Genomic DNA, 71516 nt, shown 5'->3' on the forward strand with positions numbered 1-71516 from the left:
ATACAAATAGACTGTGGGTACCAAGTGATAGACTAATTAAGAAAGTTAGAATCTCTGTCATATTTTGTTGAATGATAATAGTTGTGGTTGTGCTTTTCTTTTCTTTTCTCTTTATCTATGTCTAGGGCTGTCCACGGGTCGATTTTGGCCCCAACACAGACTCGACCTGCCGGTGTCGAGTGGAGGGGTGGAGGAACCCAAAACCGGCCGCCGGAAAAATCAGTCGGTTCGGTTTCGGGTGATGCTTAGCGTCGGTCGAGCCCGTCAGTTGCCGGAAATAAAAAAAGGCATCAAAATCTAAAGAAAAGGTTTTTTTTTTTTTTTTTTTTTTTTTGGGTCACCGGAATCTGAGATTTACGCCGAAAACTGGAAAATTTTCGCCAGGAACTAAATTTTTTTATGAAATCTGAATTTTTTTGACTAGAAATTGCTGGAATATGGCCGAATCTGGCTAAATCTCACCAGATCTAGTCGGATCTGGTCGAGATCTCGCTAGATCTAGTCGAGATCTCGCCAGATCTAGCTTGTTTTTCCAGATTTGGCCTGATTTTTTTGTAGCTGCGGTCGGGTTCAAGTTGCTCGGGTTTTGGAGATGCAAACCTGTCAGTCGACCCGCCTGTGTCGGTTTTCAAGAATAGAAACCCACCGCCGACCGACTGGACATTCGGTTCGGGCCAGAATCGAGTCGGTGTCGGGTAGTTTGGCCAGGTTGTTGGTTGCCAGTCGGATCTGGACAGCCCTATCTGTGTCTTTGTCTGATAATAAAAAATAGGCAAAAAGTCACTTTTAGTCCCTACATTTTAAGGCGATTCCCATTTTGGTCCCTACATTTTATTTTTACCGCTTTTAGTCCCTATCCTGAAAAACGCTTCTCATTTTGGTCCCTGCCATTACATAAAAAACAAAGAAAGTTGACGTGGCAAACGGCAGAAATAAATAATAATAAATAAATGTCCACGTGGCCTAAATTAATAATAAAAAAAAAATTGGCATTAAAAAATGCCACGTTAGCATTTAAATTAAAAATAGAATTAAAAACTAAAAATTACATGAATTGATATCTAAGTGCACCTTGAACAAGAACACAAACCCAGAACTAAGAATACAAACCCAAAAATTAAAATCCAAAAATTAAAAATCTCAAAATCACCATTTTCTCAAACCCAGCAATATCATCAAATCCTAAAGCCTCGTAGTATCAAATCAATCCAAAAATACAACACAACTAATCCAAACAAAAAAATCTCAACTCAGAACAACCCATCTCATTTAAAAAGAAACCCAGCAAACCCAGCCACTGGATAACTCTAGAAGAACCCAGCCAGAAGAACATACAAGATAACTCCACAGGACCAAAGATCAGCTTTACCACCATCGTAGCCCTTCTTTCCAATCACCTCAGGCGCCACATAAGAAGGTGTGCCACACGTTGTGTGTAGCAACCCATCTTGCTTCAAATGCTCAATGAAAGCGCTGAGACCGAAATCAGTGACTTTCAAATTGCCTTCTTCGTCTAAGAGCAAGTTCTTGGGCTTGAGATCTCAGTGGTAGACTCCACGACTGTGGCAGAAATCGATGGCAGAGATGAGTTGTTGGAAATACACTCTTGCCACGTCATCTTTTAGCCGACCCTTAGCGGTTTTCGAAAACAACTCACCTCCATGTACAAGCTCCATGGCGAAGTAGATCTTAGGTTTGCTCGCCATAACTTCATGGAGCTCGACTATGTTTGGATGTTGTACCATCTTCATCACTGAGATTTCCCTCTTGATCTTCCTGTGGGAGAAGAGCTCGTCTGGGAGTATGGCCACCGGATTTGGCCACCAGACTAATTAATATGAAAAATGTTAAAGTTAATACAAATTTTATTATATAAAATTTACATATTTGATGTAGCCGTGAATATTTAAAAAAAAAAAATTAGCGATACGTTCATTTGTAAGTTTTATATAGTAAAATTTGTACTATCCTACAGTGTAGTTTGTTCACATTGTTGTGATTTTTTTGTCTTTTAGTTTAGCATCTTTATAATTATAATTAATAAAATAGGCAAAAGAGCATTGGTAGACATAAAATAATTAATCTTAACAACAATTTTAACAATAAATTAGTGTTTTTTATTTGTCTGATTGTGATTTGTCCTTACATTTTTTTTTTTTTTTTTTAACTTTGGATTATGGATTTTTTTTTTTTGTGTGTTTTTTTTTTTTTTACCCCCCCCCCCCCCCCTTTAAAATTGAATAGATAAAAAAATAAACCTATAATTATGGAGTTTTGTACCTCTTCATTTTCGGGCTTACACATTTTAGTACATGGTTGCTCAATGATCAAAGGAAGTGTGAATATGGATTCCAAGTAGTTTCAACAAAAATGATAATGAGAATGCAAAATGAAAATCTTCAATTTTGGATTTCTCATTTTGGCTTTTAAGAAACGAGAAATGAAAAATATATTATTCATTCAAAGCATTTCACTAAACCCAAAAATATTATCAAAGAATTCATTTTTTTTTTTCAAATTACATTTTGCTTTCTTGAATACTAAAATGCATTTTGAGATTGTTTCAACCTATGGTGTTTGCCTAACACAAGTTTTATATCTTTCAGTCATTAATTTCTCTCAATATATAGGTTACTTAGGTCCAAATGCATGTAGGTACATTTATTGTGACAGCTTTTCTCCTTAACCTCTTTTTTTCAACAAAATAAAAAAGAACAAAATGTAGAAGGATTTTATAAATTTGAATGAATCTCATGAGTTATAAAAGGCTCTTGAGCCTTGATTATAATCTCACTTAAGATATTAAAAAAGAAAAGAAAAAAAAAAAGACAAAATTGACCATTTTGTTTCACTTAATTAAGTCGTGGGGATCATTTTGAATATAATTTCACTTTCTTTCTAAAAATAACATTTAAAATTAAAATAAATTCTAATGAGAGATGTTTCTCTTAAAATTGATTTTTTTTTTTGTTAAAAAACCCTAGAATTTATTTTCCTCAAGCGACTAGCCAACATTTATCCTCATTTATTAGATTTTAATACGGCTGATGTGATATTACTTGATACCAAATACCTTTTCCTTATTTAAACTAGGAAAAATTAAAAGAACTTCTAAAGGAATTGATTTAAGAAATATTTTTGAGTCTTTTGGTTAAAAATTGCAAAAAACGGAGTTTATTGTTGTTATAGGTACTGTTCAAAGTTATTTGGTAAAATGAGGAGAGAGACTAAAGACAATTTTTTACATTTTCTTGTATTTGGTAAAAAAAAAAAAAAAAAAAACCTATCTCTTTAACTTCCCTTATTTAGGTAGGAGATAGAGTTACTTTCCACTAAAATTTTATGAAAAATAACTTCATCTCACCTCATGCTAAATAAGGAAAAACAACTTTATTTCACGTTAAACTAAATAAGAAAAGTCTAGAGACAGTTTTTGACTCATTTTAAATTAAAACCAAATATTTTTTTGTTTTAAAATGTGATGGTTTTCTAGTAAATATTTTTTGAAAAATAATTTATTTTTTAGAAAATGTTAATACAAAATAGTATCAAAATTTTTCTAAAATTATTAATTTGTTAATTAAGAAATGCCCCAAGTCACACTTGAACGACACACAACCAACTTATTACATTATTATCGGATTATCCACAACCAAATCCCCACTCCGAATTGAATTGGAAATTTGAAACATCAACGACAATACTGACACGCACATAAAAATTCATCATAAAAAAAAAAAAAAATCCGTAACCTGTCTATTTCCCTCTCTCTCTCATATCTATCTTAATATTATTTTCAAAAAAAAAAAAACCATAGAAAGTGCGAGAAAAAGTCACGGTTTTAGCAGCCGATGGCGAATCTACCCCAATCGCTCTCCATGAACGCGCCGTTCGGAGGTCCGAGCGCGTCTGCCCCAGGCGCCGCCGGAGCTCCACCCAGCAAAGACCGGAAAATGGCATCGGCCGAGCACTTGGTGCTCGACCTCAGTAACCCTGATCTCCGAGAGAACGCTCTCCTTGAACTCTCTAAGGTACCAAAATCGCAAACCCTTCGGTTTTTTTTATCGCTTTTTTTTAAAATTTTTTTATTATTATTAAAGTTGATTGCTTTATCTGATATATTGCTTATTAAAAATTAGGTCTTTATGTTCATTTTGTGTGTTTGGTAATGAGGAAGTTAGGGTTTTTGATTTTTTCAATAGGGATTTTGGATTTGAAAGTTTAGTAGAGTGGAAACAAAAATGGGGGATTAGGATTGATGGTAGTTAGCTTTCTTTGACTAACCTGTGTTTGGTTGCTGGGAAAACTGATGATAAGAGAAGAAAGTTGAATTTTTTTTTTAAATTTTTTTTAATTTCATTCTAATTGAGAAGATCGTCTTGGCTGAGTTAGATAGTTGCATTTAGAGTGGATATTTATTCTGTTGAGGGAGAAAGAGACGGGCGGGGAGTTCAAATCGAAGTTGCTCTAGGAAAATATATATAATTTCTTGGTTACCAAATTAGATATTTGGTAGAACAAACATTTCATCCTAAAATTCCTCCAAACAACCACGCGCTGATACAATGATCATCCACCTAAACTCTTAATCACATCATGTATTTGATAGTCATTGGACCTGACTTGTTTAAATCATTTAATGTGTTGTGTTATTTAAAATACATGTAGGTGGTCATCTAATGGGTAGTAGGAGATCCCTCTAAATTGGTTTGGAGCAAAAATTTATCCAATCCATTAAGACAAAGATTGAATTTTTTATGGATGCTTTAGATGGAAATGTTAAATTTGGCATGTTAGGTGTTCTGTTTTATGGAAAAAAAAAAAAAAAAAAGCTTAAACAAACAGCTGTATCATGTATGCAATCATGGTTTTGGGTTTGAATTTTTCAGCCGTGTTGGGAAATAAAGATTGTCATAAATGGCATGAACACATACCAAACAAGTAGACATCATGGGCCATAACCTCTAAATTGGCATGATGGTCTCATTCATACTTGGTTTGAATTGGTTTTCATATTTGATCTTGAAATGAGTAGGACATAAATGACAACCAACATCGCATGCAATTTGCAGTATCAATTTGGAAAATTTTTGGGAGTGGGATGCTAGAATGGGAACTGAGCTGGTTTCTAGGCTTGATGGAGATGGTTTACAATATTTTGGATCAACTATCGTAGGAGTCATTACACTACTTTATAATTGAAGAATATAGATAATATGCTAACATTAAAAATATTTTTGATCAGTAAGTTTACATATGCACCTTTGGGTTTTACCCACAACCTTACCCTTCACCCTTTCTTATGCTAAGAGGATACTTTTTGAGCTAGATCTTGTTGGATTATGCTGACATTTAGATGCACCTTAAGAAGAAAATAGTTGTGATAGTGTTTGTTTAATATGACTGCATTCATCACCTAACTGACTAACTCATTGGGCTTGTACCTTGAATAACAGCTTGCTTCAACTGTAGAGGTGGTATTATTTTCTTCATTTTGGATACTAGGGTTGAGAAAATGGCGTTTAGGTATTTTCTTAAGTTTTCAAGTTTAAAGTTAAAATGTGTGTTATATCGACCTTTAAATGTAACATATATGCCAATGTATCCTAAACTTTCAGTTAGTAGCATTGAATTTAAACTTTGATGTCAAAATTTTATTGCTATGGCCGATGGCCAAGAGAGAATTTTTTATCATGTTGGCAATTAGTGTCTCAATTAGGAAAATGTGAGGATCAAATGTTTGGATATTTTTAATAACCTTGTTTCAGTGTTGTTTTCATCTGGATTTGCTTCATTCAAACCTTAGATATTCTTTTTTTATTTTTGATAAGTTCAAACCTTAGATACTCTTAAAGATTAGCAACACATTGATTTCATTGGCAGTTAAATCAGTGTGTTGTTAGAAGCTAATAGGTAGTTAAATCAACACAACATATCTACCTCAAATATTAGTCACAAGCTAGCTTTAACTATATCTTGTACCCAATGAAAAATTGGGTATTGAAACAAAGACCCCACCCTCCATTCTATTTTTGTTGATGAGGAGGTGCCATTTGAGCTAGAGCTCTTTGTGTTTGTTTTATTTTTCAAACACTGTCTTGCACATCTCTGTTGTCATTAAACACGGTATTCACTCCCCACCCCTTAATTCTGAAAAAGATAAAGGACGTTGTTATGTCCAGTAACTTGAAATTTTAAATTTGTCTCCTTAACTTGAATATGCCTAGAGACATGTGATTTTCCATAACCACTAGGATAAATTTACCTAGTAGTTTGATAGCACACTGTAAGAGGTTTTGATATTGAGATTACCTGTGTACTTGTGCTTGTACAAGAAGATTTCATATTTCTTAATCATAAAAGAAAAAAAAAATTGGACTTTATTGCTAAAAAAAACTATATAGATACTGAACTACTTGGATTTGTGCAATGACTGGTTTTGTTGAAGTCTTTGTATGAAATATGCCCATGTTCTTTTCTTTGAATGGTTATGCAATTAAGCTGTTGTATGCTGTAATTATAAACTTCTGTCTGCCTTTGGTTTCATTTTTTAGAACAAGGAATTATTTCAAGATTTGGCTCCTTCCCTGTGGAATTCTTTTGGTACTATTGCTGCACTTATACAGGTATGCCTAATTAATTTATGTTTGTTTTTTTTTTTTTCTTTTTTTTCTATTTTAGAAGAGAGAATTATTTCAAGATTTGGCTCCATTGTTGTGGAATTCTTTTGGTACTATTGCTGCACTGTTACAGGTATGCACTTTATAATTGTCAATTTATTCTCATTGGTTTTATTTTCTGCTCTCTCTCTCTCTCTCTCTCTCAACCTGTTTTTCACAGTTGTCATAAATACATCTATCTTAGCATCTTATGTATTTGGGATTATAAAATAGTTACCTCAAAATTTCTTCCAAGTTTGATAGCAAAATTTGATGGTTTCTGCTATCATACATAATTTTGCCAAGCCATTACTGTATTGCCTGTTTATGATCATTAGCTGACAAAAGTAAGGGTGAATATCAATAAGTGGGGTGGGAAGGTATGACGGAGGACTAAGGCTGAATTATCTATGTTTATTGTTTTAAGATTATACTGCAGTTGGGTAGTTGATTTAAATGGTCAATCTTTATTGTCACTTCAGTTGCGGTTGTATATATCGATTTATTTGGGTAAAAATGTGTTTCAAATTGTTCCCCCCCTTCCCTCTTTAATAAGGATTTAACATGTCAATTTTGTTATCAATGAAAATATTTCATTGTGTATGTTGTCGTTATATATTTTGCTTGTACATATTTCGTGTTTATTGTTTGTCATTATATATAGATGTTTTCAGTGAACAAGCAAAGTTATTTATTTGCTCTTGTGATTATGTGTATTGCTTGCTTCTTTCTAGAAGTTGAATAATCCAAAATTGGATTTACTGACAGGGGATTATGATGTCCTTTCCATGATGTTGAGCCTTTTTCTATTTGCAGGAGATAGTTTATATATACCCTGTATTGTCGCCACCAAATCTAACTCCTGCACAATCGAATAGAGTTTGCAATGCTCTTGCACTTCTTCAGGTAAAATGTTTTCCACTAATTTTGGTTTGTCAGTATTGTATGGTCTTTATTTTTCATTTTCTTTGAGCTGACAATTGTAACATGAGCTTTAAATACTGATTTTTGAGTTGGATTGTTCAATTGTGATGATGAAGCACCTTTGACTTGATTAAATGTCAGTGTACATAATGTGGTCCTCACCCCTCACCTTAAATGGATTGAGAAGACTATGCCAACAAGTTGTTAGAGGAAGTAACTGATTGTTGTAGGTGGTTGAACTGTTGTTTCTTATTGCATAAGACCATATGATTAATATTTTGACAAACAATTCTACAGAATGATAAACTCCCTCTTCAATGAACAACTTGTGCAATTGTAAAGTTCTTCTGCATGTATTGCTGTGAATTTTGACAAAATATGTTTTGGTTTTCTGTATTTTAGATATGATAGCCATGCCACTTTTTCTTTTTTCTTTCATTCCTCCCTCACTGTGGACATGCTTAATCTCGTAGACAAAAAATGTATATTGCAATTGTTGCTGTTTATTATTAAATCTTTTTATATAGGTCATGCTGATGCTTTGTGTTCTTTTCATTTTTTTCTTACAGTGTGTAGCCTCTCACCCTGACACAAGGATGTTGTTCCTCAATGGTAATTTATTGATATCTTTAACATGTGAATACTTTTTTTACCCACTTCAATCTGGTCTTATATTCTTGATGCAATTTTATAACATGTGGGAACAAAATTATTTGTTTTGCTTCTTTGTGGAAGTCTTTAATAGTGTTATATAGAAGTTCCTTCATTTGCATTTTCCACATGTTGCATACAAAATGACCAATAGTATCTGGTGTACCCTATAAATGAGATCAACTATGGTTAAATTATGGGGTGCAGCTAAGCTGATGGTTGGGTTGGAAAATGATTGGGGGATGGGCCAAGGTTTTTTTTTTGTTTTTTTGGGGGGGGGGGGGGGGTGGTGTTGGGGCCTGTAACTTCTCTCTTGTTAGTCTTATTAGATAATATTTTTATGATGAAACCCATAACAAAAGTTGATTCTTCCATTCTGCTATTAGTTTCTTTCTTCCACTTATGTAAAAAAAATTCCTTCCACCAAGGTCATGCGTCCAATTATTAGGGTGTAATGGTTTGTGACTGAATGACTGCTACAAGGTTATATATATTCTCACTATTGATAATGTGATCAAGAAGGCCTTAACTTTAATAGGCTGGTGCTACTTATGTTGGTGTTGCAGGGAAACAGTTGATCATGTATTGCTATACTGCAAGTTTACTTATGCTTTGTGGGGTGAAGTTTTTATCATGTTTGGTGTCCAGTGGGTGATGCCTTTTTTGAGTGGTGTTGGGTTTGGGGTTTTACTCGTTGTACTTCTATATTTGAGTTTCATTCTTCTCTTAGCTTTGATGGTTGATTGAAGTAGGACAAATTGGGGGCATTTGTTTAGATGTGTTTGTGGTGGGCTTAGGGTTAGGAGAACTTGTAGATCTAGGTTTAAAATTGTTAAAGAAAGGTTATAAGGATTGTGTTAGGAAATGAAAAGTTGTTTGACGAGTTATTTAATGGCTATTTGGTTAAAGAAAGCAAGTGGGGATTTAGGGTTTTGATAGGTAAAAGAAATGGGTTGAACTTGAGAATTTTATGGTGTTCAAGTGCTGTATAACAGTACCCGTGAACAGTAACATTAAAAAGAGAAGGAGAGAAGAGAAAAAGAGAAAAGAACCAACAAAGTCCAATGTACCTCTATGCTCAAAACATTGCAAAACTTGAACGTCTTGTACATGGAACCTTTTGCTTATAGCAAATTAATAATGTACACCATTATTGCTTAAAAACTAAAGAAATAGAGAAAATTTTGACCTTTTATTCATAAAAAGATTATCTGCTGGCAGGTTCATAAGAGTCACATGTCATGATTATTTATGGACAGGTTTCAAGAAATGATTCTTTCAACTGACCCTTTTTTCCTTTGCAGCTCATATACCATTGTATCTGTACCCCTTCCTTAATACAACAAGCAAGTTAAGGCCATTTGAGTACTTGAGACTGACTAGCTTAGGTGTCATTGGTGCCTTAGTAAAGGTATTTCATGCTTGCTGACATTGTTTGAACTCATGGTCATTTTTGTTTTATTTCGGTTGATAGTGATATGTGATTCTGGAGTTGTATGATTGTATCATGTTCAAACGGATATTAAATTCTGAATAGAATATTGACATCCAATTCTTAGCTAGTACTTAGGCGTAATGCAATATGATATCTGAAAATAAAAAATATTGTAACCTAATGTATGCCTTGGCCCATATCGATGAATTTCTTGCACCCAATGCTTGGATGCTTGCTTAACTGCCAATTTAGTGTAACTTTGATGTTTGAAATCCATTTATTTTCTGCTTAATCCACAAATTGAAAGATGAAAAGAAAAGGAACTATTCAACCATTGTTTTTATTAATCTTGGGCAGGACTGAAGTAGATTTTAGGAGAAAATTTAATGAGACAAAGAAAACAGCTGTACAAAATGGTAACATATTTGATTTTTCGATATTAANATCAAGAAGGCCTTAACTTTAATAGGCTGGTGCTACTTATGTTGGTGTTGCAGGGAAACAGTTGATCATGTATTGCTATACTGCAAGTTTACTTATGCTTTGTGGGGTGAAGTTTTTATCATGTTTGGTGTCCAGTGGGTGATGCCTTTTTTGAGTGGTGTTGGGTTTGGGGTTTTACTCGTTGTACTTCTATATTTGAGTTTCATTCTTCTCTTAGCTTTGATGGTTGATTGAAGTAGGACAAATTGGGGGCATTTGTTTAGATGTGTTTGTGGTGGGCTTAGGGTTAGGAGAACTTGTAGATCTAGGTTTAAAATTGTTAAAGAAAGGTTATAAGGATTGTGTTAGGAAATGAAAAGTTGTTTGACGAGTTATTTAATGGCTATTTGGTTAAAGAAAGCAAGTGGGGATTTAGGGTTTTGATAGGTAAAAGAAATGGGTTGAACTTGAGAATTTTATGGTGTTCAAGTGCTGTATAACAGTACCCGTGAACAGTAACATTAAAAAGAGAAGGAGAGAAGAGAAAAAGAGAAAAGAACCAACAAAGTCCAATGTACCTCTATGCTCAAAACATTGCAAAACTTGAACGTCTTGTACATGGAACCTTTTGCTTATAGCAAATTAATAATGTACACCATTATTGCTTAAAAACTAAAGAAATAGAGAAAATTTTGACCTTTTATTCATAAAAAGATTATCTGCTGGCAGGTTCATAAGAGTCACATGTCATGATTATTTATGGACAGGTTTCAAGAAATGATTCTTTCAACTGACCCTTTTTTCCTTTGCAGCTCATATACCATTGTATCTGTACCCCTTCCTTAATACAACAAGCAAGTTAAGGCCATTTGAGTACTTGAGACTGACTAGCTTAGGTGTCATTGGTGCCTTAGTAAAGGTATTTCATGCTTGCTGACATTGTTTGAACTCATGGTCATTTTTGTTTTATTTCGGTTGATAGTGATATGTGATTCTGGAGTTGTATGATTGTATCATGTTCAAACGGATATTAAATTCTGAATAGAATATTGACATCCAATTCTTAGCTAGTACTTAGGCGTAATGCAATATGATATCTGAAAATAAAAAATATTGTAACCTAATGTATGCCTTGGCCCATATCGATGAATTTCTTGCACCCAATGCTTGGATGCTTGCTTAACTGCCAATTTAGTGTAACTTTGATGTTTGAAATCCATTTATTTTCTGCTTAATCCACAAATTGAAAGATGAAAAGAAAAGGAACTATTCAACCATTGTTTTTATTAATCTTGGGCAGGACTGAAGTAGATTTTAGGAGAAAATTTAATGAGACAAAGAAAACAGCTGTACAAAATGGTAACATATTTGATTTTTCTATAAGCAATTTAGATCGATTCTTGTGATTATGGTGGAGCTGATAAAGAATAACCCATATTATGCTCCATTTCATTTATTTTATTTCAGATATTCTTCATCCCTAAGCCCTAAAAAAATTCAGATATGTTTTGTATATAATTGATTGTTAGCCCTATCCTATATTGTTGGTTCTCTGTTCCATTTTGGGGAGTCCCAAAAGATAGCCATCTTTGAAAAGTCAATGGGTACAAATATTGATAACTTTCTTATCATTTACTTTTAAAAAGTCAATATCCCTCTTTTTATTAGAGTTTAAATTAATGAGTGTAGATTTGGAAATAAATACTTTTTATTTGAAAGGCAATGCATTTTATGATGTTCCCCAAGAAAGCACAATTTTCTAAACAAAACTACCAATATGGGACACAGGGAGTTTCATATTAATACCTAGTTGCAGTTTTGCTCATACTCCCCCCTTTTTGTGTACGCCTCTTTCTCTCTCTCTCTCTCTCTCTCTCTCTCTCTCTCTCTCAAACACACACACACACACACATACATTGATATATTGTGTATCATAGTAACTAGCATTTCTATGCCATTACTCATATATCTGTTACTCTTTGACTCTTTTTTTAAAGTGCTCTTTCTTTTTCTCTTCCCAGGTTGATGATACAGAAGTTATCAGTTTCCTCCTCTCAACAGAAATCATTCCACTCTGCTTGCGCACCATGGAAATGGGCAGTGAATTATCAAAAACAGTTGAGTTTTCTGATTTATCTCTCTAGACTTCACTAACTAGACAGTCTTGAGCATGAAGTGGCATTTTAGAGTTTAAAAACACTCTGCATCTCATTTGTTCCTGACAGTCTTGGCATATTGCACATATGGCATATTGAAAATCAATGAAAACCAAAATTTGTTCCCTTTTTTTCTTTTCATTTTAATTTATTATTTCTACATTAATCTTTTTCTCTGATGGGTATTGCTGCCAAGCTGCACGGGAGGCACAGGTTTAGGATTACCTAGAAACTTTTAAGTGATGAAATATATGCCAGAAATGGACACACATTTCTTGCTCATCAACATTTCTAACTGTTTAAGTCGGTCATTCAACTTGTCATACTGTCATCTTTTGCCTAATTAACAAGGCCATGCCCAAAGTACTTGTTATCATATTTAAGGTTCTTAAATGTCTGACAAGTTTTTTGATGGCAGGTTGCAACATTTATAGTTCAAAAAATTCTGTTGGATGATGTGGGCTTGGATTATATCTGTACCACAGCGGAACGATTTTTTGCTGTAGGTAGAGTTTTAGGGAACATGGTTGCAGCCCTTGCTGAACAACCCTCGTCCCGTCTTTTGAAACATATTATTCGATGCTATCTTCGTTTGTCTGACAATCCAAGGTTGGTTAAATAGATTGCAATTCCAGTTCTCAAATTATGCTGCCACATCCTTCTCCTGCGTAGATTTCTTCTTTCTCAAAATTTTTTTTTAAGGTAAATGTTCTTTGATTTTTATGTTGCAGGGCTTGTGATGCATTAAGAAGTTGCCTTCCGGACATGTTAAGAGATGCTACCTTCAGTAGTTGCCTCCGTGTAAGTCCACCCACCCCCCTCTCACTGATTTCATTCCCAAAGTAGGTTTTATTATTTTGTGAAGTTGTCTTGGGAGTCTTGTGGAGAAGGTTAGTTTTTAGCCATTGTATGTATTATTTTCAATTGAGCTTTATTGGTAGCTATGATTGTGAACACAAACGCAATTATCATGTTTTGAATGGACATGGTAACACCTTTTGTCTTATACACAGGGACAATGATTAAGTATATTATCTTTCTTGTTACCTTTAAAGAAAAAAAAGGGTGGTTAGTGTACCTGCATTCAGAAAAAAGCATAGATGGCAAAACAATTGAGAGAATTTGGCTGGTTGCTAGTTTCTTGACCAAAAGCAAATCACTTAATTCTGCTTATGTTTATTTTTATTTTACTTCTCCCTGTTGTTTGCCTATGTTCCAATTTCATGATTTTTATTTATGCTTCCAGGAAGATCCCACAACAAGGAGGTGGCTGCAACAGTTGCTTCACAATGTTGGAGTAAACCGGGTTCCTTCACTACAGGCTGGAGCAGGATTTGATCATATGATGGTGAACTAATAAACATTATGCAATGTTTTGTTCGGCTTCTCATATGTTTTGTTTTTTTTTTTTTTTAAATCCCTGCTCCAGATTGGGTAGCATAGGGAGAGTCGCCTATCTATCTTTTCTTTTGTTTCTTGATAACCGTTTATCTCTTTAATTTAATTTAATGCTCTCTCTAACTATGCGATTTTTATCTTGTAATTAGTGAAACGGAATCCAGTTTGATTATCTTTGTTAGTCTGTAAGCAAATTATGTATCTTCTATGTAGTTCTTAATGAATGTTGTGGAAAAAAAATTTCGGCTGTTAATTTATAAGCAAGACATACAGTCTCTCTTAACAAAGTTCTGCTGGTTGGGTTGTGGATTATAAACTCTACAAAGGCCTTGTCTTTTGTATCTCCTTACCTGCTTGTCAGATATTAGCGTAGCCTTTCCTACCATTCTCCTTCACCCCGAACAGAATAATTTGAGGGGCCTAACCAAGAATGCTTCATTCCGTCTAGTTTATTGAGATTTTTTTGCAATTGCTCTTCCCTCATGGGAAATAAAAATAACTATTGTACATCTCTTTTTTTTTTTCTTTTTTTTTTGGAAAAGTATTGTACATCTCTATCTATCCCGATGAAGTGGCATGTTTAATGATTATATATTGTGATTGGTATATAATAAAAAATAAATAAAAAATAGTGTTGATTTTTGGTTTATGTGAAAAAGATTTTACATCAATAATTACTTATGATCTTAACTAATTGGAAGACACCAACTCGCAAGTTGAAAGACGCTAACTTAGGATGTTTTCTATCTATTTTTTTATTCATAAAAAAATAAAATAAATAACCTGTGATCTTAACAATTTTTAGAAAAAGAATTGCGAAAGCATTATTAGCAATTAATATATGAATTAAGTAATGAATTGGGAAATACTTATTCATTCTTCCTATCCAAAACTGTAAGACACTACATGTTAAGGGATTAGAGAATTTCCAGGAGAGTTAAACTTGCTTCATTTTGTATGTGTTTTTTTAATTACACCTTCTAATAGATTCTCTAGCTCTTTCTATCCCATTTAAACATTATTTCTTACCACCGCGTACCCTTAGTATGGTGATCACTCCACAAGTATAAGTGATATACACACTTAGATTAGGTTAGAGTAGAAATTCTATCTTGAATAAAAATAAAAAATTGTTTCTTTAATCTTCCTTTGTTATTTATATATATATATATATAATATTTCTATATTAATTCATAATGGTTATATTATTAAAATCTCCCCCCATAGTTGTATTTCTCAGGGAAATTTTTCATTTAACCTGATTTTAGCAACTATTTTATTAGTTGGCAGATTTTGAAATATTTTAGTAAACTAGCATTTCAAGCCTTAGAGGCTTGAATTCAGTGAAGAAACTTTGAGTCATAGAGACTTAAGTTCTAAGATGATGTGGAAGAAAAAATCCACGTGGAACTTAAGTCTCCTCACACCAGCAAAACCAATAAATTTTCCATCTCTAGGAACCTCTAACCTAGCTCCTACCTTCGTTCTTCTCAAAAACACTAGGTTCCACTGCCTTCGTTCTTCACCCCAGCAATTGCTTACGTTCTACTCAAAACCCTTAAGAACCACTACCTTCGACCTTCTCAAAAACCCCAGATTTCAATCTTTTCGGCATGGATGTTGATGGTTGCTTAAGAAGAACGAAGTAGTGGGTAGGGCGTAGGTGTTGATGGTTGCTTAAGAAGAATGAAGTAGAACAATGACAACATCTTTATGGAACTCGACTCTCTAAGGCTTGAGTTCTACGTGGATTACAATTCTCAAGTCTCAAAGACTCGAGTTATTCACGGAACTTGGGCCTTTGAAGCTAAAGATACTAATTTCCTAAATAGTTTCAAAAACGTGCCTGCTAACTAAATAATTTCTAAAATTATGTTAAATGACAAATTTCATCCATATTTTCCAATCAAATTATGTTAATGTTTATATATTGTGATTGGTATATAATAATAAAAAATAGTGTTGATAGTTGGTTTATGTGAAAAAGATTTTACACCAATCACTACTTATGACCTTAACTAATTGGAAGATACCAACTTGCAAGGTGTTACTATGGTTACGCTTAGGTGAAAGACGCAAACTTGTATGAATTATTAGCAATTTATATATAAATTAAGTAATGAATTGGGAAATACTTGGATACAGCTTTTAAATGGTATATTTTTCATTCTTCAAATAAATTCAAAATTGTAAGACACTATACGGTAAGGGATTAGAGCATTTCCAGGAGTTAAACTTACTCCATTAGAGTATTTCCAGCAGTTAAATTTACTCCATTTTGTATGTGTTTTTTTAATTACACTTTCTAATAGATTTTATCTCTTTTCTATCCTATTTGAATATTGTTTCTTTAATCTTCCTTTGTTATTTTTATTTATTTTTAATATTTCTATATTAATTCTCAATGGTTATATTCTTAAAATCTCCCCCAATAGTGATATTTCTAAGGAAAGTTTGCCATTTAACATGATTTTAGCAATTATTTTGTTAGTTAACAATTTTTTGAAATATTTTAGTAAACTAGCATCTTAAGCCTTAAAGGCTTAAGTTCATTGAAGAGAAACTCGAGTATTAAAGACTCAAGTTCTAAGTTGATGTGGAAGAAAAAATCCACATGAAACTTGAGTTTTTGAGATTCAAGTTCCTCACACCAACAAAATCAAGCCCAACAAATTTTCCCTTCTACATGCAACTCTCACCCAACTCCTGCCTTCGTTCTTCTCTGAAACACCAAGAACCACTACCTTCATTCTTCACCCCAGCCATTGCCTTCATTCTTCTAAAAAAGCCCAAGAACCATTGCCTTTGATCTTCTCAAAAACCCCAAACTTCAATCTTCTGAGCGTCGGTGTTGATGGTTGCTTAAGAAAAACGAAGAAGTGAGTGGGGCATGGGTGTTGATGGTTGCTTGAGAAGGACAAAGCAGAAGAATGACAACACCTTCACAGAACTCTCCAAGGCTTGAGTTCTACGTGGATTACAATTTCACATCAATGTTACCAGCACATAAAACTTGAGTTTCTAAGACTCAAATTCTTCATGGAACTTGAGCCTCAAGCTCAAGATGTCAATTTCGTAAATAGTTTAAAAAGCGTGCTTACTAACAAAATAATTTCTAAAATTATGTTAAATGACAAATTTCCTCCATATTTTCCAATCAAATTTTACAAATAATTATATTTTTCAAATCTCCCAATAGTCATATTTTCCACCTATCTTTTTTTATTGGCTAAAATGTAAAACTGACCCTCTAATTTTTACCAAAATTTATTTCAGCCCTTTAACTTTATCTTCTAATTTAGTCTTCTAAGTTTCAAAAGTTTTCAATTCAAGCCTTCCGTTTGATTTTGTTAACTGCACTGTTAGTTTCATTTATTAAAAAAAAAAATTGTTAATTTCTCCATTTAAAAAATCCATAAGAATTAAATTAGCATAAAAATTATATTTTGAAGAAACAAATGTTTTAAAAATAGAACTTGGATCTCTCTCTTGGTTCTCTTTCTATAATTTGAATCTCTCACACACTGTCTCTCTCTAGGCCGAATCTTGGAGCTTCTTTCCAAGCTTCATTCATGGCCAACCACTAAGCTCAACCGCTCGCCGCTTCTTATTGGTCACTGTCCGACTATCGTTGCTTGGCAGTAGTCATCTTTCTCTTAGCTCAGTTCGACTAGGCCAATCTCCTTTCTCGTCAAACCTTCATCGGAGTTCCAACCCACCGCCAGGCTGTTGTGTTTGGTTGGTTTCAGAATTTTTTGGATTTGGCGAAAAACCCGGTGAGCAATCTCTCCGATGAGATCCGGGTCTCTAGATTTTTTTCTCTCTAATCTAATTTGGGTCTCCTTGGATTCTTTCTCTCTCTGATCTGATTTGGTTTTGCAAGTTTAGTTTTAAGTCAAATCTGTTCTTATTTCTGATTTTGTTTATAAAAACCAAATGAACCCCAAAATTGTAAAACCCAGATAAATTGATTCATTGGTGAATAAATAGCGAATTTGTAAATTATATGTGGCATTGATGGTTGGTGTTGGATCCTTTTGTTCAAGTTTGATGTGCTTTTTTCTGAATTTGTGTATTGAAATTTTTTATTTAGATGCCATTTTTTGTTGTAACTAGATATGGTAAAACGGGTCAGAATTTTCTGACCTGACCCGACCTGAAAAATACCTGACCCGAACCTGATTTTTGACCCGAAGCAAAAACGGGTTGGCTCATAACCCCAACCCGTGTTTTTTGTAGGTCAACTCGACCCAACCTACAACCCAAACCCAAACCATTTTAAATTTTTTTTTTGGGTAAAAAAAAAGTAAAATTAAGATAATATTAGTTTAATTGTTTATTGTAAGTTTTAAGAAAACAATTGATAAATTTACATAATTGCATGCAAATTAATTAAAAGTTAAATGGTTGAGCATTCTGTAATGAGTAAAGATTTTTAGATATCAAATAGTAAAGTATATGCCAAGATAATCTGGTTATAGTAGAATTAAAATATAAATTTAAAATTGTAGACATGTGTGAAAAACATTCACAAGTGTGAAAATAGTAAAACCAAAGTATCAAATTAGTATAAATTATGAATGCTTAGACCTTTTTTTTTTTTAAACAATTTATGTCCAAAATAAACAGCTTTTCAAAATAAATTATGATATTTCTTAAAATGTGTGTTATTTAACAATGATATGATATTTATAAAAGAAACCATGAATAAATAAGTAAGCAATCAAACTTTAATGTATATCTCAATTGAAATAAAGTGTCAATCATAATTGATAATAGATTACAAAATTAATTTTCAAGATTGTAAATTTCTTATATGTTTTTTTTTCTTTATCAAATGAGTTATCCAATAAGTCATTTATAATTTTGTTTTATATTTTGGAACGTTGATATTGTGTAGAAATAAAACTTATGTATTTGTTTTACTTATTTTTGTGTTATTTTGTTTTAGATAGTGATATTAGGATTTGTATAATTTTAAAATTATTGAAGAAGTATTAATAATTTTAAATGAGTTCATTCATGATATAAGTGGTGAATTCAAAATAATGTATTTTTCATCAAGTAATTTGTTGCATAACTTTTCAAATGGCAAATACATATTGTTTTCTTTAAAAAAAATAAAATAAATAAATCATGTGAAAATACGGTTAACCCGGCCTAACCTGCAACTCAATTGACCTGAACCCTTTCTAACATGCTTAAAATAACCCGTTTTTGACCCGTAATCGGATTGACCCGACCATTTTGCCATGTCTAGTTATAATCAATGTAAAGACATTTTTTGTTTGTTCGTGCTGGGTTTGTTGTATTTCTAGGATTTCTTAATTTTGTTTTTTATAATTAAATTAGTTTTTTTGCATTTTTTAATTTAAAAAACTTAAAGAAAAAATACATTTCACAGTAAAACATTAACGGAAAATAGTGGAATGCTTGAATTGAAAACTTTGGAAACTTTTTTTTTTTTTTTGAGAAGCAAAAACTTTTGAAACTTAGAGGATTAAATTAACTGAAGATAAAATTAAAGGACCGAAATGAATTTTAGTAAAATTTATAGATTCAATTTTGCATTTTAACCCTTTTTTTTTTTTTAATATAATTTTTTTGTCTCATGTTCATCTATTATTTTAAATGTTCAAATTTTTTACAACAGTTAGAGCATTCACATCAGCTCTTATAAATTCTATGTCTATTTTACATGAAAAAGCCTACTTTTTCTATTTTACCCGATCACTTTTACAATACACTCACATCAGTTTATCTATTTTCCACGTTTATTCAATAAAATATTCTCTATTTTACAATTTTTTATTATTACTCTCTCACTGCCCCTCTCTCTCACAGACCCACAGCCACCATCATCACCGCCCAGCCACCATCACCACCATCATCAGCAACCAAAACCCACACAAATCAACCAAAATCAACATCAGATCAACGGTGCCGATCATCACCGCGATCGACCTCGCCACAGTCATCAATCATTGCCGATCATCGACCTCGCCACGCTCGCTGATCATCGCCGATCATTGCCGCGATTGATCTCGCCACGCTCATCACCGATCATTGCCGCGATCAATCTCGCCACGCTCATCACCGATCATCGACCTCGCCACGCTCATCACCGATCATCAACCTCGCCACGCTCATCGATCATCGCCGATCATCGCCGCGATCGATCTCGCCATGTTGTGACCCACAGCGCCGATCTCGCCATTGATCATCGCTGCCATGCTGTGAACTCCGGTGGCATGCTGAGAACTCCCGTGGCGAGCTTTGAACAAGAGAGTGAGAGATGTGAGATAGGAAGAGAGAGCTGAGGATGAAAGTTGTGGAGAGAAAGAGAGGCAACGTCTGAGATAGATAGAGAGGGAGCTGAGTGGCAGTGAGAGAGAGAGAGAGAAAAAACTATTAAAAAAATAAATACAAGAGCTACAGTACCTGTGTAAATTTACACGGGTACTGTAGCTCGTTTATAGTTTTACACATATTTGAATGATTTTAAAAAAGCTGATGTAAAGAATTTTTGGGTGTAAAATGTGTAAAAGTGATCAAAATGTGTATTTTACACATTTATAAAAGAGCCGATGCGAATGCTCTTATATTACAAAACCGCGAAAGAAAGTATTGTACCAGATTTATAACAGCCAAGGAATTGTCTCAGACACACTGAACAACAATTTCATGTCCTGTGTCCTTTGACTTCAAACTCAAAGAAAGCACGCGTCTCAGACATTCTCTCTCTGCCACGTGCCCTGTTTCTTGCATGAGTTAAGTAAAGAGTCACCGCAACAAAACGCGCGTCTCACCACGCGCTGTTAATCCTATTCCTATAACTGTTAATATTCATACCTCAGCTAGGACTCCTGATGAAATTGTAGGAAGTAGAAAGAATTAAGAAAGAAATACAGAGTCCCTTTTTCCATAAAATCAAAAAGCCAATAACGATGGACGCAATGGATTTGGATCCTCAGCTAGATATCCTCACACCCTGGTGCACCGATCTCTACAATCTCCCTATGCCCTCGGTCTCACCTTTCCTCTACACAATCCCCACCGCCACCTCACTCTCCTCCTCCTCCTCCTCCTCCTCCTCCTCATCACCACCGTCCACATCCGGTGGTGCTTCTGATGACATGGAATCTTCTATAAGATCCGTGGAAGAAATCCTCTCCTACAGGTTCAAAGACAAGTCGCTACTAAAAGAAGCACTCACTCACTCCTCTTACAACAACGGCGAGTCGTTTAAGTCCTACCAGCGCCTCGAGTTCGTCGGCGACGCCGTGCTAGGGCTCGCTATCAGCAATTACGTCTTCCTGGCTTACCCTAACCTCGAGCCTGGACAGCTCTCGTCTCTACGCGCCGCCAATATCAGCACCGAGAAACTCGCTCGCGTCGCCGTCCGCCATGGACTCCACCGCTTTATCAGACACAAGGCTGCCTCTCTTCATGATAAGGTCAAAACAAAGCTTCTAACCTTTTTTTTTTCTTTTTAAATTTATTTATTTATTAGTTACTTTTTGTAGTGTTAATGTTATTCTGAATTTATTGTCTATTACAATGCTTAAAGTCATTGGTTAGCTAGCGTTTAATATTACAGTTTTTTTTTTTTACTTAACTGAGAAAAATTTTGTATATGTGTTTGTATGTATGCATTTTTTTTTTCTTGAATTTTGGTCCAAGTTCAAGTCCCTTGGGTTGTATTTTTTTTTAAAAATCAATGCTAGAGACAATTTTATTTTTTCAAGACCTTTTTCTTTACAATTTATTAAAATGGTAAGCTGAGATTGGAGTAACTGTGCTTTCACATGAATCTACCACTAACATCATTCTATTATGCAACCAATCACAACAAGCCACATCAGCAATTGTGAAAAACAAAAATTGTCTTTCTAGATTTATTGATTCAATTTTATTTGGGGAAAAAAAAAATATATATATATATATATACACCAATTTTTGTGGGAGAAGTGCAACTTGAGCTAGAGGTCATTGGCTTTAAAAAAATGCAAAAAGTACCAGTCTCCTGTTTCCATTTATCCACACGTAGTTTAAGTTACATATAGTGTTTAAAAAGTGGCACATTGAAATATTGAGGCGTTGTAGAATAAATTTATGAGCAAAATGATGGAAGTACACAATCAATACAATTATAAAAAAAATTTAGGATGGAATTGTAAATTTTGAATGCGGGGTTATGAGGAAAGTTTATTTTAAACTATATGTATTCGATTAAACAATTTTCTAGATGTGGGAGAGTATGGTTGTGTTCGTAAACTTTTTGTCTTCTTTGTCACTAGAAATTTTAGGTTTTGAGTAATGAGTTTTTAGTGAGCTTCTTTTATGACGGAATTTGTCTTAAGGAAAGTGTATTTTTTTGGAATCATGACAGATATTGTCTCTGATTTGTTTGGTGCAAATAACTAAATATTTTATGACTGTGGCAGTGGATGCTTATATTTTTCTAATAAAAAAGCAATGAATTGAAGGCATCCTTTGAATGTGAATAAACAATGTGTATGACTCTTTAGGAGTTTATAAGTGAATTTTCTGATGAGGATCCGTATATTTTGGATTTATTTTTGGTTAAAATTTGTTTAGAATTTGAGCAAAGATTGGTTCTTGATTTGTTCTATGCAAATGGTTTTGTGTTATTTCTATAGGTTAAAGAGTTTGCTGATGCGGTCAGTCAGGAGGACGATACAGTTGTATATGGCGGATCAGTAAAAGCCCCAAAGATTCTTGCTGACATTGTGGAGTCTGTGGCAGCAGCTATATATGTTGATCTCAATCTTGACCTACAACAATTATGGGTGGTGTGTATTTAACTCATCTTTTCTTATTTGTCAAAAATGATTTGTCTTTTTTATAATCTTGTTTTGGACTTTTAGTGTCTATCTCTATGTTGATATAGAGTTCATCTTTGGTTGTTTTATATTTGAAGATCTTTAGGGCTCTCTTGGAACCTATTGTCACACTTGAAGACTTGCAACAACAACCACAGCCTGTCACAATGTTGTTTGAGTTGTGTCAGAAGCAAGGGAAGCAAGTTGACATTAAGTATAGGAGGACTGGGGCAAAGAATGTTGCGACTGTATATGTTGATGGTAAGTTTATTGCCTTAGGTTCTTCTGAGAAGAAGGAAACTGCAAAGCTTAATGCAGCAAGGCAAGCTTTGCTCAAGTTATCGGAATCTATGCCCACTAACGTTGGGAGGTTAGATTTTTCTTTTGGGCTCAATAAGTCATTTGAGATCAATGGAGCGAAGCAAAAGTTACATGAGCTTTGTGGCAAGAAAAAGTGGCCTAAGCCTATTTACAGGTATGCGCTTCTTTATTATGAGCAGTGACGAATTAGAGAGTATATATATATATATATATATATATTTGTGTGATGGAACCAGGAATACTGATCTCTATGACATGTCAAATGAATATAAACTAGTAGGCTTTGCAGTTTGTTCTATTGGCTTGTGGGCATTCACACCTTCATTGCAGTGTTTAATTTTGCAATGAAATGCTTTTTTTAAATCTCCTCCATGTGTGTACTGTCAAACCACCACCTATTTTGGATATAAAATTTTTCATTGCCTTTCTTCTTCTCAAGTATTCACTGTTTTTTCAAATTCTCACTTTCATATCTGTATCATAAGATATTGAATCTAAATGTACTTTTGCTATAACTTGCAGCCTTGAGAAGGATGAGGGTCCACCACATGACAAGACATATGTTTCATCAGTTCAAATACCAACAGTAGATGGTGTTTTATATATAGTGGGAGATGAAAAGTCAAGAGTGAAGGAAGCACAAAATTCTGCAGCTTCCTTGATTATCCGTGCCTTACAAGAATCTAATTGTCTATGATACAGCTCCTTTTTTTGAAAAATATCAATGTAGAACAGTTAGGATGGTTAGGTTTAATTTAGAAGAATATCAGTGAAGAACAATAAGAATGGTTAGGTTAATGGCTACAGCTAAAATACATGGATTGGAGGGGCTTTTTTCTTATTTATATTTTGGACAGCTGCACACAGTTTTGCATATTTATCAAGAGCTAAATTTGTTGATATTATTGTGATTCCATAAAATTTTTGTCTGATCAGATCAGTATTGTACATATGGCATATTAAAAATCAATGAAACCCAAAATGTGTTCCCTTTTTTGTTTTTGTTTTTTTTCATTTGAAGTTATTATTTCTACATTAACCTTGTCTCTAATGGGTGTTGCTGCAAAGCTGCATGGGAGGCACAGGTTTAGGATTACCTATGAAACTTTTTAAGTGATGAAATATTTGCCAGAAATGGACACGCATTTCTTGCTCATCAACATTTCAGTCATTCAACTTGTCATCTTTTGCCTAATTAACAAGGCCATGTCCAAAGTACCTGTTATCATATTTTAAGGTTCTTAAATGTCTGACAAAGGTTTTTTGATGGTAGGTTGCGATATTTATAGTTCAAAAAATTCTGTTGGATGATGTGGGCTTGGATTATATCTGTACCACAGCGGCATGGTTTTTGGCTGTAGGTAGAGTTTTGGGGAACATGGTTGCAGCCCTTGCTGAACAACCTTCGTCCCGTCTTTTGAAACATATTATTCAATGCTATCTTCGTTTGTCTGACACTCCAAGGTTGGTTACATAGATTGCAATTCCAGTTCTCAAATTATGCTGCCACATCCTTCTCCTGCATAGATTTCTTCTTTCTCAATTTATTTTTTTCTTAGGGAAATGTTCTTTGATTTTTATGTTGCAGGGCTTGTGATGCATTAAGAAGTTGCCTTCCGGACATGTTAAGAGATGCTACTTTCAGTAGTTGCCTCCGTGTAAGTGCACCCACCCCCCTCTCACTGATTTCATTCCTAAAGTAGGTTTTGTTATTTTGTGAAATTTTCTTGAGAGTCTTGTGGAGAAGGTTGGTTTTTAGCCTTGTATGATTTTCAATTGAGCTTTATTTGTAGCTATGATTGTGAACCCAAACGCAATTATCATGTTTTGAATGGACATGGTAACACCTTTTGTCTTAGATACGGGGACAATGAGTAAATATGTTATCTTTCTTGTTACCTTTAAAGAAAAAAAAAAGGTGGTCAGTGTTTCTGCATTCAGAAACAGAATCCGATTTGATTATCTTTGGTAGTCTGTAATAAGCAAATTATGTGTCTTCTATATAGTTCTTAATGAATGTTTCGGAAACAAGAATTCGGCTGTTAATTTATAAGCAAGACATACAGTCTCTCTTAACAAAGTTCTGCTGGTTGGGTTGTGGATTATAAACTCTACAAAGGCCTTGTCTTTTATATCTCCCAACCTGCTTGTCAGCGTATTAGCCTTTCCTGCCATTCTCCTTCACCCTGAACAAAATAATTCAAGGGGTTGGACAACTTGGAGCAAGAATGTTTCATTCCATTAAGTTTATTGAGATTTTTGCAATTGCTCTTCCCTTGTGAGAAATAAGTAAGGGATAATTACAGTAAACCCACCTGAGGTTAGGCCCGTTTTCACTTTGCCTACCCGTGGTTCAAAACTTATCACTTTACCCACCTAAGGTCCCTTCCGTTATCGCTTTACCCACCTGAAGTCCCTTCCGTTAGAGATCTGTTACCTACCTCTCCCTTTGCCGTTAGAAGAACACATTTTTAGAGAAAAACAAACATAACACGAATCAAAAAGTTAGGGTTTGAATTTTTTTGAAAGAGCTTGGAGGGTTTTTAGAGTTGAGTTCAAGGGTATGGTTCTGTGTAATAATCTCTGTTGTGAAATAAATGGCCAAACCAAAATAAAAAAAGAGGTATGAACACTCTTCACTCTTCAAACAACGACCCAACCCAAAACACATGGGTGGTTCATAATCGTTTTTCCCCTTCAACGACCCAACCCAGAACACTCTTCACTCATCAACATGATCTTTAAACAACGACCCAACCTAGAACACCAACGCCCAAACGGCCAAACAACCAAACAGCAGCAGCGACCCAACCCAAAACACCAACGCCCAAACGACCAAACAACCAAACAGCAGCAGCGACCCAACCCAGAACACATGATCAAAAAATTTTCAAACCTAGAACAGGGGCTTCTCAGCAATATGATCGGGGCTTTTCGCACCCATCCCGTTGAGAGTTCTTGGACATCCAGTGGCCGGAAAAGCCTTGGCGGCTTGTAGTAACTCCAACACGGTGGTTCTCGGCTCTGTTAAGGTGGGTTTCTCGTTAGGCTCAGTCTCCGATGCAGAGGTTACTCATGGACGAGGCTATCGTGACTCTGGGTCCACCGGTATTATGGTGGGTAGCTCGACGATGGCGGAGATTGAGGCTTCGAGTCTGACAGTGGTGTCGCCAATCCTTGGTCGGTATCCATGGGTGGTTCATAATCGTTTTTCTCCTCTCTCAGACCTGGGTGATTGGGTTGTTGATGAGTTTGTGGAAGGGGAAGATCATGTTGAAGTACAAAAGAGCCACCACCGGTGTAGTACTTGTTTTAATTTCAAACAATTTGATTTGTAGTTGTTTGGAATTTTATTTCTTACATTCATATACATTTGTTTTTAATATCAAACCCTAACTTTTTGATTCATGTTATGTTTGTTTTTCTCTAAAAATGTGTTCTTTTAACGGCAAAGGGAGAGGTGGGTAACAGATCTCTAACGGAAGGGACTTCAGGTGGGTAAAGTGATAACGGAAGGGACCTCAGGTGGGTAAAGTGATAAGTTTTGAACCACGGATAGGTAAAGTGAAAACGGGCCTAACCTCAGGTAGGTTTACTGTAATTACCCCTTTTTAATATTTTTTAGTGCGTGAACAGTACTGTGAACAGTGCTAAACAGTGTATGAACAGTGTTTTTTGTCCCCTGCACAGTAAAATCATGTGATTTTACTGTTCACTGGCAGGGAAAAAAAAAAAAAAAAAAAAAAAAATTAGGGAAATGTTCTTTGATTTTTATGTTGCAGGGCTTGTGATGCATTAAGAAGTTGCCTTCCGGACATGTTAAGAGATGCTACTTTCAGTAGTTGCCTCCGTGTAAGTGCACCCACCCCCCTCTCACTGATTTCATTCCTAAAGTAGGTTTTGTTATTTTGTGAAATTTTCTTGAGAGTCTTGTGGAGAAGGTTGGTTTTTAGCCTTGTATGATTTTCAATTGAGCTTTATTTGTAGCTATGATTGTGAACCCAAACGCAATTATCATGTTTTGAATGGACATGGTAACACCTTTTGTCTTAGATACGGGGACAATGAGTAAATATGTTATCTTTCTTGTTACCTTTAAAGAAAAAAAAAAGGTGGTCAGTGTTTCTGCATTCAGAAACAGAATCCGATTTGATTATCTTTGGTAGTCTGTAATAAGCAAATTATGTGTCTTCTATATAGTTCTTAATGAATGTTTCGGAAACAAGAATTCGGCTGTTAATTTATAAGCAAGACATACAGTCTCTCTTAACAAAGTTCTGCTGGTTGGGTTGTGGATTATAAACTCTACAAAGGCCTTGTCTTTTATATCTCCCAACCTGCTTGTCAGCGTATTAGCCTTTCCTGCCATTCTCCTTCACCCTGAACAAAATAATTCAAGGGGTTGGACAACTTGGATCAAGAATGTTTCATTCCATTAAGTTTATTGAGATTTTTGCAATTGCTCTTCCCTTGTGAGAAATGAGTAACTATTTACATATCTCTCTGTCTCTCTCTCTCGCTCTCTCTCTGAGGTGACATGTTTATATATTATGATTGTTATAAAATTAAAAAGTAGTGGTAATAGCTGGTTTATGTGAAAAATATTATACATCAATCAGAACTTGTGATCCTAACAAGTTATGAAAAACTTTTGCAAAAACGCACTATCCGGGGGTTTGTGTTTTCCTTTTTCTTTTTTTAAAGCTTGTCTCCATGCTGAAACACACTTCCAGGGGGTTCTATATACTGTTTATGAGACCTACAAACTTCTTTTTTCATCAAAATTTTCATTAAAAATAGTCTTACAGTATTATTCACACATTATAAAATTATTTTGCTATAGTGTTTTCAATTTTCAGCAAAATAAGTGATATTTAAACACACCATTAGAGCATCAATATCATATTGATGGTACATCACTACCACTACTAAAATCCCAGAAACCATACCCAAAATGGCAAAATCAATCACCACCACCAAACTCATAAAACTCAGCCACAACCAAAATAAATCACCGTCACTCCACCACCATAGCCAAAATCTACAAAACCACACTTAAAATCAACCACTACCACCAAACCCACATAGATGGAGATATAGACAAAAGAGGAGAGAAAAGAGAGAGAAAAAAGAAAGAACATAGAGAGAGAGAGAGAGAGAGAGAGAGAGAGAGGTGAAGAATAAAAAAAGAAAAAAAAATGAAAAATGAAATGAGAGAGAGGAGACGTAACAAAGAAAAAAGAGAGATGAAAAGTAAGAAATATTTTTTAATTTGATGATAGAATAAAAAAGAATTATTTATTATCAAACTTAAGCTATAGTTTTATCCCAAAAAAAAAAAAAAAACATAAGCTATAGTAAGATTGCGTAGTTTACTTTTCAAAAAAAAAGATTGCGTACTTTACTGTGCTCAATTGCTAAAATATTTAGCAATAGCACCATCAATATTGCTCTAATTTGTTGGGTAGATTGTTAAAAATAACAATTGGCAATTTGAATATTGTTTTTAAAAGGCATATTTTTAATTTTTCAAATAAATCCAAAACTCAATCAGGGGTTAGAGAATGTTAAGCATTTTCTTACTAAATTGGAGAGTTAAGTTTACTTTTCTGTTTTTTTCCAATGTGCTTTTTGAAATATTGTTTAGGGTAAATTCCACAAACTTACTTGAGATTTGTGATAATATCAATTAGGTACAAAACATTCTAAAACCTACCAATTTAGTTCTCAAAAGACAATTTTGTCCCTAACTTTCTTTCTCTTTCTCTAATCTGTCTCCGTTCCTCTCCCCTTCTCTCTCTCTCTCTCTCTCTCTCTAAACCCACCACCCAACAAACCCATACCACCCACAGCCACTAGAAAAGCCACTGACCACACTTATATCACCCACACCCACTGCTGCCTAGAAAACTCATATCACCCAAAGTTTATTTTAATCCACTTACCTACCTAAAATATTTCACAGCGACAACGGCGGCAATGACACCTACAGCTGCTCGTTTTTCGGTCCCGTCGCCGTGAGATCCGCTTTCGTGTCTGAGAACCTCATCGACTCTGTCGTCGACATGCGTCTCGGCGAGCTGGCATTGCGGACCAACAAGTTGGTTAAGTCCAGATCATTGTCGGGGGACTTTTTAGATCTCCCTCAAGCTTTCAGTGACTTCTCTGCTTGTAGCAACGACATCTTCGGCGAGCTACAAAGGCTCACGAGCTTGCCACCGCCGACGTCGGAGGACAACAATGGCTAGTCGAGCGAGGTTCACCCTGAGCCTTGCATGGGGTTTTTGCAGAGAGAGAATTTCTCTACTGAGATAATCGAGAGCATTTCGCTTGAGGATCTTTAGCCGACGGTGAAGATTTGCATAGAGTGGGTGTGGGTGATATGAGTGTGGTGGTCAGTGGCTTTTCTAGTGATTGTGGGTGATATGGGTTTGTTGGGCGGTGGGTTTTGAGAGAGAGATCTGAGAAAGAGAGAAAGAGAGAAAGAGAAGAGAGAAGGGGAGAGAAACAGAGACAGATTGTAGAGAGAGAAAGAAAGTTAGGGACAAAATTGTCTCTTGAGGACTAAATGGGTAGGTTTTAGAATGTTTTGGACTTAATGGGTATTATCACATATTTCAAAATAGGTTTGTGGAATTTACCATATTTTTTATAATAAATTCTTTATTTTTTTTCAATCCCTTTTAAATATTGTGTCTTTAAGTTTTCTTTGTTTGTTTTTTTTTAATAGTTTTGTCGACAATATTTTTACAACAAATTATAGGTAATTTTTTTTTTTGTTCAGATTTGAATTTACTACTGAGATTATTTTTTTGCTCTAATAATAACAACTATTAACAACTAATTTCTCATTTTGAAAGCCACTGACATGTTTCCCTTTCAAATTTTACAATAGCTAATATTTTTCAAATTCCCTGGCAGTCATATTTGCTGTGATCATAATTTTCAAACGTTCAAAATTTTTACAACAGTCATATTACAAAACCGCAAAAGGAAGAATTGTACTAGATTGTAAAACAGCCAAGGAATTGTATTGTATCAGACTCAACAACTTACTGAACAACAGCTATCTATATGATCTTGGGATCATGTCCTGTGTTCTGACATCCTTGACCAAACCAAACCCCAAACCTGAGTAAATTATTTAAAAAAATCACCACCTCACGCAACAAAACGCGCGTCTATATCACGCGCTTTTAATCCTATAAACTTACCGTAACTCAGCTAGGACTCGTGAAATTCTAGAAAGTAGAAACTACAGATATATATAACAGCTACAGAGAGTCCCTTTTCCATATAAAAGTAAAACCTCTTCACTCCCAAAGCCCAAAAAGCTAATAACGATGAACGCAATGGATTTGGATCCTCAGCTAGATATCCTCACACCCTGGTGCACCGATCTCTACAATCTCCCTATGCCCTCCGTCTCACCTTTCCTCTACACAATCCCCACCGCCACCGCCACCTCACTCTCCTCCTCCTCCTCCTCCTCCTCCTCCTCATCATCACCACCATCCACATCCGGTGGTGCTGCTGATGACATGGCATCTTCCATAAGATCCGTGGAAGAAATCCTCTCCTACAGGTTCAAAGACAAGTCGCTACTTGCAGAAGCACTCACTCACTCTTCCTACAACAACGGCGAGTCGTTTAAGTCCTACCAGCGCCTCGAGTTCGTCGGCGACGCCGTGCTCGGGCTCGCTCTCAGCAATTACGTCTTCTTGGCTTACCCTAACCTCGAGCCTGGACTGCTCTCGTCTCTACGCGCCGCCAATATCAGCACCGAGAAACTCGCCCGCGTCGCCGTCCGCCACGGCCTCCACCGCTTTATCAGACACCATGCCGCCCCTCTTCATGATAAGGTCAAAACAAAGCTTCCAACTTTTTTTTTTTTTAGTTTTTTTCTTTATATCGTGACTCTGGGTCCACCGGTGTTATGGTGGGTAGCTCGACGATGGCGGAGATTGAGGCTTCGAGTCTGACAGTGGTGTCGCCGATCCTTGGTCGGTATCCATGGGTGGTTCATAATCGTTTTTCTCCTCTCTCAGACCTGGGTGATTGGGTTGTTGATGAGTTTGTGGAAGGGGAAGATCATGTTGAAGTACAAAAGAGCCACCACCGGTGTAGTACTTGTTTTAATTTCAAACAATTTGATTTGTAGTTGTTTGGAATTTTATTTCTTACATTCATATACATTTGTTTTTAATATCAAATCCTAACTTTTTGATTCATGTTATGTTTGTTTTTCTCTAAAAATGTGTTCTTCTAACGGCAAAGGAAGAGGTGGGTAACAGATCTCTAACGGAAGGGACTTCAGGTGGGTAAAGTGATAACGGAAGGGACCTCAGATGGGTAAAGTAATAAGTTCTGAACCACAGGTAGGTAAAGTAAAAACGGGCCTAACCTCAGATGGGTTTACTGTAATTACCCCAATAAGTAACTATTTACATATCTCTCTGTCTCTCTCTCTCGCTCTCTCTCTGAGGTGACATGTTTATATATTATGATTGTTATAAAATTAAAAAGTAGAGGTAATAGCTGGTTTATGTGAAAAAGATTATACATCAATCAGAACTTGTGATCCTAACAAGTTATGAAAAACTTTTGCAAAAAGGCACTATCCGAGCGTTTGTGTTTTCCTTTTTTCTTTTTTTGAAGCTTGTCTCCATGCTGAAACACACTTCCAGTGGGTTCTATATACTGTTTATGAGACCTACAAACTTCTTTTTTCATCAAAATTTTCATTAAAAATAGTCTTACAGTATTATTCACACATTATAAAATTATTTTGTTATAGTGTTTTTAATTTTCAGCAAAATAAGTGATATTTAAACACACCATTAGGGCTTCAATATCATATTGATGGTAGATATTGATGGTACATCACTACCACTACTAAAATCCAAGAAATCACACCCAAAATGGCAAAATCAATCACCACCACCAAACTCAACCAAACTCATAAAACTCAGCCACAACCAAAATAAATCACCGCCACACCACCACCATAGCCAAAATCTACAAAACCACACTGAAAATCAACCACTACCACCAAACTCACATAGATGGAGATATAGACAAAAGAGGAGAGAAAAGAGAGAAAGAAAAAAGAAAGAACATAGAGAGAGAGAGAGAGAGAGAGAGAGAGGTGAAGAATAAAAAAAGCAAAAAAAAATGAAAAATGAAATGAGAGAGAGGAGACGTAAGAAAGAAAAAAGAGAGAGTGAAAAGTAAGAAATATTTTTTAATTTGATGATAGAATAAAAAAGAATTATTTATTATCAAACTTAAGCTATAGTTTTATCCCAAAAAAAAAAAAAAAAACATAAGCTATAGTAAGATTGCGTAGTTTACTTTTCAAAAAAAAAGATTGCGTACTTTACTGTAGCTCAATTGCTAAAATATTTAGCAATAGCACCATCAATATTGCTCTAATTTGTTGGGTAGATTGTTAAAAATAACAAATTGGCAATTTGAATATTGTTTTTAAAAGGCATATTTTTAATTTTTCAAATAAATCCAAAACTCAATCAGGGGTTAGAGAATGTTAAGCATTTTCTTACTAAATTGGAGAGTTAAGTTTACTTTTCTGTTTTTTTCCAATGTGCTTTTTGAAATATTGTTTAGGGTAAATTCCACGAACTTACCTGAGATTTGTGATAATATCAATTAGGTACAAAACATTTTAAAACCTACCAATTTAGTTCGCAAAAGACAATTTTATCCCTAACTTTCTTTCTCTTTCTCTAATCTGTCTCCGTTCCTCTCCCCCTCTCTCTCTCTCTCTCTCTAAACCCACCACCCAACAAACCCATATCACCCACAGCCACTAGAAAAGCCACTGACCACACTTATATCACCCACACCCACTGCTGCCTAGAAAACTCATATCACCCAAAGTTTATTTTAATCCACTTACCTACCTAACATATTTCACAACGACAACGGTGGCGATGACACCTACAGCTGCTCGTTTTTCGGTCCCGTCGCCGTGAGATCCGCTTTCGTGTCTGAGAACCTCATCGACTCTGTCGTCGACATGCGTCTCGGCGAGCTGGAATTGCGGACCAACAAGTTGGTGAAGTCCAGATCATTGTCGGGGGACATTTTAGATCTCCCTCAAGCTTTCAGTGACTTCTCTGCTTGTAGCAACGACATCTTCGGCGAGCTACAAAGGCTCACGAGCTTGCCACTGCCGACGTCGGAGGACAACACTGGCTAGTCGAGCGAGGTTCACCCTGAGCCTTGCATGGGGTTTTTGCAGAGAGAGAATTTCTCTACTGAGATAATCGAGAGCATTTCGCTTGAGGATCTTTAGCCGACAGTGAAGATTTGCATAGAGTGGGTGTGGGTGATATGAGTGTGGTGGTCAGTGGCTTTTCTAGTGATTGTGGGTGATATGGGTTTGTTGGGCGGTGGGTTTTGAGAAAGAGAGAAAGAGAAGAGAGAAGGGGAGAGAAACAGAGACAGAAAGTTAGGGACAAAATTGTCTCTTGAGGATTAAATGGGTAGGTTTTAGAATGTTTTGGACTTAATGGGTATTATCACATATGTCAAGGTAGGTTTGTGGAATTTACCATATTTTTTATAATAAATTCTTTATCTTTTTTCTATCTCTTTTTAAATACTGTGCCTTTAATTTTTCTTTGTTTGTTTTTTTAATAGTTTTGTCGATAATATTTTTCACAACAAATTATAAGTAATTTTTTTTGTTCAGGTTTGAATTTATTACTGAGATTATTTTTTTGCTCTAATAATAACAATTATTAACAACTAATATCACATTTTTAAAGCCATTGACATGTTTCCCTTTCAAATTTTACAATAGCTAATATTTTTCAAATCCCCTGGCAGTCATATTTCCTTTGATCATAATTTTCAAACGTTCAAAATTTTTACAACAGTCATATTACAAAACCGCGAAAGGAAGAATTGTACTAGATTGTAACAGCCAAGGAATTGTATTGTATCAGACTCAACAACTTACTGAACAACAGCTATCTATGATCTTGGGATCATGTCCTGTGTTCTGACATCCTTGACCAAACCAAACCCCAAACCTGAGTAAATTATTTAAAAAAATCACCACCTCACGCAACAAAACGCGCGTCTATATCACGCGCTTTTAATCCTATAAACTTACCGTAACTCAGGCTCAGCTAGGACTCGTGAAATTCTAGAAAGTAGAAACTACAGATACACATAACAGCTACAGAGAGTCCCTTTTCCATATAAAAGTAAAACCTCTTCACTCCCAAAGCCCAAAAAGCTAATAACGATGAACGCAATGGATTTGGATCCTCAGCTAGATATCCTCACACCCTGGTGCACCGATCTCTACAATCTCCCTATGCCCTCCGTCTCACCTTTCCTCTACACAATCCCCACCGCCACCTCACTCTCCTCCTCCTCCTCCTCCTCCTCCTCCTCCTCATCACCACCATCCACATCCGGTGGTGCTGCTGATGACATGGCATCTTCCATAAGATCCGTGGAAGAAATCCTCTCCTACAGGTTCAAAGACAAGTCGCTACTTGCAGAAGCACTCACTCACTCTTCCTACAACAACGGCGAGTCGTTTAAGTCCTACCAGCGCCTCGAGTTCGTCGGCGACGCCGTGCTCGGGCTCGCTCTCAGCAATTACGTCTTCTTGGCTTACCCTAACCTCGAGCCTGGACTGCTCTCGTCTCTACGCGCCGCCAATATCAGCACCGAGAAACTCGCCCGCGTCGCCGTCCGCCACGGCCTCCACCGCTTTATCAGACACCATGCCGCCCCTCTTCATGATAAGGTCAAAACAAAGCTTCCAACTTTTTTTTTTTTTAGTTTTTTTCTTTATTAGTTTGTTTATATTGTCTTTTATTTTTTTTAATTAAGATTAATTATTTTTCGTACGTTATTATGAATTTATTGTCTACTACAATGGTTAAATTTATTGGTTAATGCTACAGTTTTTACTTTAACTAAAATAAATAAATAAAAGGCTAGAGAGAGAGAGAGAGAGATAAATTTTTTATATGTGTATATATGTACCAATCACAACAAGCCACATCAGCAGACCTTTCATATGTTTAAGTTTTATTTGAAAAAAAAAAATACAATTTTTGTGGGAGAAGGAAGTGCAACTTGAGCTAGAGGTCATTGGGTTAAAAAAATTTAATAAGTACCAGTCTCCCCTTTCAATTTATTCACATGTCATTTAAGTTGCATAGTGTTTAAAAAGTGGCACATTGAAAGATTGAGGCATTGTAGAATAAATTTATAAGCAAAATGATGGAATTACACAATCAATACTTAAAAAAGAAAAAAAAAAAAAAAAAGAAAAAAGGGATGGAATTGCAGTTTTTTGTATGTGAAGTGTTATTTAATAAACTATACGTATTCGATTAAACAATTTTCTAGATGTGGGAGAGGATGCTTGTGTTTGTAAACTTCTTGTGACCTTGTCTTTGTTATCACTAGAAATTTTAGGTTTTGAGTAATGAGTTTTTAGTGAGCGCTTTTTTAGGGCGGAATTTGTCTTAAACAGAGTTTTTTTTTTTTTTTTTTGGGGAATGCTGACAGATATTGTCTCTTATTCGTTTGGTGTAAATAACTAAATGTTTTATGACTATGACAGTGGATGCTTATATTTTTCTAATAAAAAAGCAATGAATTGAAGGCACCTTTGAATGTGAATAAATAGTGTGTACGACTCTTTAAGAGTTTACAAGTGAATTTTCTGATGAGGATCCGTATTTTTTGGATTTATTTTTGGTTAAAATATGTTTAGAATTTGAGCGAAGATTGGTTCTTGATTTGTTCTATGCAAATGGTTTTTGTGTTATTTCTATAGGTTAAAGAGTTTGCTGATGCAGTCAGTCAGGAGGACGATACAGTTGTATATGGCGGATTAGTAAAAGCCCCAAAGATTCTTGCTGACATTGTAGAGTCTGTGGCAGCAGCTATATATGTTGATCTCAATCTCGACCTGCAACAATTATGGGTGGTGTGTATTTAACTCATCTTTTCTTATTTGGCAGAAATGATTTGTCTTTTTTATTTTCTTGTTTTGGACTTTTAGTGTCTATCTCTATATTGATATAGAATTCATCTTTGGTTGTTTTATATTTGAAGATCTTTAGGGCTCTCTTGGAACCTATTGTCACACTTGAAGACTTGCAAAAACAACCACAGCCTGTCACGATGTTGTTTGAGTTGTGTCAGAAGCAAGGGAAGCAAGTTGACATTAAGTATTGGAAGAACGGGGAAAAGAATGTTGCGACTGTATATGTTGATGGTAAGTTTATTGCCTCAGGTTCTTCTGAGAAGAAGGAAACTGCAAAGCTTAATGCAGCAAAGCAAGCTTTGCTCAAGTTATCGGAATCTATGCCCACTAACTTTGGGAGGTTAGATTTTTCTTTTGGGCTCAATAAGTCATTTGAGATTGATGGAGCAAAGCAGAAGTTACATGAGCTTTGTGGCAAGAAAAAATGGCCTAAGCCTATTTACAGGTATGAGCTTCTTTATTATGAGCAGTGAAGCAATAGAAAGTATATGTGTGTGTGGGTTCTGAATTATTCGATGATGAGCCTGTTAGTTTTGTAAGTTAACCGCAATTAAGCCTTCTGTATTCTCTCTCCCCCTTCTTCCCTCCTCTCTCTCCCATAGTTTATGATTTAGAATTTCTTAAGGATGGCATGGAATGTTTTGAAGAGCTAGATTACTGGGTTCACAATGACTGGAACCAGGAATACTGATCTCTATGGCATGTCAAATGAACATAAACTATTAGGCTTTGTAGTTTGTTCTATTGGCTTGTGGGCACTCATTCATTGTAGTTTTTAATCTTGCAATGAGATGCTTTTTTTTTATTTTTTATTTTTATCTCCTCCATGTATGTACTGTCAAACCACCACCTATGTTGGATATAAAATTTTCATGCCTTTCTTCTTCTCAAGTATTCACTGTTTTTTCAAATTCTCACTTTCATATCTATATCGTAAGATATTGAATCTAAATGTACTTTTGCTATAACTTGCAGCCTTGAGAAGGATGAGGGTCCACCACACGACAAAAAATATGTTTCATCAGTCCAAATACCAACAGTAGATGGTGTTTTATATCTTGAGGGAGACGAAAAGTCCAGAGTAAAGGAAGCACAAAATTCTGCAGCTTCCTGGATGATCCGTGCCTTACAAGAATCTAATTATCTATGATGGTGCTCCTTTTTTAGAAGAGTATCATTGAAGAATAGTTAGAATGGTTAGGTTTAGTTTAGAAGAATATCAGTTAAGAACAGTAAGAATGGTTAGGTTAAAGGCTACAGCTAAAATACATGGAATACTTTATGGTCTTGCAAGTAGACCCATGTGATGTAGGGTTTAAATGAATTATGTTCACTTGATTGCTTGGGCATGATTAGTTTGTGCTAGTAGATTTTTAACTAAAGTGTACCTATTTAACAATTTACATTAACATTTACAGTATAAAGTGAAAGTTCCCGTATATATCAGCCACTCGTATGCAACCCAGTTGATTGCTTGCTGAGTCTTTTGTTGCTAAAGCTGCTTGTATTCTTTATGTATCACCCACTCTCATTGTTCCCTATACTGATTAAGGAAGGTACTTTATATGCATCATATGAGCCTTGTATACTTAAAACACAGTTATATTGAAAAGGTTAATCATTCTTTTGCACAGCTACACACGGTTTTGCATCTTTATCTAGAGCTAAATTTGTTGATATTACCGTGATTCCATAATATCTGTGTCTGATCAGATCAGTACTTAAATGATGGTTTAAATGTATGACGTTGTTCAATCGATGAAATAAATGCATTACGTTTTATTTTGGAAGTTTTAAAGCATTAAAAATAAACTTTCATGGATACCCTTGTTTCTCAAACAATATGTAAAAAACATGATTGAATGAATCTATACAAGACCAAAAAAAAAAAAAAAAATCTAGTTTGCAAGAAACTTCATTGCTTTCTTAAGGGTCTCCCTAAACCTTACCAAGTTTATCATTAGGTTCTGCCCGTCAACATATGTAGCTCTTGCAGCATTGTAGCCCTTCAAGAATATAGACATGGGATCAGAAATTACTGGGTGGTCTGGACCATACTCTTTGAAAAGCGAGCTCTCCGTTGGCTCAATCTTGTACTCCAAATAATGCACCCCCATCTCTTTTGCTGGTCCACCAAAGTAAGCTGTTGAAGCCCAATCCAACCCCAGTGGCACCACTTGGACCATTACTGCCCCAGCAGGCAAGAACACAGTATTTGTAACTCCAGCACCATGTGCTCCAACCATGACGTTACACGAGTTGAGTACCTCTGCAAACTTGTCCAAGTTTGACATCCTATTAGGTGTTGCCACAACAACTTCAAAACCAAGTTCCTCCATCATATCCACCATTTCATCTTCATTCATAAACTTTCTTGTTTTAGGACGAGATATGAGAAGTAGCTTTGGCTTTTCTATATCAGAAACATTCTTTATCTTCAGGCTATATGTTTCTCTTAGGAAATGCTTGAAGTCAAACATAGAATACCCTCCAGGAATTTCTGTAGGACTTAAGGCTAGATTGTCATGGTACTTTAACCCTATAACTGCTCCAGGAAAGCAGTGAACACCTCCATCTTTTGCTGGATTTATCACCTCAAATTTTGATAAGCGGGTTAGAATCTGATTGTATTTTCTGACCCACCAAGGCTTAAAATCAGTGATGACAAATTGTAGGTGGGATTTAAAGTGGTAACATGTGATGAATAAGGGGATGATGAGCTCATTAAACTCATGAAATAGGTTGCCTGTGAAGCCACCAGAGGAGAACACAACAGCTGGGACATCATGAGTGAATTGACAAGCAGGTAGGCTAGCATTTCCATTTAGTATTTGCACAGGTGAGACTTGTTCCATAGCCGTCTCATCCTCTTTCCTAGCATATGGTCTAACCGTGTGATTAACTTGGACTTGAGAGGATTGTAGGTAAGCAGTTAATGCATTGTTGTCAATTATAACTGGTTTTTTTGCGACACATACTTCTGAGTGAAGGTCAGAGTGGCAAGAAAAACCAGTAGTTTCAAGCTGAACTCGATCTTCACCTGTATGCAAAAATAAGACTTCTCAGTTTACATGAATTAGAAAATTAAAGGGCAATCTTGTAGTTGTATTGGGTGTATTGGAACTTATACAGATAATAGCTTATGTTGTAATTTGAAAGTAAGTTGAGTAGTAAATCATAAAAAGCTAAAGATAAAGAAGGTAACCTCTCACTAATCTTCTCATAGTAAATTCTAGAGGTTCAACAACTTCTACGCCTTTATCAACCTTTCTTCTGTAGGGACTACCATTCCAATTTGATAGATGGTCCTTCCCTGCATTATCAGACAGCTCAAATTAGCATAGTCAATTGTGGGGAGAGGAAGAAGAAGATGTTAAAACCAAAATAGCACAGTGCCAAAAACTTATAATCATTCAAGAAAAGCGAACATAAAAAAAAAGGTATTACATGAATCAAATGGGTTGACATCGAATGTGAAATATGCAGCATAAAGCAAGAAGATAACAAGCAATAATACTACTGAAGTTGCACCAAGCACTAATCTTCTGGATTCCTTCCCCATCCTGATCAGTCAGAAATTTTTTCTTTCAAAGACGCTAGCATCTATAGTTGAAGTGCCTAAACTTTTCATAGGCTTTGCAGTTTTGTTTTTCTGGTACTTACTGTTGACTGTGTCTGTCATCATATACGGTATATATTTTGTTTAATTTATGCTAGCTCCAATATATTCGACCTTATTGAATAGAGCAACTTGAGCTGGATAGTTGAATAATTTTGGTAGCTTATGCTGAATCATTCATTTATTTAAGTAGTCTATTCATTGGTCTATTGGTTGTTAGTGCTTTGTTTTCTATTGCTTGATTCATTCAGCTTCAAAAAAAAAAAAAGGATATTTTTCACATTTTTAGTTCTCACGTGCTTATTTGGTATAAGGGATTTAAGTCATGCGTTCCACTGTCTCTGTCAATGACTTCTTGCAACAAAGATGGCCTAACAACCAATCTCCCCAAGCATCCCCTAACTATTACAATTTTAGATAGCGGAGACTTTAGGATTTTTTTCAAGGGGGTCAATAAGAAGATGAATGTAGGAGATGAATGTTGCGGTTTACATAGTTTCTTTATTACAAATTTGCCCATAGTACCATGAAGAGAATAAAACATAAATTATAATTTCATTTGGTATATTATTTCTTTTAATATAATAAACATAGTAATTATGGTTGCTAAGATTAAATCTTGAAAATATTCTATTGTTTCTAGATACAATACCACCGTGCATCCTTGGATTGATAGCCACTTGACTAGAATAAGTTTTTGTGAGGTCATGTGGAAGCAAGGGTCAGGGGTTCAATTCTCTAGGAAAGAGTTTCACACACATACATTTAGATTAGGGTAAAGTAAAATTTTTATCTTAGAATAAAAAAATATAATATAGATGTTAATTATTGTTTTCAAGTGAACTATAATTATTATTGCTTAGCATATTTTTATCAATTAGTTTATGTCTTTACTCTATACAATTCTTTTATTTAACAATTCAACTCAACTTTGACAGCTATTGGTCTTTGTAATTGTATTAAGAATTTTTTTTTTTTTTTTGTCTTAACATTTGTTTTTCTCTTCACTCAATCACTCCCCTATCCCAAATTCTTTGTCTAATTTTTTTAAAATCACCCATTGTCTAATTTTTTAATTGTCTTTTAATGTTAACATTTGCTAACTTCTAACTAACTTAGCAACTGGCTATGCCCCAGTCCCCACTTAACAAATAACGAATAAAAAACGTTCAAAATCAACTACTATACTCACAGATTCGGTCAAATGTATAATTTAATTGTAACTTTATTTGCAAGAATAAATTGTTAAGAAAGTTATATTCAAGCTTATTGTAGCTGGACTTAAAAGATATTTAAGTCAGGTGTTCAATTTTTATTTTATTTTAGAGGGTAAAAAATATATATTAAAAAAATTATATCTTTTTTTTTCTTGCTAACGCTGCCCCTTATTTTAGAGCACCAGAATTTTTACGTACTTCGACTAAATTTTGTGTAAAAGAGTTTTTTTTTTTTAATTACTTAATTTTAAAATACACTATACGTCTCACACTCTTTTTTTTTATTTTTTATTACTCTATTATATATTTTATATATATATTATTTCATTTTTTTTATTTTTTCTTTATTAAGTTGTGGCAAATGATGAACAAAAGAGTTTCTAAATTCTTCCCAACTCATTGTGGCCTAAATACAAGCCCAAGACTTAGAGCTCCATCTTGCATTTCTCTATGAGGACTGAACAAAATAGATATAAAGCCCACTGCATAGATTTCTTAGCCATTAGGATTCAGGACCAAGCCCAATCACGTGTTTGTAAGCCCAAAATTGAATAAGCTCACAGCTATTTACTTACTGTATAAAAGTAGAAGACGATTTGGGCCAATGTAAAACAATTTCATTTGGGATACATTTGGCAACATTTACTTGTCAGAATGGGTAGTTATTACTTTATTAATTTATTTTTAGCATTGTTTCACAAAGAAAGCTGGCATCAACTCAACTTATCCCACATTTGAGCTATGAATACAATTATTGGTAGTTAAGGTGTCTTTTACAACAACTTTCTTTATGTCCATTTCTGCACAGTTGGGTACATATCAGTAAGCTAGGTCAATCTAGTCATGAACCATACTTAGACCTATAAATACAAGTGAAAATACATAATAGCCAGATTACCCTTTATGAAGTTCCAATACAATCTATCCATCTTTACCAAAAAAAAAAAAATACAATCCATCCATTATAGTTAAAAGACACAGTTGGTTAACTTATGTTTAGGTAGCTTATTTGTTTAAATCTGAGGACGAAAATGACTTTAACTAAATGGCTGCCAAAACATAAGCCTTACCAAATACATGTTAAACACATACTTAACAGGCTACATCCTACTTGGATAAGTAAAAGAAAATAATAGAGGGTTTTCCTGCATAATTGTCTAGGTTGTTTATATAAGACAGTAATACAACATATATACTTCCATGCAACAAGGCCAGACTCCTAACTACTAAGTTGTGCTGCTTAATGCTTTGCAAAACTTGTGCATAATATGTTGGATGAACCAGAGAAGCATAATAATGGGTCTTTGTTTCTGTCAAATGGTAGTTATCTTGAAATATGTCAATATACATTATTGAACAACTCTAAACTCAGAATTTGCCATGTTTAAAGCCTTAACATGACATGGTTTGGTCTCAAATCTCAAAGGATGAGTCTTTCATGTTAGGTAGCTACATGAGGTAATCTCTTGCGCAAATCCTTCCAAAATGGAAAATGGTTCATGCATTCAATTCTAAAAGATTCTGATAAGGGTTTGTTGATTGTTCAGTCAATTTAAGTTGAGTGTGAATTTGAACCTTAGGTTGATTGTCAATATTTTTAAGCAAGGTCAAAAAAACATTCACAATGTAATTTCCAAAGTCATGGACATAATATAATACTTCATTATTATTTTTAAAAGTGACACGTCTTGAAGTCAGTAAGATATTTGCATCAGAGAGAGAGACAGATTAGTGTAGTTATCATTATTGGTACATATCCGGGGGCTAGCAGTTGGGACTAAGACAAATCACACTAATCATGCTGACACAAAGGTATGACATGTTACTCTGATTTATTATATACATCAAATCTCTCAAAGGTTTAGGCAAATACCATTTAAATGTTTTGAAGGTTGGGTTCCATGCATTCTGTCTGTATATGATACACCGATAAGAAAATCAAAAGTAAGATGAGGTTCTATGCAAGCAGCCTCTTCATGGACCCCTCAAGAGGCCACAGACAAACACAAAGGGAATTTGAAGTTTGAAAGAAAGGAAGGAATGTTCCTATTCCTTATCATGGATATGCTCACACACCACACAGATTAAAAGAGGAAAAGGGGTTCAACTTTATGACAAAAAGGTAAAACATACAATAATGAGAAAAATCTTGGACAAGAAATTAATATAAAGGATGAGTCTTTCATGTTAGGTAGCTACATGAGGTAATCTCTTGCGCAAATCCTTCCAAAATGGAAAATGGTTCATGCATTCAATTCTAAAAGATTCTGATAAGGGTTTGTTGATTGTTCAGTCAATTTAAGTTGAGTGTGAATTTGAACCTTAGGTTGATTGTCAATATTTTTAAGCAAGGTCAAAAAAACATTCACAATGTAATTTCCAAAGTCATGGACATAATATAATACTTCATTATTATTTTTAAAAGTGACACGTCTTGAAGTCAGTAAGATATTTGCATCAGAGAGAGAGACAGATTGGTGTAGTTATCATTATTGGTACATATCCGGGGGCTAGCAATTGGGACTAAGACAAATCACACTAATCATGCTGACACAAAGGTATGACATGTTACTCTGATTTATTATATACATCAAATCTCTCAAAGGTTTAGGCAAATACCATTTAAATGTTTTGAAGGTTGGGTTCCATGCATTCTGTCTGTATATGATACACCGATAAGAAAATCAAAAGTAAGATGAGGTTCTATGCAAGCAGCCTCTTCATGGACCCCTCAAGAGGCCACAGACAAACACAAAGGGAATTTGAAGTTTGAAAGAAAGGAAGGAATGTTCCTATTCCTTATCATGGATATGCTCACACACCACACAGATTAAAAGAGGAAAAGGGGTTCAACTTTATGACAAAAAGGTAAAACATACAATAATGAGAAAAATCTTGGACAAGAAATTAATATTGCAAGAACATTCCAGGAAACTGACCCCACGCATAACACCAAGAGCAGGTGGAACCGTACGTGGAGCACCTTTATTTAGAGAGATAAGACATGCCGTCAAGTTTTTAAAGATTATTTTAGCAATCTATTTTATAGAGAGGAAAAAATGCACTTTAGAATTTTTTGGTTGTCATCAACTATATGTGAATCTTGAAACAACTTTTTTTTTTCCCCTTTTTCAAGGGAAATTATTTATCAAAATTCTTTTATATATTAAAGAGGGTTTAGTTAACTTATTAAATATCTATTTTAGAAAAAAAAATTGAAAACACTGTCAAAAAAATCAATCACTTTTTTATAATTTATAAAAAAATTTCCTAAAATAATATATTAATAGATGCTCTTAATGAAATCCTATAAAAAAAAATGTGAGGAATTCAATATGTGATCATAATAGATGCAGCATTCATGCCACAATTATTTTTTCAAGTGAGCTGAGTCATAACCTAACATCAAGTTGTTGCCTTTAAATATTTAAACTTAAAACTTACTCCATACCAAGCTCCTATCCATTAGTGATTTGTTCACAACTAGTTTCTAAAAAATCTAAGTTGACCCATCAATGATAAATAAGCCAATAGAAAAGAAAAACCAGAAATATGGGTGGCTAAAAGTTCAATCTCCAATTAAAATGCAATGGACTTTTCCATCACCAACACACTATGGCATGGGAGGTGGTACAAATTAAACGGATTTTATATGTTCATATCTCTCCTGTTGATTATTTCTGTTGTCCTGTCTGGCCTTTTGCTAGAGTACTGAACAGATATAGACACAAGTGGATTAATTTGGCAGTTAAAACTTCAGCATATTGATTAATATTAAAACAATTAATAATAACATATTGGTAATGTTATAGAAGTTAATCTTGTTTTGTTGGAGGATGCTACTTTATTGGTGCACTTGGGATTTTTACATGACTTTCTTCACCAAAGTTATGAAGGCTGCCTTCGTGATGTCATGACACCATATTTCGACAGCAACCAGATAGTAACATCAAGCTCAGTTACCTATACATGCATCCAACCTGTATAAGGGGGAACAATCGAATCTCTTGACCAATATTTGCTGCACTAATGACATAGTATATGCCAACATGTTAGGACCAACCTAAGGAGGCTAAATTGCTAAATTATAGGCTAAATTGCTCATCAGCCAATTCAGAAGATGTTAGGACCGAAAAATCATGTGTGATATGATAAATTACTTTTTATCCCAAAAACTTAAACAATTTGGATATAGTGAATTTAATTATATTTTTTTTATATAAACAAAGGTATCCAGATCTTTTCAAGTATTTAACTATTCTCTTGAGCATATACACTTCCTCAATCCCACACACATCAGGTTATTACAAGAAAGAATGCCTTGGGAGTGACCCCAAAGTGTTGGCAAGAGTTCGAATCGAGGATCTCATGAATATCTTATGAAGAATTTAATCATTATTCTAACACCCCACACATGTGTACCCAAATTTTTCCTTAATAAGTAGATCACTTGCTTTGATACCATGATAAAGTACCATTATCACAAAAGATTAAGCTTTATCTATTAGGCCATTGTGAGTTTAATAATTTAACCATTATTCTTACATGATTTTTTAGACTTTGTGCATAAAAAAGAGTTCTGCAAAGCACCAAAAAAGTATCATTGAGAATCCTCTAATAATTTTAGGCTTTGTGCATAAAAAAGAGTTCTGCAAAGCACCAAAAAAGTATCATTGAGAATCCTCTATGTAGCCTTCTCTGTGTAGGAGTTAACCATGACTATGATCTTTCCCGGAGAGGACAGAACACAGACTGTTTCCATAAAAGGTGTGGACATGTCTTAGAAGTTACTCTAGTTAAATAGACTTAGGATCGAGGGATCTGTGTTTGAAAGACAACAATCCTGAATGGATTCATATTCTTTTGTCCAAAATGGAATCCAAAAGTTGATAGCCCATTCTAGTAAAAAAAAATTCTGACAAACTACTAAAGTTTCTAGCACTAAATAATTGCCTCATGTGGTCCATGACATTTCCTTAGAAAATCATTCTAAAGCGTACATCAAATTGAAAATTTTTCATTGTGCAGATCCAAGAAGAAATAACATAAGCCATATTTCTATATTGATATCTCAAATCATCAATACGCAAACCAATTAATATATTCCATGGAACTTCTATCTCAAACTTTATGCAGTGTGGCCAGACCAATCACCCATTATATCAACAGGAATGATATATGAAGAAAAAACGGAAAACAAGCATGACCACTATCAGTAGCAACCAAAATATTTTGTACAAAAAAGTGAAAGTAGGAACCATGAAAGAATAATGTGGCTCTCCTTTACCCAACCATGATTACCCTAAAACCAATGGTATAGCCTAGAATGGCAAAATATTATGATATAGCATTAATGCTCAAAACTCAAAAGGCCTTCTGAGAGAACCCATGAATCCTCTTCCACGAATCCTCTCTCTGCATCTTCAACTGCTTGTAGAAGTTCCCAATAAAAGTCTCGGCTTTAGTAAACAGCTCTTGCCCACTGACCTCCTCCTCCCCATCTTTTTCTTCTCCTTTTACTTCTTCTTCAGCATAAGCTTCCTCAGCCACATCTTCAGCTTCACTCTCTCCACCTCCTATGAAGAAAAGGCTTGGCATGGAGGGACACTTTGTAACCTTATCAATTTTCACAGAGCCTACAAATTTCTCAGAGGCAGATTTCTCGACAACCTTAGCCTTCTTTTCAGTACTTGCAGGCGCAACTACTTTGTCAATATTAGTGGTCCTAACAACACCATTATCAGGAGAGACTTCTGAGGATGCCAAAGGTTTTGGTGCAGCCAAAACAGTCTGCTTTCTGTCCTCAGAAGGCTTGGAGAAGGATGAAAGAAGGCCTGCCTCGGCCCCGAGGGCGATAATGAGTATGTTAATTATAAAGTAGAGGTAAGTAGGCCTTAGTGAAGAGGACAAGAGAGGTGTGATAATGAGAAGAACAGCTAGAAGGAAGAGCATTACAACTTGAGATCTCTTGAATTTGTTCATGGTTTTTGTTCTCAAGTGAGTGAAAAAGGTGAAATGGGGTGATGAGGTAATTGATGAATGAGTGAAAATACTTTAGAGAAGTTCGTAGTTGTACTAGAAATTAGTAAAGACCAAATAAGAGGTTTTGAACATATATATAGGGGCTCGGAGGGTAGGGGAGTGTAGAGAGAGGTTGATAGATTGATATATACTGTCATGTATCAAGGGTGAGAATTGCATATGTGTATGTAATATTTCAGTCCATAAAAACACAAGTTTTTTTTTTTTTTTTTTTTTTTTTTTTTGAGAAAGAACACAAGTTGTTGTTGAATATTAGGAGTTGTTGTCACCACAAATTCCTTAGCCAATAGTGTGATTTGCTTTAGTAATTGGGTTATAATGCCCTATACAAATAGATATTTTAATCCTTATCCCAACTACTATGCCCCATCACTTTTTTGTCTTATTATTTCACTACAAAATATCATATTTCTTGTTATATATGCCATCCATGCATATTCCATATCAAGTTCTCGCCCTTAGTCATTTTTTAACATTTTGCACTTAAAATTTTATTTTTCATATATAGCAATATATAGAGTGTTCCACCATTTAAAGTTCTATATAACATTAAATTAAATACAATTTTGGAATATTTAATCTAAACCGTGAAATAAATTCAATTAAAATTCCTGGAGAGGATATTTTTGTCATCAAACTCTACACCCTTATTATAAATACAAGGTACCCCAGGAAGTAGCAAAAGCAATAATAATAATAATATAATTAGTTGCAAACCGGTGTGATGCATAATATTCATGAAAATAATGGTACCATCATCTGTTATTGTATTGAAAATGCAAACACCAATACAAATTTGCCAAATAGTGCAAAATACATCAACCCAAAATAGAATTAGATTGAATAACCTAATAAAATTGATAATACTTTGACAACACTATATCGAAACATGCAAATTTGAAGCGGAAATTAAATAAATTTTAACAAAAAGTATCATTAGTGAAAAAAATTGTAGAACAATAAAAAAAACCACCAAAACAGAAACAAGTTAGAAGAAAGTATTGACTTTTTTTTTTTTTGTTGTAGGTAGAATGTGGAATAGATTAAGGAAAGAGGTGCAAAGGGAATACTTTAGAAAATAAGATGGAAGAGAAAGTATTGAAAGAAGAATAAGGTTAGAGTAAGAAATTATGAAAGAAGAAGAGGAGTAAAAAGTGAGGAGAGGAAAGCTAAACAAAATGTAACAGTCCAATATAAGAAGACATAAATGAGAGAATTGAATAAAGCAAAGGAAATGAATTTGGAAACAAAAACAAAACCAAAAAAGAAGTAAAAAAATGTTGATGTGATATAGGAGCTTGGAATATCAAATACAATACTTTCATTATTATATATGGAATAGATTACTATTATATCAAAATCAGAATATAACCCGGATGGAATCCCACATTTTAACCGTATTATGTCGAGTAATCTTCATTAATCATTAACATAATTTGAATAAGGTTCTTGTTAAAGATAATCAAATATGATCATATTATTTTCTCAAGCCCCATCTAATGTTCATGAAAGAGCTTTGAAATGCTATTGTCATTTAGCATGTACAATACAAGGAAAGAGGGATAATACGTGGTAAGAAAAGTGTAGCAAACAAGCAAGCAAGCAATTGGAGTAAAGACAAGAGAACATGCAAGAGGTAAAGAGATTTGAATATAATTGGATAGCGCCTAGATAAGGTCGGTGAAAGCATATATTCCTCATTGCCTTTTTACTTTTGTATGTTTTCTAAATTTTTAGACAAAAAAGAAAAAATGTATGTTTGATTGTTTTCTGATTTTTAAGAAGAAACTCAAGAAAGTCACTTAGCTGTAGGCCTCTTCCTTCCCACAGGAAAATGAGTTTTTAGCAGTAAGCTAGGCTAGGACCTCAATGGGTCCCACAATGGACCTCTAGTGTGGATCCCACGAAGCAAGGAACTTAACCTAGGACTATGGTATCTCTGATTTTTGAAATTTGGACCCAAAGAGAATCTTCCCCGCCAATTACCACAGTCCCACTTGTAATAATGCCCACAAACCTCTCACTTTTAATGTGGACCCACAAACCTCTTACTTTTAAGGTCCACTTGCCTCATTGGCCGTTTACTTGGGCCGGGCTTTCAGCGATTTTAGCTGGGGGACATTGAAACCTTATCACAAAATTAACCAAAATTTTTGACCCCCAAAAGCTTTTGGAAATTAGATGCATCACCAAAGAAAAATATAAAATAAATTGTTCGTGAATTACAATTTTGTTTTACAGATTTAGCATTAGCATTGGGTTGTAAATCCCCAAATTTCTATTTTATACTATCAAACCACAAAAATGAGTCCTTACTCAAAAGACTATTTTTAAAATATTTTATAACTCAGTTATAGTAATATCTTACAATAAGATAATATTTTTAAAAAAATATTTTTTAGCAAGACAAAATATTTTTTTAAATAGTTTTTTATTGTCTCTCATCTCTTTTATATTATTTCTAATTCTTCTTTTCTCTTCTCTTTCACTTCTCTCATTATTGTCTCTCACCTCTTTTGGGTTATATTATTTTATTGTGTAAATATATTATTTTAATGTATTGTATAGTAAAATAAAAATTGAGATGTTGAGTATATTGTAAAGTGAGATAATATAATAAATAAAGTAACTTTTTAGATGGTAAAATAGAACATTTTGTTACAATCTCGGAAGATAATGCTCATGATAATTTTTATCATCATCAAATCAAAATATGATTTCTTTTTTGGGTAGGAGGATTCAATCCTAAATTTTTTATTTAAGAACAAAGATTTAAAATTGAAATAATTTAAATCCAATCATAAATTATAAATTAATTAAAATTTATGGAAATATTTTTTTTAATGACCTGCATGGTCGGCCCAACTTTTCTCTCCCTTTGTTCTTTTTCCACATGCCCGCTTATCGCCTATAAGTCCTAGTAGTTTTTGAAAATAACAAAAAGCCTCCAATAAAAAGTGGATAAAAAAAGGGTATTTTAAACATGATTCTGTTATTTGTTACTTTCCAAGTTGCTCATTTGTAACGAAGAATAAGATATAGCAATATATCCTCTGCCATTTCTGCTTTGAGTTTATCCATAAGTTGTCAAAAGCAGTTTTTCACTTTTTTCTCTAAGCTTGAAAGGGTAATATAAATCAAAATGGATGCAACAAAGTTAAAAAGCAAGTGTAGACTGTGTAGTCAATTATACGGCATACAAATATAAAATCTCTAGGGCCCTACTAGACAATCTCTATTCTCTAGTAAAGGATAGAATTTTAATAAAGATTAATGTGACACAATCTTATGGATTTCACTGTACTAATTTAGAAGATATCGATGCATTGTTCTTTTATCAAGTTATGTTCACCGCGTATATTTCCTATCATATTACTAGAGAATTCAAATTCAAATTTCTCCTTTAAACTGATTTAAGATCTAAAATATAAATCTCCAAAAGACAACATTATGCGCTGCATCAATTTTTTTTTATAATAAATATATGTTAACAAATGTGGCAGCAAATTAGAGATTCCTTTCACCAACTAGGTGCCAACTAATCCAAACTTTCTTTTGGTGAACTTTAGCTGAAAATGCAGATACACTAGATTTAGTTTATGCTGACGGCAAAATACATATGAGCTAAAGAGAGCTTGATCCTTGTAAGGAAATAATAACAAAAGAGGCTTAAATCGCTTTCCATTGTGAATTATCAAAAATTATGGATGATAAAAAAATTTCATCGTATTCGACCCACTTTGTTTGCATAGGTTTTTCTTGTCTTTGAAAAGAGACATGATGGGGACAGTTTTGCTTATCCCACCCTATCCCTTCCCGCCCTTCTCTAAGTGTATATAGTACTTTTTATTTAATATATATTTATATTAGTTATATATATGATTTAACTTATTTTATACATACCTTTTTTTTTTTACACATATTCTATAATCTTGTCATGAGCACACTTGGTTTGTCTCTTTCTCTTGTTGCCACCTCTTTCTTTTCTTTCTCATCTCTCACTAGTGACAAAACCACGTAATTAAGGACGGAAAAAAAACCCCCTAGCCCACGATCACCCCCGATTGATCCCTCACCGAGATAGAGACAAGGCACACCCTATGCTACTGTCATCACTACTTCAAATTATATTTACTCAATACTTCAAGAGCAATAATCCCTTCTCTCATGTGACGACATAAATGGTAAGAAATATCATGAATTAATTAGTAAAACTATTATAAGAGAAGAGTGTATTATTCCAAAGTAATCAACAATTACATTGAAATTTAGTTATTAACATCTTCCTTCTTCTTTTTTTCTTTCTTTCTTTTTTTTTTTTTTTTGACTAAGAATTAAACTCTGCCACCCACCCTGCTCTGTATATGCAGCTATCTCGTTCCGTCAATATTAAATGTCACATTTTTGACTAATTTATTTAGATTCCATTTGAATACTACTTATTTTGCTAAAAACTAAAAACATTATAGCAAAATAATTTTTAAATATGTAAATGATGCTATGAAACCTATTTTTAATGAAAGTTTTGTTTAAAAAAAAAATGTTTATGGGTCTTATAAACAGTGCACATACCCACTAGAATCTCTCAAAATTGATGGAACGTGCTTCAAAGAAAAAAAAAAGGTGAAACGCAGACGCAATAAGTTTTCAGCCCTATCCAAACATATACTTAGAGTTATCCAAACCTTTGTGTAACAAAATGCACAAATGGATGTCATTTTCGTTTGGATCTCAAGTCATAGATACACAATGACCACAACCACAATAGATTCTTTCCAAGTTCATCAAACAGATTAAGTTGCCTTTTTCTTGTACTTTTGCTGTCACCACTTGTGTTAGACAATCCTTCACATAGCACGTTCATTTCATCCTGACAGATCTATCTTATCCCATTCATCCAGCAATGGAATCTTAATTTAACAGGAATAGAAATCCAATGTGTACCATGGACAAAACGCGAAACCTCTCTAAAGCAAAACTTCTAAAACAAAACAAGCTGTTTTTAACAACCAATTGAACACAGTGATGACAGAGGAAGTGAAGATAAGATTCCAAATAACACTATACTCGTGCACATATAGCAGCATATACAAAGCCAGATATGCTGAAAACAATAAAACCCATATATACACAAAATTAAGACATCATCATACAACAAAGACCAGAAAATACTGCTAATTGTTACAATTCTGATTTCTTCTTCTTTTTTTATAGAAGAATTATGATTTCTAGTGCTTGATTGGTTGCAAGAACTAGGCATATAAGAAATACAAGCTATTTCCACCCAAAAAAAGAGAGAGAGATACATGCTATTTTCCCAATTTTTATAATACAAAAATCAAGTGGCATCTTGGTTAGGATGAAACCTGAACTACTCCATCTGAGTTTCAGAAAGAAGACGGAAGACATATTCTGAGATCATCTAGAGTGGGGCAATCATGGATGCTTAAACCATGCTCATTGGCCAAATGCAATAGGCAGATGAAACACAAATGGGGAGAGATATCCTCTGGAGCGGCAGCTTGGCATTCGGCAGGAAAGGTGGACAAGAGATGTCTGAAAGAAATTGTGTCTTCGCACACCTTTTGACAAGCACATTATTCATAATAAGAAACATATACTTTTCAAGGTAAATAATGCAAAAGGAAAACAGCCGAAAACAGAAACCTTGTAACGAGTCAGCAAAGTGTGTGCGTGTGTGTGGATATATATATGTAGTGTTCATTTTCTTGTTGAACAAACTCAAGCCTGTCAACGAGCGACTTGATTTACTCCTCATTTTCTGGTTTATAGTAAACAGTACTACTAAAATTGTTTCCCCCTTCCCAAATCTATGCTAATCATTAATTAATAAATTATAGTTGAAATTATATTATTTAATTTAATTAGATAAAAATTTTATTTATATACATATAAATTAGATTTACCAACCATGTATTGTTAAAAATTATATATAAAATTGACTATTTATATTATCAATACATACAAATAATAATTTGATATTCTTATAAACTTATTTACAAAATTAAACAATCTAATCTCAAGTCTATATAATTGTATTTTTATACATGTATACATATAAACATATAGTATTATTATATTACTTAAATTGAGCATCATACTCATGAGCTTGTTCACGAACACATTATTATGTTTGAGTTCAACTTGTTTAATAGTAGAGCCTAAATTTAAGCATAAGCTTGATTCATTTGCTAAATAAATGAACATAAAAAAATCTTTTCTCGAGCCGAGTCCTAGCAATTCACAAACAACTCTGTTCATTTCTAGCCCTAGAATTATGACATAAAAGAACTAGCAAGATGCTACGAACAGGCAGGCTGCAGCAAAATCAATAAGCATTTAGTAATGCCTTAGTGCTGATAGGAGAAGTAGTTCACTTTCCAAAACATTCATGATCATGAACTTTACATGAATTGTATTCACATCAATAATGACATCTCTTTACACATCAAATTGCAAATAAACTGCAGATAAATTCAAAAGTTTTGAATTTTTTGAATTTCTGTAAATAAGCTTAAGAGTTCCAATAATTATGAGGTCCATCCGAGTGGTGGATAACTTAAATATATCAAACTTCTGAATTGATCAGCTCTTTGAACTTAACTTTTCTATGTAATGAACTAAAAATGCAAGTCCAATGGAAATTTTTGAACAATGAATGATAATACAAACACACACACACACACACACTTGTGTCAGAAATGAATCTACAACAAGTGAAAAGAAGAGGCTCACTGGCTCAGGAACTTCAGTAGATTCTTGAATCTGAACCCAAAGAGTTTCCTTCAATGCATGTACATCAACTTGTTTTGAAGTTTTGTCATATTGAACTTCAATTTTGTTTACCTGAAACATTAGCAATCATGAGCCAGGACAAAAAGAAACACACACAAAATTCTGGGTAATAATGATTAGTACAATTCTAAGAAATTATTTATTTTAACAAGTAATCTTCAACCAACAAATTATATTACAAACTTCACCAGGCTCAAAATTTTCTTCGTTGTAAATTAATGAATAATGTACATCCAATCTGTTGGAAACACCTATAGACCTGACTCAAAAGAATAACATGATTGACTTGAATCTTTCAAAAGAAAACAATGGAAATTAGAATAAAAACAAACCCGGCGAGGTTGAGAGACAAGTCCATCTAAATCCTCCACATCATTATGAACACATCCATCATCATATTGATCACTAAGCACACTCCCATTATCCCATGATGGCAAAGCTTCATCAAAATCATTGTTTCCTTGCCATGAGTTAGCATCTGGAGAAAATAAAAGGAAGGTAATCATCATTCAATGCAATTAACATACAGTCCCCAACTCTTTTTGGAAATACCTCTCCCAATTCTTTATTTTTTTAATGGTAAGTTAGACACATTAGACACACAACCAATGGGTTTTCAACCCAAAACCTCACTTTGCTCTTACAGGGTTAGGAGATGCCATTTGACCTAGAGATTATTGACACTTCTCCCAATTTTTCTTGAAGATACTTCCTATGCTATCACAAGAGAGAAGAAAGAAACAATATCCATGAAAAGTGAAAAGTGATTATTTATCATTGATGAGACAAAAACACTAAAACCTTGTGAGATGATGGTTTAATATACAATTCCCTTTCTTTTTGGAAATAATTCTCTGAATTCCTTTTTTTTATTGGTAAGTTGTTTTCAACCCACAACAACCTCACCCCTTCACCTTGCTCTTACAAGGGAAGGAAGTGTCATTTGAGCTAGAGGTCATTAACACTCCTCCCCAATTCATCTTGGAAATGCTTACTAAAATATCACGAGAGAAGAAAGAAGCAATATTGTTGTACTCTTTGAAAAGTGAAAAATGATTATTTAATGAGAAGTTAAGAAGCAATATGGCACACTCAATATATTATGCCCAATTTATTGAAGATAGATCAAACTAGGCGAATTCAGATTAAAAGTGAGGTTGCACATCTTGCCTCTTTGGAGGAGATCTCTTGGAGACAAAAGTCCCGGATATTATTTGTGAAGGAGGGAGACAATAATACTCATATTTTTCATCGGGTTGCTAACTCCCATAGAAGAACTAACCATATTCGGGGTATAGAGGTGGATGATGTTCTCCATGAGGATGAGGAAAAGGTGCGGTCTAAGGTTGTTCAGTTTTATCAGAGTTTGTACACTGAGTCAGATACCTAGCGCCCTTCTGTGGATGGTTTAGAGTTTGCTAGAATTGAGGAGGATTAGCGGCTTGTTCAAGGGAGGAATTTTTCTAAGAAGGAAGTAGTTAAGGTTCTTCAAGAGATAGAGGGCGATAAAGCCCCAGGTCCTGACAGTTTCACTATGGCATTTTTTCAAAAATGCTGGAGTGTAGTGGAATCAGATGTTATGGCATTTTTTGATCATTTCCATAGGAGCTCAGAGTGAATGCTTCTTTTCTTTCTTTGATTCCCAAGAAGAATTATGCTTTGAATATCAAAGATTTTCAGCCTATCAGCTTAGTGGGCAATGTGTATAAGCTATTATCTAAAGTTTTGGCTAACAGATTGAGGTTGGTGCTGGATAAACTCATTTCAGAGTCGCAGAATTCTTTTCTTGGTGGCAAGCAGATTTTGGACTCGGTGCTTATTGCTAACGAATGTTTAGACAGTAGACTGAAGTGTCATGCTCCAGGAGTGGTGTGTAAGTTAGACATTGAGAAAGCTTATGATCATGTGAATTGGGACTTTGTTCTATCTGTTGGAGAGGATGGGTTTTGGGGTAGATGGAGGAGTTGGCTGAAGACTTGCGTCACTACCGTTCGATTCTCAGTTTTGGTTAATGGATCTCCTACTAATTTCTTTGGTAAGTCTAGAGGTCTAAGACAAGGTGACCCATCGTCTCCCCTCCTCTTTCTTTTGATCATAGAGGTTTAAGTCGTATCCTGAAGAAAACTGAGGAAAGTGGTCTCATTCAGGGTTTTCATGTGGGTCCTAATAATTCTACTGGTATTCATATTTCTCACCTATTATTTGCTGATGATACTATTCTTTTTTGCAATGCTTCTAGAGAGCAGATCTTTTCCATTAGGCAGGTGTTGACCTGTTTTCAAGCTTTTACTGGTTTGAAGGTGAATGTGGGGAAAAGTGAAATTGTCCCTATTGGGGAGGTGAGCAATATCCAGTCATTGGCTAATATTCTTCAATGCAAGGTGGGTAGTTTGTCTATGATTTACTTAGATATGCCACTGGGATCTTTGTATAAAACAGCCCCTATTTGGAATCCAATTCTTGAGAGGTTGGAAAAGAAGCTTTCAGGCTGGAAGCAGCTTTACTTGTCAAAGGGTAGTAGACTCACTTTGTTGAAAAATACTCTTTCAAGTCTTCCGACTTATTACCTTTCCCTTTTTACTATCCCTAAAGCTGTGGCGACTAGATTGGAATGTATTTAGATGAATTTTTTGTGGGGTTCTTCAGTTGAGTGTTTCAAATATCCATTGGTGGCTTGGGAAAAGGTTTGTTTACCGCGCAAGTTGGGTGGTTTGGGAATTCGGAATTTGGCATCTTTTAATCAGGCCCTATAAGGGAAATGACTTTGGAGGTATGGCCATGAAATCACTCATCTATGGCGGAGGGTCACAGCCATGAAATATGGGGAGGGGAAAGGGGGTTGGTGCACTAGAGTTTGCAGCAAAAAGGGCTCATGGTTGTGGTTTATGGCGGAGTATTAGTGAAGGATGGGAAAGTTTTGCTAAGCATTTGTCTTTTGTAGTGAGGGATAGTTCTCGTATTCTTTTTTGGCATAACAAATGGATTGGGGATGTCCCTTTTAAAATTCTTGATCCTCAGTTATTTTTGTGTTCAGCCAATAAAAAACCCTATGTTTCTGAAGTGTTAAGCCCTTTAATAGGTGATAATGATAGAGTGTGGAGTTTAAGCTTTTTTAGGGATTTCAATGATTGGGAGTTAGCGGCTTCTTATTCCCTACTTCATTTCATCCAAACCCGGATTCCTAGGGGTGATCGGGGTGACAGGCTTCGTTGGGGTCTTAATGGAAGCGGAAAGTTTGACATTCGGTCTTTTTATCATAAGATTCGAAATGCAGCTCCTTCCACTTTCCCTTGGAAGGGCATTTGGAAAGTCAAGGTTCCTAAAAGGGTAGCATTTTTTATGTGGACAGCAGCTCATGGTTAGATTCTAACCTTGGATAACCTTATACTTCGTGGTCGCCCTTTGGCGAATCGTTGTTGTATGTGCTGTTGGAATGTGGAATCTGTGGATCACCTGTTACTTTTTTGTCCAATAGCTCATTCTTTGTGGACTTATATGCTTCGGTTGTTTGGGATCGATTAGGTCATGCTAGGTTCAGTAGCGGACTTATTATTTTGTTGGTACCATTGGCTTGGGAAGCATAGCTCCGATATTTGGAATTTGGTTCCAGGCTGTTTAATGTGGACTATTTGGACTGAACAATATCAGCGTTCTTTTGAGGATAAGGGGAAAATTTTAGTTCAGTTATTAGATTTAAGCCAATGGACCCTCTTTGATTGGTCTCGGTGTTGGGGTCTCTCGGATTGTTTTACCCTTATGGAATTCCTTTCTTCTATTAATTTTTCTTAGTAGCTGCTTATGTCTTTTTGTTCACTACCGTGAACCCTTTTTATTTTCATGCTTTTCCCTTATTAATAACATTTTCTTCTTACTTATCAAAATAAATAAATAAATAAACGAAAAAGATATATTATGTACATCCCTAGAATATATCCCCGTATATGTGTTTTGCACTCAAATTCAGTATGACAAACAGTTCAGTTGCAACTTTAGAAAATTGTGAGAAGGAAGAAGGGCCTGTACCTGAAAATTTCCATGTTCTCTTCCCAAGGCACTACAATCAAAATAAGCATACCATTATCAACCACAACAAACAATAGAACGCCTAAAGAATTAATCCCAAATCAGGGCAGAAACATGATTTTTCAAATACTAATACTTCTCAACATTACAGAGAATTATATAAGATATTTTAGACTATAAAATTCAAAGTACAAATTATCAATTGTACTTTCTTTATTAGTAGCAAAGTACTATTTAAAATACTTCTGTGGGCTATAAATGTGTGTGTGTGTGTGTGTGTATTCTATCCATTACAAACTCAGTCCAATGCTTACATAATTCAATATGCTGGATTGGTGCCTCCCTATCACACACACACACAAACAAAAAAAAAAAAAGCTGAGATCAAGTTGACCTCAAATAGTTTGACTAAGTACCTAATCAAATTTTAAGCTAAATTGCTGGAAACCATATAGTAAAGTTATTTATGGTTAGGGATTAAGCTCCAATACCAGAACATTGGGAAGAAGAAACAATTTGACAAGATTCTCAGGTTGATAATGGCAATCATCTGGAAGTCTGTTACTACTTGGTGCTCTATTTGCAGGTAAAAGTAAGGACTTTGGATTTTTGGGGGGAAGAAAGATATCATCCACTTCCTTGTCCAAGGAATTTGTGAAGTCAATGTCAACTTCAGTGAGGATTTTCTTCTTCGTTCTCTTATTTGTGACGGTTGATCCACTTTCTGGGGCAGGAGTATCCTCTGAACCTACAAAATAGATACCATATACAGTATATTAAATGGACACACACAACATAGGTTACAAAAACTGACAACATAATTTTCAATTGTTACCTACCTTTAGACCTCCGATACTTCCAATGATCAGGACCTGCCCATGCATTTTGTTTTGAAGTGATTCCAAGCCCTTGAAACAGAAACATGGAAACTTTCTCGAATCTGTCACCCACATCAGGTTCACACATTGTATAGGGATCACTCTCCTGCAGAAATATGACAAAATTATGGAAGTAACCTTTCGTATATTTGTCTCATTTCGGTGAGGCTCCATGTCATGGCAAATTTAGGAGGGAAATGAAATAGAGGTAGTGAAGGCCCAGACCCCCACAGGTTCGAAAGTTTTTATATATCTGTGCTTATTTGGTTAAAGAATCTAACAAAAGAAGAGCAGCCCCACCACCAAATTCTTAATTATGAGCTGGCCTATTCAAGGAAAAATCTCTACATTCACCACCAAATCCATGGGAGTAAAGGGAGACGTGGAAGGAAAAGAATATGTTACAAGTAACCTCTCACACACAGGATGTAGCAAATACCTCATGACTTTGAAAACTAGGATCTCCAAAACTGGAGCTCTGGTTAACAGAACTTGTCTCAGTCTCATGATCAAAGGTCCATGCATCATTATTCCCAAATAAATTAGAATCAAAATCAACTTCATTAGCATCATATGCATCAGCAGTCACATCTGATTGCTGACCGACATTGAATGTTTGCAATGGCCTTTGATTATCCTTATCAAATTGAGAGATAATCTCCTTGAGAGTGGGAGAAATTTCATTTGTTGCACGCATGTTCACCACCATCTGCTCAATGGACTCTACAAAGAAAATAAGCAAATAGCTAAAACAAGAAAAGAAAAGGAAAAGGTAAAATATTTGTGCATTTGTATGCAAACGTGAACTAGAGAGATCATAATGGCAATTTCATACCTTTGGCAAAAGAGAGATCAACCATATCAGAAGTATCATTTTGGGATGAACATGATTTGCACTTCCCTGGTACTTCAAAAGAATCAAAAAGTACCCGACATCCTCCATACACTCCAAGGTTATTTAGTAGAAGACCTTTGGCTCCACCTTCATCAAATTGTGCAGATGTCTGATGATATAGTGGATCAACTGAAAATGCAACTAAAAAAAACAAATATATATATATATATATACACAAATTAGAAATTCAAAAAGGAAAAGAGATCAATAACTGGAAGGGATAGAAGTAGGATACGAAGTTACCATCAAATTTCTTTACATTAAGAGCTTCAAAAGAGGATTCCAATGTTGACAGTGGTGAAATCTGCACAACCACTTGCATCAGTTTGCAATTGCAGATTAACTCACCAATGCCATCTAATCAGAAACAAACCATACCTTCCTCGCAATCTCTTTCTTAGAGTGAGCCGTGTCCTGCCCATTGTCACCATCTATAATAGTTTCTGTCACCAAAGCATTATATTAGGGAACAGACCAAAGTGCAGAAGTAAAGATCTCCCACTGCAAGAAAATGCTAAAAATTAAGAGATAAAAATTGCAAGTTATGGAAGGAATACATGTTGGAAATAGAAGTTACATATATGGTAATGAACGTGGCATGTATCTGTGTATATACAACAACAGACTCACGAGGGCCTTTTGAAGCACAAGGGTCTAAGGCATCAGCTTTTTCAAGTAAAGTATAAAATGTGCAAAGTAAACTTGCCTAAAATAAATATTTTGGTTCTACTATCTCTTCTTGACAGATGTCAGCCTTCTTGGTTTCATGAACCAGTAGCAGTTCCAGTTTCCATAACTTGGCCATTAAAAGGCACAGATTACAATGACATGCCACTTTTAAGCACATTCTGAGAGATGTCAATGAGTACAAATTTATCACATAGTTCAGCAAAATTAAATTCTCCAATCTCAATGACCAAGTATCTTGTACATAACTACAAGTGACCTCTATTAGTCTGTACATGAGTTCACTATGAAAACAAATGCCATATAGAAGCAATTGTAGCCCTCAGCCTGAGATTAAGTAAAGGCCTAACCTTGTTCATCTTCTATTCCAGCTCTGTTGATCCCTCCCAAAACCTTATATGCTTCCGAGTGCACTGAATCAACCCTCACTGAGTAAATTTTCACCCCTGCTTCCAATGTGCAACTTGCCTACAATTCAAAATCCATAAACCCAAAATCCCAACCATAAAAAACTTAACAAAAAAACCAATCAATTTTCACAAAAGTGTTTTCGATTTTCGAACCTTTTGAAAATTAGTCTCTGTATCATTTTCAGATTCAACTTTGATAATCTCACTAAGATGATCAATAAGCTTCAGCTCCCAAGTGTTCTTCTGGTTTATTTTCTACATTACAAGGATAATAAAACAAAACAAGAAAGTCACAAAATGATTGTTGATTAAAAAAAAAAACTCAGCAACTCAGCATTAACTATAGCCAAAACTTTGAACAAGTTAGAATTAGAAAGAGGTGTATATTTGTGTTTGTATTGCTACGAGGGCGAGAGCTATTAGTTCTAAGTTCTTCAAATCTTATCCATTCTTAAATGAATGACAAGATTAGATTTTGTCAAGCCATCAATTTTTTCTTTTGATAAAATAAGGAGTAAAACCTATGGGCAATTGACCCCACTCACTCCTGACGGGTTAAGCAGTTTATTCTCATGTCCAGAAGAAATTTTGCCAAGTCATCAATAACTTAAATAGGTACCCAAAATACTGTTTTTACATAAATATGGACAAAATAACAAAATCTAAACCACTCATTTAACAATAAATGTAATAAGAGTAAAAACTAGTTCACACACCCTTTTATACACACTTTCAGACACATACTCAAATGCACTTAAAAATCATGACTTGAAGTCACAAGTTTACAATAAAGTCTATGATGGTTCTAATCATTTGTTTACTTTTGAGAAATGACAAATTACCACTGTACACATTTGGGTTGATGGTCACTCCACAAATACGAAGTTCTAATGGTCACTGCACACTTAGATTAAACTAGTGTAGATTTTCAATCATGTATCAATATATATATATACATATGACAAATTAGAGTGTAATTACTCATCAATCAACAACAATGTAGCATAAACCCTCATGAATTAAATTAGGCTTAAATTACTCCTAAATAAACAACACTTTAGAGAGAGAGAGAATACTGACATTTTCGCTGGCGAGCTTAATGCAATTGTGGAACAAGTCGACGATCTGCTCTTTGCTAAGGTAAGGGTCGGTTGTGGTGTTGGTGGCGGCAGAGGTGGTGGAAGGGGCAACGCGGCGATTGGCGGCGGCGCGAGCAGCGCGTGCCTGGGCGCGTTCGAGTTGGTCATCGTTGGAGCCCAGAAATAACGGGCTGGTCGGTGATTGGAGACGGCTGGCGGTTGTACCTCTCTGCGCTGTTGGCTTAGGGCTTAACGGTTCCACAGCCATTGTTGTTTTCTCACTTTCTCTGTGTGAGAGAGAGAGGGAAATTTTGAAAAAGTAGAGAGAGAGAGAGAGAAGTGGTTACTTTCCTCTTGACTGTGGGAAACGGAAAATGAATGAGTAGAAGAAAGGGATCCACAACGACGTCGTTTGAAAAATAAAATAATAAAGGATAATGGGTTATACTAATTTGATCTTCCAATTACGGGATAATAAATAGAGTCTAGTGACTCTAGTCTCCTTTCAAAAAAAAAAATACAGTCCAGTCTCTCAACTATTAATTGTGTTAATCTAACCCCTAACTTTCAAAATCAACCCAATCTCATCCTTAAATCTCACTTCCATTTAAGTTTAACGAAATTAATTGATGTGGCAGGGGTACATATGTTATGTTATTATGAAAAGTGTGAAATTTTCATAATTTAGTCAATTTCAACTATTCAAGCATCAGTATTAGTAGTGTTAAAAATTTAGCAATTTGACACTACAAAAAAATATTTTATCTATTTTACCATATTATTTTATAAAACACCCAAGATAAGTGGTTTTAACTTTTATTTTAACATTCAACACAATAAAATAATATATCTACTATAATAAACAGCAACCACCACCACCAACACAATAAAATAATATAACTTTTAATAAAATTTTGATTTTTTTTTTACCTTCTTAACTACCGTGTACAGCCCATCTTTGGTTGTGCACCGTAGCTCAACAGCCAAATTTTTTGGATTTCCCTCCACCATTGCAACATGTTTTTTAGTATTGGTTATGCTAAAAATAGCAATATAGTTATGTACTTATGTTAAAACTTAAAATTTAATAAAGAGAAGATCATATGATGAAATTGATTTGATTTTGAAAATTAAGGGACTAAATTGCCACAATTAATTAATAATTAAGGGACCAAATTAATAATTTAAACAACTAATATCTACAAACACTAGAGACCATTAATCGTTTAAGTACAAAACTAGCAATAAAGGCTATAATTATCGACATAAAATTTACTAGCTAGTCACAAATAATTTGTCACTAGCTAGTAAATTTGATAGAGAAATTTTCACCCATTTGTGCACACCGGCACGACTCCAATCCAAGTTATATGTGTATCCATCAAAAACCAAACAAACTTAAAATAACTTGTTTCTTAATCACTGCAAAGTCTGCACTGCATATACAGGTTTCTTTTGCCTTCAATTGGTTTTGATTCCAATAACTGTCTCTCAAACACGCATATATTTAATTATTTATATATACTTTTTACAGAGACGTATGAGAAGTGTCATGTCCACAACATTTTCACTATAAATTTTAAGTGGTAAGCTGTTATTAGTTTTAATTTAAACTCACCACTTAAATAGTCCACACGAGAGAGAGAGAGAGAGAGGGGACACGCACAAGTAACACAATACACCACAACCCTAGAGCTCTATATATATATATATATATATATCCAACTTTCTCCAACTTTCTTCTAGCGATTTTTTTTTTCTTGAGCTTTGCTATCCCCCTATCTGGTGCAGTTTGAGGTGCTCTTGATCAGGTCAGAATTTGTTTGCAATGATGGCAAAGGCCGCTGTAGTCACTTTGCTCGTATTGCTCCCATGTTTGTGAAGAAACTACATGGCTTCTGCCATCTTTGCGAAGAAAATTCCAATCAATACCTGTCCCAACAGCTTACAACAAAAGCAAGATATTCCATATATGTTTTAGATTTAAGAAATGACATTCACATATATAGCTATTTTTCTTTATGCAACATGGTAAATCTTTTTATTTATTGATATATTTTGGATTTTTTTTTTTTAAATGTCAACTGTGCAAGAGGAATGTTGGTCTGGGTCCAAAAAAACCCTCTTCTCAAACTACTAGAATTTTTATTCTTTTTTTTTTTTTAATGAAAATTAGAGCAGTGTGTTCATTTTCCTTCTTTTGATTTTTTTTTTTTTTTTTTTGGTTAATGATCATGTGTAGTTCTGTATTATGATTCTCGTGTATTGATTTTATTTCATTCTACTTTTTCTTATTGCTGGTGTGCTTCTAATATAATGGGTGTTTACTGATTATTGCAAGGCTGAAACTTTAAAGTTAAAATAGTTAATACTTATTAATATCAAACCGCAAGTTTCTTTTTCCGCTAATCATCAACGCTCAAGTTTGTAACGTTTTCTTTTCTACCATTTTGGATAGTTGAGATAAAGTATATGTGAAAATGTGTGGTACTTAAATGAACTGATGAAATCTAAATCCAACTCAAAATAACAAATTAAGTACACACTACACTACACTGCTAATAAATGAGCTTATTTGTTCTCTTAAATATTGAAAAGAAGACAAACAGAATATAATCAAGTTTCTTCTTCTTCTTTTTCTTTTCTTTTTTTTTTTTTTTTTTTTGGCATGTGGAAAAAAAAATTGTATTTATTGGGTTAACTTGACCCTCAAAAACTGGGAAGGGTAATAAGATTTAGACAAGCATAATAGCTAGCATGCATTTTACCTAGGCTAGCCCAATATGGGCTAATTGGGCTATATTGTTGGGTTGGAAAAAAAACTTAGACAAGCATAATAGCTAGCATACATTGTACATTTACCTAGTGGCTAGCTAGGCCAATATGGGCTAATTTTTGAGTTGGAAATAAATCAAAGTATCAAATCAACCAAACGCAACACACACAAGTAACACAATACATTATTTATAGTATACACCCACAACCCTGAAGCCCTCTCTCTCTCTCTCTCTCTCTCTCTATATATATATATATATAGGGTTGGGTTCAAGTTACACTTGGTGTAACTTTAAGCAATGTTACACCACTCAAAATTTTTTAATTGGATGTAAATATTGACAAATCCACCATTAGATTACATTATCTTCATATATTTTCCATGCTTGCTAAATTTCAAAGTGATCAAAGATTAATAGCCATGTCATCAATCAATTATTAAAATTCAAGTTTTTGTAGTTTAAAATAATACATAAAAGATAAGGTTATGGATCAAATAGTAAATAACATCCGATTGATATGAAAATTGGCATGCATATTAAGAACATATTGAACATGTAACTCAACGGTTGGATTTTCAAAATATTAATTCAATTACAAATTATTCGGTGGTGTAACATTACTTAGAATTACACTAGATGTAACTTGAACCCAACCCATATATATATCAAACAAATACACGTCTGTGTCACAACTTTCTACAACCAAACCCTCCAAGAAGATCACTACAAGTACAAGATCTTCCCAAATTATTTCGTACACTTCCCAACCCAAAATTACAAAGGATTTTTTAATACCCTATCCATGACTGAAAAATAAGTTTTTTTTTTTCAATCATTATTTGAGTTGCGATGTATGAAACTAATGTATTCTTAAATAGTACTCCAAGTTGGGATTTTCTATTTACTAAGTGTGCGTTTGCCTAGCACTAAAATTACTATTAAGCTGCGTTTTTTTTTTTTTTTTGGTCTCACAGCACTGTTCATGGACCACCAAACTCAGCAAAACACAGATTTCTAGGTAAATTTGGGTCCCACAGTACTATTCACACCTTTAAAAATTATTTTGCTACACTGTTTTCAGTAATAAATTTTCAATTTTTAGCAATAAGCGGTATTTAAACATACCCTAAATGAATGCTTATATGAGTTGGAATTTTCTTTTCCTACCCCAAGTGGATGTAAGGTAACATTTAACAATCTTGCCTAGGAAACATGAGCTTCTCAACATTAGGCACTATTTCCCCTCCCAAAATATAGCAAAAGTCTTCAATTTTGGATTTATATCTAAAAACAAGTTTTATTTATTTATTTATTTAAGTGGTAAGGGATGGGGTTGGATCTTGGGTTGGACACATTCATGATGCATCATGCAAGCTTTAGATATATATATATATATATTAATCTAATTGATGCTATTTTGTAGGATTCAAAGAAATTTGTTACAAAAGAAAGAAAATAAAATAAATAAAAGAACTTTCATATTGTTATAAGCCAAGATGCACCCGTCCCTCGAGGCTACTGACCTACTTTTAATGTTATTTTTAGGCAAGACACAGAAGAGAAGACTGGATCCTTTCCTTTGTTATTCTTTGTTGACTGCGACTACAAACAATCAGAGACCTTCATTTGCCTCAATTTAAAGCATTCCACCCACCTACATTTTTTAATGTAGAGACAGTTGATGGGTGTTAATGCATTTACTACTCCTCTAGGCTCTTCTCCTCAACAACTTTGGAACCAACCTCACCAACCCGGCCCCATAAAATAATAATAATAATAAAGATACAGATGGAATTCAAGTCAGATTCATTTGTGATATCAGGATTGACATAAACTATTTCCCAAGACGTATACACATTGAATAAAATTAAATAACACAATATCAAGACTTTAATTGTTGAGTTAAATAGCATGCTTCTAATTTTTTAATCAACCTGTTGAATTAAAAACTCAGTCTCACTTGTTCAATACTATTTTCATTGATTTAAAAAAGTGCCATTAGAATTTAGTTTGATTACTACTAGAATTCATTCTCCCCAATGGGATCCTTTAACTTAACTAATAAAGTATCTTGTCGTTTGAATAAAAAACTGAAATTCAATCTTCATCTTCACCAAAAACTAATTGATGTCCTAATCTTATGATACGGTCTATTTATCGTACCTCTCATTAAAAAAGTAATTAATATATATACTTTTTTTTAATCTTCCTTGAGAACTCAAAACTGTTGTGAGAATTGAGTAAAAGCAGCGCAGCCTATGAGATTCTTCGACTCAATTGGTAAAGTCTCTTGCCATTTGAATAAAAAACTGAAATTCAAACCCCATCTTCCACAAAAACAAATTGGCGTCCTAGTCTTATGATACAACCTATTTATCGTACCTCTCATTAAAAAAAGTAATTAACAAAATTTTTTTTTTTTTAATCTTCCATGTGAACTCAAAACTATTCTGAGAATTGAGTAAAAACGGCGCAGCCTATCTTAAAGATTCATCAGAAACAGATATTTCATTTTAGTAATTTAGAAGAACAAACATGTGGAGCTTTTACCAAGAGCCTTATAGAGTTATTGCTTAGTAGCATTGTCCAACTCTCCCCCGGAAAAGAACAAATCTCCTTCCCCCAATTATAACGAAAATAAAAACTGCGGAGCTTTTGGTAAGAATTGTTAATCCAGGACCATTATAGAAGATAGTTGAACATTTTAGACCAATAACAAGGAATTAATTACATCTAACATTAAGCCATTCGTATGAAGACTAGTATGCATACATCAAATTAAGAATCACTATAGTCTCAACTCTGAAACCTCTCTTTCCAAATGCAAATCTCCATGCAGAAAAGCTTCTAACCACATTGAAAGCTTGCCAGCTTGGTAATTGTTGAGTAGAATGACCAAAATATTGCCATTCACTATATCATCCCCTTAACTAGAACCTCTCATGAGGAGCGCTACCACACATCCCAATATAGCACCTGCAACAACCTACAGAAATGCCAACAGAACAATATTCTTTTAGTCATATCATTAGTATAACAAGTTTTTAGCCATTTTGATCAAGGAAAAAAAATCGCACAAAACAAACGGATCATTCACTCTCAAGTCTCATGTTTCAAACCATGAGCTTGAGCATGGTGAATGGTGTGTACATGATCAACTTTAAGGATGAATGACTTCAAAAGGAACATTTATGCCTTGATTATCAAAAAGAATTCCGGCAACCTTTTTGTCTTCAAAAAAAAAAGCAATTGCACCATGGACATAAAAGGAACAAGTACCAGGCTACCAGCTACAGCTATAAAGAGGTTAAAACAGGCCATCTTGTTGGCGTGAGAACTACATTATCAGCTTCACTTGTTTCCATTAGAATGGACATATAATAGACAACTCTTGAGATCAATAGACTTTGCAAGGCAAAACATTGTTTGTCAAAGTAGCTTCCTACCACTAATATGGTTATAATTTAAGTAACTGCTTCGAGAAAAAAATAGATCAATAGCCGCAGGAGTAAATAAATAGGTTTTCGTCCAATGAGAAAATTTATAAATTAATTAATTAATTAATTTTAAAAAAAAAGGAACAAAACAATTTAAAAAAAAAAAATTATTTTCACCTAAAGTATTAATACATTACCATCAATGGTAAGTTATGTCACTTATGTCAAAGAAATTAAATAGGTAAGATCTCCATGCCTTGAGAAGTATAGAACATCATAACAAGATCTTTCTTTAACAGTATTTTGATAAATGGAGAAGCATAGAATACAAGATCTTTGTGTGTTATAGAATACAAAGTGTAACGAGTCTTAGCATTTGTACCACCAAAGGTGGACTTCCCTCTTTAGATTAGACAAACTTCAAACCTTTTTCCCACCCCTTTTTGTTTTCCATTATATAAATTTCAATCCATATACTAATAATATACTGATCATTTGATCAAGCATTCAAGCCTATGTATTTGACATGAGGACAACAGAAACAATTATATCTGTATAAATAATTAAATATAGACCAAAGAAGAGCAACAGACCTGAAGCGGGGTATGACCGAGTGAATCTCGTAAAGGTCTAACATTAGAGACAGGGTGTTCAGGAGGCAGCTCACACACGATTTGATTTAGTAACTGAAATAAGCAACATACAAAATAAAATTAGCAAGGTTCCATAACAAAAACTATCGCCAAATGCCATGATGCAAACCAAAAGAAACAGGGTATATAGAGCCAATGATAAACATGACTGATGTTGATATAATCCAAAGGTATCTAACAATATGTAACAAATTCCTCTTTATTTATTGCTAATGTAATATTGACTACAAGCAAGTAACAAAGTATGCTGCCAGCAATATATGATCTTACTTCAGCTTGGCGACCAGCATGAAGTCTAACTCCAGTAGCATCGTACATTACCTGCAAGGAGACATCAACATTAATCTACGCAGCCCAATCCCATGTAAGCTTATAGACATTGATAATAAAATAGGGATACAAACTAAAACAAGGAATGGTGTTATACAATGATTAAATGGACAAAATAACCAAAAGCTCCAGTCCCAAGGAGTCCACATGATAGCTAATAAATTTTCTTGAAGAACAATAGGCAACCATTCAATTTTACAAGAGGCTAATCAGTGACACCTAAATGATGTAAGTCCCTTATGCAAGTAAAAGCAACCACTTCACAAGTTTAGCATTGAGCCTAGTACCATAAATAAATCCTTTTGTGAAATACTTGATAGATGCTCCATAAAAAGGACTTCAATAACCCAAGAACCTAATAGAAGTTCTTCATTCATGGTACCAGCAGTAAACTCTGACATACTAATAACAAAAAATAAATTACAAACAGTAATAGTAAACTGCCTTACTTTCACTGCAAGCTTTTTGTACACAAGGGCAAAGACTAAAGTAATCATAAGTGAGCATGCCGACACAAACAAAAGAATGAACAAGACCTGGTTAACAAGTACATACAACGCATGCCAAGACCACTGCAACAGCAAATGCAGGTCCTCCCATTCCTTCTTGCAAGCCAATAGCAACTGCAAGAGATGTTACAGTTGCTGAATGTGATGAGGGCATTCCACCTGACCCAAGCATCCTTCGAGAATCCCATCTCTTTTCTTTGTACCTGCACATCTAGGATGATACCTTGAAAAATTAAGCAAGAATTTATTCATGATATGGGGAAATAAGCAAAAAAAGAAAAAACTAATACATATTAAAATTCACAAACAGTATTTCATTTATAAATTATTATCAATTAAAATGGTACATGTGTAAACAGGATGTGTACATAATAAAATACACCAACATTAAGCACAAAATGAACAATATCAAGCATCTCAAACATATTAGCAAAAGTGTAAAGAGGAACGATTTATCCACCCAAATAAAGATTTGAGGAAGGAAAGGTCAAGATCTATTACAGACTTTTCACATCCTTTAAAGGTCCTAACATTTCTCTCACACCACAAGAGATAGTGAGGGATCACGATCCAAATCACACTATTGTTGCACTACAACCAAACTTGCCTTGCCAACTTGCTAAAAGCTCCAACACACCCCTCGACATAACCCACAAGACCCCAAATAAAATGAACACCATACTCCAAAGCTCTTGAGCAACAAGTCAATGAAGAAGCTGATGTTTTATAGTTTTCCCAGCCAACTTATACGTGCAACACAATTACCTGCCGCCTCCATCAATAGTAGGATTTTCCTCAAAGCCACAGTCCAAAGAAAAAATGTCGCCTTAGTTGGGACTTTAGGCTTCCACAAACTTTTCCACGGGAAGGAAGACCAGGTTGAAGGATTTAATAGTTTATAAAGGATTTGACTTCAAACATGTTCCTTGAAGATGGATTCCAACAAAGTGTATCAAGTCTATTACAGCTCATCGGACTGGAATAAATGAGATCCATGAAAGTTACCACAGATTCCAGCTCCCAATCCTGAATTGCTCTGACAAAATTGATGTCCCAGTGATGGGTCTCCCCATGAATGATTAAACGGTCCAGCACTTATGCCTCTGTATCATGTGCTATTCAAAATAATTCAGGGAATTTCTCCCTCAACGGCTGCCCCCTACTTCATGAGTCTTGTGAGAAATTTATGAGTTTACTCCCTACTTCATGGTTCAAATCTCACCTCCCCCTCCCCCACTATCTACCTATCAAAAAAAAGCTATCCCATCCTGCCATTGTGTGAGGCTCGCCACATTCGGCCCTTGAAACCATTTGAACACTAACCCCCACACTCTGCCGTATTTTTGGTCCACCACCCTCTGCCTAAAGCCTCACTTTTTCTAGTAATTATACCCAACTTATATTTTAAGCAAAATAAGCCAATGATAAGAAGCTATTCCAAACGGACCACAGAGAGTTCAAATATCAGTTTTCACCAAAATTCCTATATAATCCAGGAAAACAAAGATTGCCCACTAACACCCACCAAGAATGTAATACACAAGAATTAAAACTGTGGTTCCCCCTGACTTTCTGAGGATCCACACTATTCCTCTGCAGAGAGAGTGACCAAATTTCAGTGACAACTGAGAACCCAAATACTCACTAAATTTTTATATAATCTAGCAAAAGCAAGAACCCCCATTAACACCCACCCACCCACACACACACACACACACACACACACAAAGCAATACACAACAATCAATAAAGGGTTTTTCTTTTCTTTCCCTTGATTTTTTGAGGACCCAAACTATTCCTCTAGAGGCTCCAAATTCAGTGGAAGGCTAAATATTGACTAAAAATCTAAGATAATCCAGCAAAAACTACAAAAGAGAAAGTACCCATGAAGACACACAAACAAAGCAATCTACAGTAATAAAAAAATGGGTTTTTTTTTTTTTTTTTTTTTTCAATTTCCCTTTTTTTACTTATACTTGGCAATATTTGAAAAACTTACGATTCAAATCCATGAGAAAACAATTTTATCAATGGAATTCAAATCCATAATCAAAGCTCATGGTTTAAACCCATGGCAATTTATTTATCCAAAACCTAATTCACATTAACAATATCAAAGCCAAATTCTCATTAGCAATATCAAAGCCCAGTTCTTGCTGGCAATATTTAAAACCAAATTTTCATTGGCAATATCAAAGTCCAATTCTCATTGGCAATATCAAAGCCTAGTTCTCACTGACAATATTTAAAACTCAATTCTCATTGGCAAAATCAAAAGTCCAA

General features: G+C 34.5%; 5 protein-coding genes across 5 annotated transcripts; 2 read left to right on the top strand and 3 right to left on the bottom strand.

The window, feature by feature from the left end:
- The first annotated feature begins 3674 nt into the window (after nt 1-3674).
- Nucleotides 3675-13933, top strand: LOC112013028 (uncharacterized). The gene is made up of 9 exons (XM_024045420.2): nt 3675-4031; nt 6682-6753; nt 7476-7565; nt 8153-8195; nt 9539-9645; nt 12114-12209; nt 12667-12857; nt 12980-13049; nt 13495-13933. The coding sequence occupies exons 1-9, from the start codon at nt 3852-3854 to the stop codon at nt 13603-13605; spliced, it is 960 nt and encodes a 319-aa protein (XP_023901188.1). The 5' UTR covers nt 3675-3851; the 3' UTR covers nt 13606-13933.
- A 6559-nt stretch (nt 13934-20492) lies between these two features.
- On the top strand, nt 20493-37335 carry LOC112013019 (uncharacterized). The gene is made up of 15 exons (XM_065776409.1): nt 20493-21103; nt 22310-22462; nt 22591-22967; nt 23336-23509; nt 23835-23898; nt 24087-24277; nt 24402-24471; nt 25846-26111; nt 28779-29056; nt 30083-30752; nt 32780-33030; nt 34018-34604; nt 35649-35801; nt 35930-36306; nt 36837-37335. Exons 1-15 carry the CDS (start codon nt 20594-20596, stop codon nt 37009-37011), a joined length of 4296 nt encoding a protein of 1431 aa, XP_065632481.1. The 5' UTR covers nt 20493-20593; the 3' UTR covers nt 37012-37335.
- A 303-nt stretch (nt 37336-37638) lies between these two features.
- LOC112013047 (alpha-1,3-arabinosyltransferase XAT3) lies at nt 37639-39675 on the bottom strand. The gene is made up of 3 exons (XM_024045438.2): nt 39309-39675; nt 39067-39174; nt 37639-38901 (listed from the first exon to the last, which is right to left on the bottom strand). The coding sequence occupies exons 1-3, from the start codon at nt 39421-39423 to the stop codon at nt 37760-37762; spliced, it is 1365 nt and encodes a 454-aa protein (XP_023901206.2). The 5' UTR covers nt 39424-39675; the 3' UTR covers nt 37639-37759.
- Nucleotides 39676-51817: 12142 nt separating this feature from the next.
- Nucleotides 51818-61914, bottom strand: LOC112013024 (condensin complex subunit 2). The gene is made up of 13 exons (XM_024045413.2): nt 61529-61914; nt 60602-60703; nt 60389-60506; nt 59730-59794; nt 59595-59655; nt 59292-59492; nt 58896-59179; nt 58418-58562; nt 58070-58326; nt 57579-57609; nt 53888-54033; nt 53496-53606; nt 51818-52321 (listed from the first exon to the last, which is right to left on the bottom strand). The coding sequence occupies exons 1-13, from the start codon at nt 61793-61795 to the stop codon at nt 52127-52129; spliced, it is 1983 nt and encodes a 660-aa protein (XP_023901181.1). The 5' UTR covers nt 61796-61914; the 3' UTR covers nt 51818-52126.
- Nucleotides 61915-66957: 5043 nt separating this feature from the next.
- On the bottom strand, nt 66958-69467 carry LOC112013022 (uncharacterized). The gene is made up of 4 exons (XM_024045410.2): nt 69280-69467; nt 68665-68715; nt 68335-68427; nt 66958-67290 (listed from the first exon to the last, which is right to left on the bottom strand). The coding sequence occupies exons 1-4, from the start codon at nt 69442-69444 to the stop codon at nt 67231-67233; spliced, it is 369 nt and encodes a 122-aa protein (XP_023901178.1). The 5' UTR covers nt 69445-69467; the 3' UTR covers nt 66958-67230.
- Nucleotides 69468-71516: the final 2049 nt, after the last annotated feature.

This window comes from Quercus suber, unplaced genomic scaffold (genome assembly GCF_002906115.3).
Source record: "Quercus suber isolate HL8 unplaced genomic scaffold, Cork oak 2.0 scaffold_8, whole genome shotgun sequence".
Classification (NCBI taxonomy): domain Eukaryota; kingdom Viridiplantae; phylum Streptophyta; class Magnoliopsida; order Fagales; family Fagaceae; genus Quercus; species Quercus suber.

What these genes read in the sequence shown, in the direction of transcription:
- LOC112013028 (XM_024045420.2), top strand. Translation starts at nt 3,852, where the DNA reads ATGGCGAATCTACCCCAATCGCTCTCCATGAACGCGCCGTTCGGAGGT. An exon ending in CTATTGCTGCACTGTTACAG is followed by an intron (nt 6,754 to 7,475) that starts GTATGCACTTTA and finishes TTCTATTTGCAG; the next exon opens with GAGATAGTTTATATATACCC. An exon ending in ATGCTCTTGCACTTCTTCAG is followed by an intron (nt 7,566 to 8,152) that starts GTAAAATGTTTT and finishes TTTTTCTTACAG; the next exon opens with TGTGTAGCCTCTCACCCTGA.
- LOC112013019 (XM_065776409.1), top strand. Translation starts at nt 20,594, where the DNA reads ATGGACGCAATGGATTTGGATCCTCAGCTAGATATCCTCACACCCTGG. An exon ending in CTTTCAGTAGTTGCCTCCGT is followed by an intron (nt 24,472 to 25,845) that starts GTAAGTGCACCC and finishes GGCTCTGTTAAG; the next exon opens with GTGGGTTTCTCGTTAGGCTC. An exon ending in GACGTCGGAGGACAACAATG is followed by an intron (nt 29,057 to 30,082) that starts GCTAGTCGAGCG and finishes ACAGATATATAT; the next exon opens with AACAGCTACAGAGAGTCCCT.
- LOC112013047 (XM_024045438.2), bottom strand. Translation starts at nt 39,423, where the DNA reads ATGGGGAAGGAATCCAGAAGATTAGTGCTTGGTGCAACTTCAGTAGTA. An exon ending in TGTCAACCCATTTGATTCAT is followed by an intron (nt 39,175 to 39,308) that starts GTAATACCTTTT and finishes CTGATAATGCAG; the next exon opens with GGAAGGACCATCTATCAAAT. An exon ending in TATGAGAAGATTAGTGAGAG is followed by an intron (nt 38,902 to 39,066) that starts GTTACCTTCTTT and finishes TTTTGCATACAG; the next exon opens with GTGAAGATCGAGTTCAGCTT.
- LOC112013024 (XM_024045413.2), bottom strand. Translation starts at nt 61,795, where the DNA reads ATGGCTGTGGAACCGTTAAGCCCTAAGCCAACAGCGCAGAGAGGTACA. An exon ending in AGAAAGAGATTGCGAGGAAG is followed by an intron (nt 59,656 to 59,729) that starts GTATGGTTTGTT and finishes GTGGTTGTGCAG; the next exon opens with ATTTCACCACTGTCAACATT. An exon ending in GAGAACATGGAAATTTTCAG is followed by an intron (nt 54,034 to 57,578) that starts GTACAGGCCCTT and finishes TATTTTCTCCAG; the next exon opens with ATGCTAACTCATGGCAAGGA.
- LOC112013022 (XM_024045410.2), bottom strand. Translation starts at nt 69,444, where the DNA reads ATGTGCAGGTACAAAGAAAAGAGATGGGATTCTCGAAGGATGCTTGGG. An exon ending in ATGCTGGTCGCCAAGCTGAA is followed by an intron (nt 68,428 to 68,664) that starts GTAAGATCATAT and finishes TGCTTATTTCAG; the next exon opens with TTACTAAATCAAATCGTGTG. An exon ending in TCGGTCATACCCCGCTTCAG is followed by an intron (nt 67,291 to 68,334) that starts GTCTGTTGCTCT and finishes GCATTTCTGTAG; the next exon opens with GTTGTTGCAGGTGCTATATT.